We start from the raw sequence: 72,089 nt of genomic DNA, 5'->3' as shown, positions 1-72,089 counted from the left end.
CTGCTTCTCGTTATCACTTTAGACAACAAAAGCAACAATGTTGTGTTATTGGCCATCCTACAGACACACAGTATTATTTACAGACCTGAAATAAGCAACTGACTAATACAGACAAATGATACTGACGCCAGTTTGACAAATGATCTCGACCGGAGTCACAATCACATCAGGAAAAACACATTCTTCCCCTGAGAAGCTGTGGACCCACAAGACACAGCCACCACTCACACACAGCCTGATTACCCACATGTACATGTGGGTTCTTAAAAGAACTTGAAATGTTCTGCACCGTTTGATGCAGAACCGCTCAGCAGAACTTTTAGCCACTGACCAGTTACATCCTGTTAAAGTCCCTTTGGATTAAACCCACTACTTTTTATTTATTTGTTGATATATTAATATCTACTGCATCCATATAAGTGTATTTGCTCAGAGGACGTTGGTACTTTCAGAAGGACTGCTGGGAAATGAAATACCTGCTTGATTAAATGAGAAGACTTCACTGAGCGATCCCGTCAATATTAGACATGGTGATAAACTCCAGGTCAAAGCGGATGAACACATTTGTTGAACAGGACTCAGGAAAGTACCATAACGTAGGTTTGGAGCCGTGTGGAGGTTTTGGGGATGTTGGATCTGGATCGACCGCTAGAGACCAACACTTGGACAGTGAGCAGAACATTTAAAAGCAGGGCTTTGACGAGCAACCCTCTCAACCCGTTCACCAGCAGCACCGCGAGTTGGGCCTGATATATTCTGCACAGCAAAAGAGTCATTTTACTCTCCAGCCCAAAGAGACAAACAGCGAACAAACCACTTTCCCCGTCTCTACTTTCTGTGGAATCACTTACATCCACACACCTCTTCCTCACAGAAGTTCACTTGAAAATAAAGCAGCACAATCAGCTCTGAGACTGGCCCTGCTGACCAGACAACATGTAAAACCATTTGAAAACGTCATTAAAACTTTGGCTTTCCAACAAAGCAGCAGTGATTTAATCAGGGAAATAGAAGTGTGTACATTTTAAGAAGCTCCTGTTTTCAAATCACATTTACTAAGACAAGTTCTTTAGGTCACTGGTTACAAAAGCTAAGTCTTTAATATAGCCATCCATCACTTCTCCATCATTCATCCATGATCATTCTCTCTGTGTCACTGCTGTCAGAACTAGTTGTTTCAGTGTGCATAAAGAGTTTAAATCAGGAATCCAACAGGTTATCAATACTCTGATTAAATTCACATTGTTTGGGGGCTGTGTAATTTCAGATATTTATCATTTCCAAAGTGATTAGAGAATGTTTAGGCTATTATAAGGTGGTCTATTGATACCTTTCCTGTTTCTGGACTTTAGAGTTTCATGTCCTATTCTGCCATCTCCACCAGGACTAACCCGACAACTAAACATTTAAAATAAAAAATACAATTATTTCCCCTGTTCTCAACTGAATACATAAACCAACATACAGAAAAAAGTCTTTCCTTACCTTTTGGTTGGACTGTGAGACGGATGGGTGCACTGAAGATAATAACCAACCCCCCCGTAGCACAGTATTAAAGCCCCCTACAAAAACCCTCCTTCAGCAAACGTCTCTAATTAAATGGACATGATCTATTGTAATATCTGGACTGTGCTGTGTGACACGGAGTGAATTATCAGCACAGCCTAGATGTTGAATTTCAAGGTTTAAAAAACACAGGACTTGAAATGTTTCTACTCAGTAAAACACGACGGATCTTAACAACGTTTGTGTTCAGCAGTTATTCTACCATTTAACCCGCAGGGAATATTTAACCAAGACAAAGAGCTGCTTTCTCTGACGAGTCTGGATGAAATGAGGACCCTTCCAGGCTCTTACCAATGGAAGGACATGGGGAGGTTTCTGCTGAGCTCCGTCTGAACATTCAGTCCCCATGGTGTGTATGAACCCCACTTCTTCTTTCAGCTTGTCCCCTGTTTCTCAGGGGTCCCCACAGCAGATGTTATGATATGTATGAAACCCACACGGAGAGAAAAGCCCCGACAGAAACTCTGTGGTGGTTTCTGAAAGGCAAGACAGATGAGAAAAGGAAGAGACACGTGTTTGATTCCCATGTAGACGTTACACAGGGTAAAACACATCAGAGGTGATGCTAAACAGGAGGATGTATTTGATTACAGTCTCTGGAATTGTCCTGAAAGAGTGTTTTGGTAAATGTGCAGTGATATGCTGTCTGCAAACTGAAGAGTTATTTCATAAGAAAGCTGAACTGAGATGTTTCAGGGACAAACTTCCCCCTTTTACTGCTTTTTACAGTTTGTAAGTTTTGATTCCTGTTCATTTTCGGTATGATTCATTGTGCTGATTTAGGTACAAAACAAAGCAGCCACTGAGGACGCACAAGCCAGTGCATTCTTACTGTCCATCCCAAGCCCGGATCAATGGGGGGGGGGGGGGTCTGGAAGGGCATCCGGCGTAAAACCTTTGCTGAATCAAATATGTGGATCATAAATCAGATTTCCATAACAGATCGGTTGAGGTCCGGGTTACCAACGACCACCACCGGTACTGTGGACCAGCAGGGTGTCGATGGAAACTATGCTGCTGTTGGGTGAAGGAGAAGGAGAGGGGGAGGCCTGTCCAGAGGCAGCGGGAGAAGGAGAATTCTCCTCCCTTTGATTGGCTGGTGCACGGCTGCTGATGGAGGAGAACAGAATGACAACAGCTGTGTAAGTGTAAACCAGTGGTGATCCCGTATGTGGCGGGAGCATTGGAACAGCTGAGACGCAGATTTTCACAACACTGCGTCTCAGTTGTCTTGGTGCATGTTCAGTAAGCCAGGTGAGATGATCACACAAGGTTGGATCAGTTCATCTGGATACGACGTTTATTGGGAGAACCGTTTCATCCCTCAACCAAGAGACACCCATCCATCATCCATCCATCCATCATCCATCCATCCACCCATCCATCCAACCATCATCCATCCATCCATCTACCCACCCACCCATCCATCCATCTATTATCCATCCATCCATTATCCATACCGCTCATCCCAACCAGGGTCACAGGAAGCTGGAGACTATCCCAGCAGCCATTGGGCAGCTGTTGTGTTCCCCGTAAGGTCCAGGGGATGAGCGGAAGTAACAAAGAAAATAAAAGTGTCCTGGGGGAAGAAGAAAGGTGGGAGGTGGATCCAGGTGTAAAAACACATAGATTTATTTACACATATGAACCTTCAGTCAAAATATAGAATAACAAGACAACTAAAGATGCTGGCTCTTAGCTAACCAGGCTTAGCTAACAAAACGAATTCCAATCAAACAAACAAACAAACAAACAAACCAGAACAATTAGGAATGTCTCGCTCCATCTCGAGGAGTAACGGATGTCGACACAGAAGCTCGCTCTCTGGCTGCCACCAATGGCCCACTGGCCCTGTTGGGTGTCTCTCTCCAAGGTACGTATATACCCAGCTGATGAGCAATTGGGGCACCTGGGCTCTCTCAGCAGTTCCACAGGAGGCGGGGCATTACCTGGAGAGGCAAGATTACACACACGGGGCACTAGGGCCGTAACACCCCTCCCTTAAAAACACACCCTAGCTTTGTATACGAGAGGGTCATTGTAGACACACAACAGTAGGGCCGTAACAGAGGCAGACAGGGAGACACCCCGGACAGGGAGACACCCCGGACAGGGAGACACCCCGGACAGGGAGACACACCGGACAGGGAGACCCCCCGGACAGGGAGACAGGGAGACACCCCGGACAGGGAGACCCCCCGGACAGGGAGACAGGGAGACACCCCGGACAGGGAGACACCTCGGACAGGGAGACACCCCGGACAGGGAGACACCCCGGACAGGGAGACACCCCGGACAGGGAGACACCTCGGACAGGGAGACACCCCGGACAGGGAGACACCGCGGACAGGCCGCTGGTCCATCAAAGGACTCACACACACACACACACACACACACACACACACACACACACACACACAGAGGACGACCCGGGACGACCCCCAAGGTTGGACGACCCCGGGGGTTCGAACCCAGGACCTTCTTGCTGTGAGGCCACCACGCTAACCACGGCACCACTGTGCTGCCCAACTGAGTGTCCTCTTCAGTCTCAACTGACTGCAGGTGTCCCACCCTTATCAACAATACAGAGGCATAACGAGCCAAACCAACGAGCAGCTTGCTATGTAAACATGGGGGTGAGCATTAACTAGAGTCTCAGGGCTCATGTGTGGTGTTCACAGAGGGTTGGGAATGTGTGTTGCTGTCGCCATCTTACAATGCTGGGACTGCAAACACATGAACTGACTCAAGTGTCTGTGAAAGTGGTTTGGTGACATGTTGTGTATTACTGTTAAACATACTACGGAGTACCTCGTAGGGAGTACTGGCACATCATTAGCTTTGTAGATACCCTCATATGGAAATGAAGTCTATCCACTTGTTTCTAACTTCTTGTTATGTGAGAAGACGGCAAACTAAGGATGTCACTGTACAAGACACCGTGTTCCCTCTGTGTGTGTGACCATAAAGACTTTGGCTTGACTTTGAATGTGACAGTACAACTTGTACCACATGGAATGACCCACACACACACACACACACACACACACAAAGCTTTGGCTGGGTTAAGTTGGGGCAGTAGAAGTCACAGGGATGTGTCCTGGACTGTAGTTGTGGAGTTGTCCCGTGGGGCTTTCAGGCTCTCTCAGAAGGCCGCTGTGTTGGACCTTTTAAACACTTAGATAAAGACCGACAACCCCTGCCAACGCTTTGCTGCCTGTCCAGAGGAAAAACCAGGTCCAGGAATTTCATCAAGCTCGGATTTGGTCACACATGCATATCTGCACAGACAGCAGCCCAGCCAGCAGAACCACAAGATGGTCTTAACCACACACAACGGAAGGCCGTCTCCACAAAAACAGGAAGTTATATAATGAAAGGAAGGCTTCAAGACAGCAGCCAAGACCCCCATTCACAATCAATCAATCAATCAATCAATCAATCAATCAATCAATCAATCAATCAGACTTTATTTGTATAGCACTTTTCATGCAATCAAATGTAACACAAACTGCTTCACACAATAAAACAATTAAATCTGCCACCTCACAAAAAGTACAAACAGGTTTTATAAAAGTACAGACAAGTTTAAAACTGATGTAGTAAAATAAAAGTGTGGTACACACTGATACACGTAGTGGAACCACCACGAATGAGTAGACTGGCTAGCCGGTTGGCTAACGGGTCGGACCCTTTAGTCGACTGGTTAACTTAGTCGCCCGTGGTGTGGGAGACGTGGGTTTGAGTCCCGGCTGTGGCGGTTCCCGGCTGCCCCCCTGAATTTGCTAAATTCTAAACCAGGGTAGTGAATTCAGGGGGCAGCCGGGAACCGCCGCAGCCGGGACGTGAACCCGGGTCTCCCGCACCAGGGTGACCCGGGTTGGCGTCCCGGCTGCGTGTAGGCTTGTTTGTGTTGTCCATGTGTTGTGCGGGGTTTCCTACAGTCATCACCACCCGGTGGGACGTTGTGTGGTGTGACGTGTGTACAGTGGCTGTTGTTGCTGGTTGGGATGGCTGGAGGTGTGACAGCAGGAGTACCTGTGTGATAGGTGGCTACTGACAGGACATCCAGAAAACACACACATTTACACACTGGGGACACAAGTCCAGCTGGCTTCACTACCAAGCTGGAGATCTGGTGGCTCAGCAGGGGGCAGAGGAAAAGGACCCAGGTGTCGTGGCCGATAGTTCAGCTGAATGTCACTCGCACATTTCTGAAAAGTTAAACAGCAGACTCTCTGCTGGCGGCCACTAGAAGAGCTGTGATAAAGCTGAGTAAGGAAATAGTTTCTCCATCATATAAATCCTTGGTGGGACCTCCTCTTGAATTGGCAGGCTGGGTCTGGTGTCCTGATGAAGTGAAACCTGTAGAGAAGCCTGAGAAGGTTCAGAGAAGAGCTGCTAAACTAATCCCAGGTCTGGAAGAGGTGTCACATGAAGAGAGGTTCAGAGAGGTACAACTACCAACTCCAGTACACAGGACACATAGAGGAGACATGATGGACGTCTGTCAGCTTGCTCCCACAATGTATGACGTCACAGATGAGCCTGCTGTCTGGGGTTGTGCTGACAGGTGTGAGTTAAGAGGGAACTGCTTAAAACTAGTCCCATTAAAGTGTCCCTCTGAAAAGAGAAACAGCTTCTCCACATTGGTGCTGTAAGAGCATGGAAGGACCTTCCAGAGGGGTGGTGCAGCGCCCCCACTCCACCCTTCTAAACACAGAGTACACACACGGTGTCCACAAAGGACTGGGATACAATGATACAGCTGGGTTGTGACCACTGTGAGGGTTGTGTGACTGTGATTACTTGTCAGACTCATGTATCTGTGTGACTTGTGATCGTGTGTGAGATCATTGTGATTGTAATAACTACATTGTGGGTCTTTGTGTGTGGTTGTTTGTGTGACTGGTGGAGTCTGGTGTAGAGCATTTGGATCCTGTGCCAGAAAACGTTTCATTAAACTTCATTAAACTTCATTAAATAACAGCCTGTCAGAATAAATGCAGGTCTCTAAGAGAACTCTGTGTGTGTGTGTGTGTGTGTGTGTGTGTGTGTGTGTGTGTGTGTGTGTGTGTGTGTGTGTGTGTGTGTGTGTGTGTGTGTGTGTGTGGGGGGGGGGGAAAGAAAATGTAATATTCCAGTAAAGTAATGTGAACATAAATACATGTAACTGTGTTTGTCTAGTGTGGTACTGCAGCATGTCAGTAAATGTGTACTGATAGCAGGTGTGAAGTATTCTGCTTCTACTCAGTACTAATACTAATTACTAACAAGTACTAATATTTTTAACATCACACTTCATAATTAATCTGGAGAGTAAACAACAGTTTTTGAGGGTCACATTTCAATTGTTCAGTGATTAAGATGTGTACTTTGAATGGAAAGAAGCATGAAAGTAGAAAGTGGCTGTGATAAAGCATGAATTAACATGAATTAACATGAATTAACATGAATTAACACGGATTAACATGAATTAACATGGATTAACACGAATTAACATGAATTAACAGAATCCATCTGAGAGAAAGCTGTGGTTTGATCACCACTTCCCTTCTCTCTGAAGAAGACTGAGATATCTGGCTCCAAGTTTTTGTAAAGACTCTTCTAGACTTTCTATCACTGTGTGTCTATACCACAGTAGTAGAGAGCAGTGTCTGCCAGGGTTACATCTGTTATGATGAGTTCAGTTGATGTGTCAGATATTATGGATTGATAACGAGGATCAGGGATGTTTTGGTATCTGCTCCATGTCCTGACTCCTTTATAGAGGATATACTGAGGTGCCTGGTTAGGATGTTGTCTGAACCAGTAAAGATAAGCACCAGCATCACTGGTCTGGTAAGAGCATGTCAGGGTGACAGATTCTCCTTCTCTTCCATTGACTTCCTGATTTTCAGGAGAGATGCTGTCCTGTCCAGCTATCATCCCTGGAAACAAGTAGAGAAAATGAAGCTATTAGACTGACATTGTCCATGAGGGTTGGAGGAGAAGACAGTGGAGAAACTCTTCATAACGTGATGAAAACTGTTCCTATTCATGTAAATAAGAGAATAAAAGGTGTTTTATCATCATCTAAATCTTCTTCCAAACTACCACCTATAAGATGTGGAAATATCCAAGAAGGTGCTGCAGAGAAAAGGTGTCGTGGTGGTAATTCAGTGAGTTAGTGTGGGCTTTGTGTGTCGGTTGTTGTCCATATTGAGCCTGCTGGTGATGGTAAATGTGTGTGTCTGCTTGTCAGCCTGTATGGTCAGAGTCAGTGTGCAGCAGGTTGTCATGGTGACAGCAGACTCACCTGTTAGTACAGAAAGGAACCAGATGAGATGGAGCAGCATGCTGCTGTTAGTTCAGCTGTCTCTTTAGTTGCACTGTGGACTTTACCAGTCCTTCCTGCTAACGTCCTCCCCTCATAGTGTGTCTGGCTCCTCCTATTCACCCACTGTTCACACCAACCTCCTCACTACTCCTCACATGCCAGCCAACCTCTGTGTCCTTCACTAGACCCACTAGCAGCTGTTTTACTGCATGTCCACATGGCTCTTCTGCTGCTGCTGCTGCTGCTGCCTTCATTTACTCCATTCATCTCATATGGCTGCTTTGTGTGGGAGACGGTGTTGGATTTAATGGGGTTTTATTCTCAGTCCAGTTAAATCTCTCATAAAACCTGGATGACTTCTACAACACAATGGCCTGTTACTGATTTTGTTGAGAGCAGAATTTCATCTCACTCAGATTTGGACCGAACATGAATGTTTTGTTGCTACAAAAGTGTTTTTTTTTAATTATCACGTTGTATTAGTCAGAACCAGAACCAGAACATTTTATTCATCCCGAGGGGAAATTGGGTTCTACTACAGACACTCACGCTCCAGTAAGAAAAAACTAGAAACTAACAAGATACAAGATAACAAGAAAACAGAAACAAATAGAAATAACAGATACAATAAGAAATAGAAATAAGAACAAAATACATCAACAAGCATGGAGCACATACCAGCCTATCTATACTGCACTAGCGCAGCACACCACCACAGCACAAACACCCCCCGGCAGGGTGAAACAGGTGAGGGGCAGTCCAGTGGCCATTACCTCCGAGTGTCTGACCCTCTGAGGGAGCAGCTGTACAGTTTGATGGCCACAGCCAGGAATGACCACCTGTGGCGCTGTAGAGCATGTCGGCAGAATGTGGTGAGCTGGCGTGGAAGAAGACGTCGTGAGGCAGAGATTTCACCTTCATGGCGATCCCCGTGTCCCGTACACCGTCCGAGCCCGGGACTTCTCTTTTATTTACCAACGAGACAGAACTCAGCACTTCCCAAGACCCCCCGAAGTCACAACAGGACACGTTAGTCCAAGTCACGGTCCTACAGTCAGCCAGTCAGTACACGGTCTTCTACTTAGTCCGGGTCGAACCCCCAAACACACCCCAACATGAACAGAACATGTGGACACGTGGAAATACGACATGGGTCATAACAATCTCCCACTCCCATGATCCTTTGGGCAGAACAAGGTGTAATACTGCGGTCCATCCGCTTGGGGTCACTACAATAATTGTCTCAATAACAGAAGGTTTAAAACATGAAGCATTGGCACAGCTAGTTTGTGTAGTTGGAGTGCAGATGAAGATGTGTTATTGTAGTGTTGGCAGTGACGTCAGAAACATCAGCAGTTGTAGGAAGCTGGCTTGTCAACCTGTCCCACGTGTTTTTCTTCAACAAGGAGCCGATGAGATTAGAATGTGAACACTGCCCTCTAGTGGATGTGGGTTAACATCGTGTTGTCTCTGGATTCTTGATAGACCCTCCAAAGGTTTGTGTAGTAGGTTCTGCAGTTTCCTGTCACTGTGGGCCTCAGAGCACAGTAGTACACAGCAGAGTCAGACAGCTGCAGACTCTGGATCTTCAGAGGAACTGATCTTGAGCTGGAATCCAGGCTGGAATCACATCTCTCCTCGAACCCGTCCTCTGTGTCCCCTGATCCATAAGAATAGGGTCTCAGAATGAATGTGGGCTTGTCGTCTGCAGCCTGTCTGTACCAGTAAAGAGATGGACTGGTGTGACTGGTGACAGTCCAGTGTTACTGTCTCTACCTCACTAACAGTCACACCTCCTTTGGGTTGGAGCACGTTGTCTTTCTGAGCTCTGCATTCTGTGGGACAACAACAGACGGTGTCAGTGTGAGGAAAAGAATCAACAAGACAAAGTTCAGATTAATAACAAGCAAACCAAGAGTTGTGTCCTACCAAAGGTTCAGACAGTACAACACATGTTACATCATATTCCTGTTGAGGGGAATTGTCTTTAAAACAATGAACACGTGTTATTATTCAACTTCTACAACAGCATCAAACATTTCTCTACCTGTCTTTTAATCAGGATTTGGTTTGTTTGGTTGTGTGTTTCTAACTGGAGTGGACGTGAAACAAGTGTAACGTGTTGTGAATAACATGCACATTAAAAAGTACAGTCATCATTGTGAGTGTAAAGTTGTCTTTAGTTGTGGAATTATGATAACAAAACTTCTGCCTATTGCTAATCACTGGATTATTTGGACAGAAACACTCTGAGACAAACGAAGAGGACACTAAGATCTGAGTTATCACACCAAACTCCACCAGCATGGAAACCAAACTTAAAGGTCTGTAGTCTACCAGTCAAACGTTCATGTGTGTAACTATTGTCACACAAAGGGTTTATGTCAGACCACCTCCACTCCCAGACAGCATCCGGATGTGGGCCACTTCAGGCAGTGATGCAGCACTGGTGGTCTTCTTCTGGCCCTGACAAAATGGATGTGAGCCTGAAGTGGCCCACATGTATAACAGCAAACATGGCCCAAATATGCCACATCACATGTGGGCCTTTGGTGGCAAAGCTGCGGTGCTCTGGGCAACATGCTTTAAGACCACCTCTATCATTCCTGTCTCCAAGAAACCAACATCCACATGTCTGAATGACTACCGACCCATAGGACTCACCCCCATTGCCATGAAGTGCTTTGAGAGACTGGTTCTGGCTCACATCAAAAACATTATCCCCCCCACATTCGACCCACATCAGTTCGCCTACCGTCCCAAAAGGTCTACTGAGGATGCCATTGCCACTGCCCTGCACGTTGCTCTGACCCACCTTGAACTTAACAACACATACACCCGGATGCTGTTTATAGATAATAGCTCTGCCTTCAGCACCATCATCCCCACCAAACTAACCACCAAACTCCTCTCCCTTGGCCTCAACCCCTCCCTCTGTATCTGGGTCCTACACTTCCTGACCAACAGACCTCAGTCTGTTAGGTTAGGTGACCACACCTCCTCCACCCTGACCCTCAGCACAGGTGCCCCTCAAGGCTGTGTTCTGAGCCCCCTCCTTTTCTCCCTCTTTACCCACGACTGCCTGCCAACTCACCCTTCAAATGTTATAGTTAAGTTTGCAGATGACACCACAGTCATTGGCCGTATCACCAACAATGATGAGACGGCCTACACGGACGAGATTCAGCACCTCACATCATGGTGTACTACCAACAATCTTGTCCTTAATGTGCACAAGATGAAGGAGCTGATTGTGGACTTCAGGAGGTCTAGAAGCTGCAGCCACTCCCCCATACACATCAATGGGGTGGAAGTGGAGCATGTTTCCAGCTTTAAATTCCTTGGAGTTCACATCAGCGAGGACCTTTCCTGGACATTAAACACCCAGGCCCTTGTGAAAAAGGCCCAACAATGCCTGCATTTCCTGAGAAGGCTGAGGAGGGCCTGTCTAACCCCTAAAATGCTCACCAGCTTCTACCACTGCACCATAGAGAGCATCCTGACCATCTGCATCTCAGTGTGGTACGGCAACTGCACCTCAGTAGACCAGAAAGCTCTGCAGCGGGTCGTCAAGGTGGCCCAGCATATCACCGGTACCCAGCTCCCAGCCATACAAGACATTTATCACAAACGCTGCCTTCGAAGGGGTCTGAGCATCAGCAGAGATCCCACCCACCCCAACCATGGACTGTTCTCCCCCCTGCGCTCTGGGAGGCGCTACAAGAACCTCAGAGCCCGCACTACCAGGCTCAAAAACAGCTTCTTTCCACAAGCTGTTGCCCACCTGAACCTGGCCACCCACTGAATGTCTGTAGATATTTTAAATATTCTGTAGTCCAGCTCTCTTTTTTTAACTTATTTTTAGCTTTTGGTCTTCATGTGTGTATATCTTAAATTGTGTTTGCTGTGTTTGTCTGTGTCTGTCTTGCACTGTTTGGTGAAGCCACAGCCCTCATTTCATTTTTAACATGTGCCTGCACATTGTTTTTAATGACAATAAATTGAATTGAATTGAATTATCAACTGTGTCTGCTTAATAAAACAGCTCATGAAATTCAACAACTCATGACATTCAAAGGTGGGTAGACAGAAAAGACCCAGGTTTGAAGAGAGTCCTGCTAGTCCAGAACTGCAATATAATGAAATAAGATATGATCATACACAACTGTGCAGCTGACGAAACAATGACAACAGGTTGCACAAATGTGTTATGAAGTGTTGTGGGTGTAAGTGGGGAGCTGGGGCCACAGCTCAGAGATGGGAGCTAGATGATATCCATCACCCACACGATGGAATCAAGGAGTGCTGTAAATTCCTCTCCATCTCCCAGTAAGAGCAGTAGGTACTGGGTAGCTCTAAAACACATCCACAAGTGTGGGCTTGTGGGCTTCTAACAAAGTCACTACTTGGCTCCACAAACCGCACATGGATGACAGGTGAGACAGGTACACTGGCACCTGTTTCAAATAGAGCACAATGAGAAGACATTAGTTCCTTTACCCTTAACACTGCGTATATTTGATGTACTCCTTGGACAAACACCTCATCGGACACGCGATTCTTGTCAATATCTTGACCTAAGGGGACGATCAGATGGTGGCTGAGAGAGAGTGAGGAGGTGGGTTGGGCGGGAGGTTTATTCAAACAAGCACAGGTCAGACAACTGATACAGAATGGCCAAAATCTTGGGGCTGATGTAGATTGGTACAAAACAGAGGGCAGTGGTAGCACAGAGACAGGAAACACTAGCACATTACACCGAGGGCACATTTGAGATCACTAACAGTCTGGGGAATCACTCACCTGTACAAAGACAAACCAAAGAAGATCCAGTGCACTGCCATACAGCCGTTTAGCTTTTGCTAAGGCAGCTGCTTAACTAACCTTACAGCCTAAACACTGAGCTGCAAATGTTCACCGAAAATAACCCACAAGTATTCAGTGATGTTAGCTGATGAATGTTGACGAGTTACCTGGCAGGCCGTAGTTTAGGCAAACGCTGTAGCTAGCCTGCTAGCCAACATGCACACTAACGTTAAGTTAGCTGTTCTGAATTTGTAGCTGCCTGGCCTGCAAAATAGACTGACCTTTCCATAGCTAGATGCCTCCGGTACTCTCAGTGAGTAAAACCTTCACCAGTGTGGGCCCATAGCTAGATAAGCCACGTTCTTTAACGTGTAAACTTCATGCACCTTACCCTTGTGAGGAGCTGAGCTGCGGCCTGAAGTGGAACTCCCGCCAAGCGTAGAGCGATCAGAGCCAGCGGGTGGCGGCGCGTGTGCGCAACTTACTTAAAGTGTGCGTGCGACTTAGTAATGTGTGCGCGCGAGTTAAAAAAATACTCCCATGTCACCTCCCAGGCTCCGTACATTACAGGTGTGCAGGAGTCAGGTGAGATAAACATCAGAGATGCTTCACTACAAGCAGAACCTGCAGGAGCGACTTAGGATGTTGCAAGTTTCTCCTCTTGGTGGTATTCCTTGGTGGAAGGGTGGTCAGAGCATTCACACTATGGTGAACCCTTCTGCATCTTCAGCAGGTATCTCAGGATCACAAGTGTTTCACCCCTTAGCCTGTACGCCTCGCCTGAGTGGGGCAGCAAAGACCAAATTACCCTTCACCTGCAGAAAGGCTCTGTAGTGTATGGAGATACACACGAAAGCAAAGGTTTTTATTTGCAGTAATATGTATTTTATGTTGACCTCTGACCCTCGATGTGGATTGGTTGTGTATGTTGTATAAATTTACGCGCGCCACTCTGGTGCGCACCCTCGGAAGAAAGAGGAAGAGGGTCACTCGTGTGTTTTCCTGCCTGCTTAACGCAGTCGTTTTGTAATGTTACTATGGTCTAGCAAATAAAAGAGGAAGACCAAGACACACCTTGATCGTTGTATAATTCAGTTATCCTGTAGATACACGACAGGCTCCAACTGTGGACTCTCGTCAACCACAACCATCTTGAGCTGGTCTCAGCTGCCGTGGGTATCTCACCAATGGCTTGCCTCAGCTGTCTGGTTTCCAAACCCATCTTCTGCAGGAAGTAGTGCAATGATGTTGCTGGGAAACCACGGCTGCTGACCTTGATGGGAAACAAGGTTGGGTACCATCCTTTGACGAAAGCTTCATCAATCAAATCCTGGTACATGGCTTTCTCCTGTTGGTGAGAGATGGCTAGCCTGTCCTCCCAGGGCACTGTGAGTTCGGCTACTAAGATAGTTTTTGTGCTGTTGGATAGAAGTACCATGTCTGGTCTGAGTGAGGTTACTACCAAGTCTTCTGGAAAGACAAGTCTCTTCTTCAGGTCCACTTGCATCTCCCAGTCAGAAGCCCGATGCAAAATGGAGCACAAGTTCTTGGCAGTTGTTCTTGCCCAAGGAGCCTCATCTCCTTCCCTTTGGAAAGTGACAACTTCCGGTGGGAATGCCTGGTGTTTATTGGCTTTGGCCCTCTGCAGGTCTGTCCATTTGGTAATGTCTGTAAGAAGATCTGAGATGTTTACAGAAACAGAATTCTGTCTGTATGACATTTAAATACAGGTCTGACCTTTGACCTTCTCACTGTTGATGCCCAAAGAATTCTTATTTTACAGTTAGTCTCATTACAAGTCTGCACGTGTCAATATTTAGTGCATATCTAACAGCCTTATATAGAAAGATAACTTTTAATCACTAATTATAGGATTTCAAGTAAATTATCACTACTTTATAATTTCTCTTACACCAGATGTTACCCGGCTCATCATTTTTGCTCTCACACTGATTCCTCCCGTGGCGGCCACACCTGATGCAACTTCCTGTCTGTGCCTGCAGAGCATGGCTGGCCTCGTTCCACACACACACACACACACACACACACACACACACACACACACACACACACACACACACACACACACACACACACACACACACACACACACACACACACACACACACACACACACACACACACACACATCCTGTCACAGCAGGGTGAGGGTAGAAACCCTCACCAGGGGCAGATAGGTTGTCATGCTGCGCCTCCACCACAAGCCACTTCCTGTGGAAATTGTGATGCTGAGAACCGCCGGCGCTGCTCCGGCCCACTCAGCACCAGGAGAACTAGTAGATCAGACTTGATCAAACCACTGTGAAATGTTCAAAGTCTCAACATGATTGAGGCAAACAGCAAACTGTCAACTGTTTCCTCACTCTTGCTCATCTTTGTTTTGAGGGCGGTTAAAACGTGGAGGTTGTTTGGAAAGTGAGTGTGAAGAAGGGCATCATGAAGCAGATGATGTTGGTAGACGTGTTTCAGGAGTCTCTGAGACACAGCAGACAGAAAGACCAATCTGACCCTCAGTAATTGGTTTATTCTGACAACAGCTGCTCTGACTGAACAGCAGCTACGCTGTTTAAACCGTCACGTCTTCATGCTAACACCAGTTAGCAGTGCTAGCAGGCTGCTGTGGAGGTTTCTCTTCAGGTGTGGAGGCACGTCGGCCATCGAGTCCAAACAACCCTCGAGGTTCCTCCTCACAACATCCAACATGTCAGACATGACTGACACCAAGCCACTGACTAGATGTGACCCAAAGTCTACAAACATACTGTAACGACCACGGAAGTGTAGACTTGCTAGCAGCAGGGGTGGGCAGCTTATCCAGAAAGGGCCGGTGTGGGTGAAGGTTTTTGTTCCAAACAAGCAGTTACAATCCTGATCCCCCTGATCAACCAGTAGAGTCTTTGCTGAGGAACTTGATTAGGAGACACAGGTGTGTAACTGCTTGGTTGGAACAAAAACCTTCCCTCACACCGGCCCTTTCTGGATAAGATTGCCCACCTATGCGTGGCTAGCTCTTGGCTAATAGTCCAACCCTTTAGTCAACTGGCTAGCACAGTCGCCCATGGTGCAGGAGACTCGGTTTCACGTATCGTCTGCGGCAATTCCCCCCTGCCCCCTGACTTTGCTAATATACATTTATATACACGAGGTTAGAAGTACTTGAGTGTGTACTTTAGGAGGAAGGGATCTTAAATAATATTTAAATGGAATAATATACTTATGTGGTCTCCACATCTCCTGATTGTCTTACAGGAAAACCCTCATGAGGAGTCCATACTGTCCTCCTTCTACTGTGATGTTCATTTTTACCTTTTTGTTTCTGGATTCTAGAGACATGAATGAGCTGCATACAGGACACATTTATATATGAAGCATCAAGACCTTTGTTGTTTGCAGATGAGTGTTAAGCTGAGGTGGTCATGTTGATGCTGACCGTGTGTCACCAAGTCCCAGATCTCTCAGACCCCATGTGACCCATCCCCATATGCCGACTGTGGCCCTCTGATGTTTCTCCTGTCATCTGACCCCGTCAGCACCTCAGCTAAACTCACAGAGGTGCCAGTGAAGTGGCTGAAGATCCATGGCCTTCATGTCTGCAGCAGCAGATATGAAGATCCATGACCTTCATGTCTGCACCAGCAGATATGAAGATCCATGACCTTCATGTCTGCACCAACAAACATGAAGATCCATGACCTTCATGTCTGCACCAGCAGATATGAAGATCCATGACCTTCATGTCTGCACCAACAGATATGAAGATCCATGACCTTCATGTCTGCACCAACAGACATGAAGATCCATGACCTTCATGTCTGCACCAGCAGATATGAAGATCCATGACCTTCATGTCTGCGCCAGCAGATATGAAGATCCATGACCTTCATGTCTGCGCCAGCAGATATGAAGATCCATGACCTTCATGTCTGCAGCAGCAGATATGAAGATCCATGACCTTCATGTCTGCGCCAGCAGATATGAAGATCCATGACCTTCATGTCTGCGCCAGCAGATATGAAGATCCATGACCTTCATGTCTGCAGCAGCACACTGGGATGTCAACAGCTCATATTCTACTTGAATTTACTCTTTATATTAATCCCTTTATTGTTCAGCTAACTTGTTATCTCCATACATCTTAGGTTTTCATACATACATACATAAATACTTTCATAGACACACACACACAAACACACACACACACACAACAGAGTGTGGGTGGAAAACAGGTGTGGTGGATGTGGGCTTTACTTCGTGACAGCTGTCAACATGTTTTTCTTTTTCCTTCATCGACACAAGATGACAGGAAGTGTTGAATCACGTGACACTCCTTCAGCACACTTCAGTTAGTATAAATATTCTTCTATCTTCTATATGAGGACTCCCCTGTATATACACACACTCAGGGCCTTCTGGGAATTAGACGGGTTCAGGGCCGAGCACCTCTCACTGTTTTCATCCATTACCAGAGTTCAGCACCACCATGTGCAAGCACACTGAGTGTGAGTGTGTGTGTGCGTGTGTGTGTGTGTGTGTGTGTGTGTGTGTGAGTGTGTGTGTGTGTGTGTGAGTGTGTGTGTGTGTGTGTGTGTGTGTGTGTGTGTGTGTCTGTGTGTGTGTGTGTGTGTGTGTGTGTGTGTGTGTGTCTGTGTGTGTGTGTGTGTGTGTGTGCGTGTTAGTGGAGGTGACATAACAACATCTCGGTGCTCGGTGTCATGTGTTTTGTGTAGTCCAGCTCTTGGTAAAGGAAGTGGTATGACATGAACAGTAAAACACATTCACCATCTGTTCATCTCTCCATTTATTCATTCATTCACTGGTGTGTTTACACTGCAACTAAAACTAAGCAGCAAGCTCAGATAAAAGCACATGTGACATCCTGTAATATAGTAGAAGGACATATCACATCCATCCATCCATGATCCAAACCACGTATCCTGCTCTCCAACACGTTTTGGTGGGTGGAGGACTCCACCAAGGTTGTCCCTTGTCTCCGATGCTGTTTGAGATATTCATGGACAGGACCTCAAGGTGCAGCCAAGGTGAGGAGTGTGTCCGTTTTGGGAACCTCAGGACTGCATCTCTGCTCTTCTCAGATGAAGGGGTTTTGTTGGCTTCATCAGAACGTGACCTCCAGCCTGCACTGGGGCGGTTTGCAGCTGAGAGTGAAATGGTCGGGATGAGAGTCAGCACCTCCAGGTCTGAGGTCATGGTCCTCTACCGGAAAATGGTGGACTGCTCCCCAAGGGTTGGGGATGAGTTGTTGCCTCAAGTGAAGGAGCTCAAGTATCTCGGGGTCTTGTTCAGGAGTGAGGGTAGGATGGAGCGGGAGATTGACAGGTGGGTTGGTGCAGCATCAGCAGTAATGTGGACGTTGTACCGGACCGTTGTGGTGAAGAGGGAGCTGAGCCGGAAGACAAAGCTCTCAATTTACCAGTCAGTCTTCCTTCCAACCCTCACCTATGGTCATGAGCTTTGGGTAGTGACCGAAAGGGTGAGATCGTGGATATAAGAGGCTCTACACAAGCGGAAGAAAGGGGAAAATCATGAAAAACAAAACAGTATTGTTGTTGCTTTAGCAGATTATGTTGTGCGACAGTTATTTCTTATTGTTGATGGAGATGCTGTTAACACTCATGTTGACCTGCTGTGACCATACACATCATTATGTTGTCCTGCTATGCAGTGCCCTGACCTGAACACACAGAGACAGACAGGAAGGTAGAGAGACAGACAGGAAGGCAGAGAGACAGACAGGAAGGTAGAGAGAGACAGACAGGAAGGTAGAGAGAGACAGACAGGAAGGTAGAGAGAGACAGACAGGAAGGTAGAGAGAGACAGACAGGAAGGTAGAGAGAGACAGACAGGAAGGTAGAGAGAGACAGACAAACATAAGTAGAGACAGACAGATCAAGAGAAACAGAGAGACAGACAGAGGGATAATAGACAGTGAGACAGTAGACATGTGTAATGAACACAGTGACTCCTGGTGTTACTCCTCCTGTTTATTGGTAGATGTTTAAGATATAAAACATTTAAAAAGTGACACACTGCTACTGAACAGAGGTAACAACACAACATTGTACAACACACATCACAATACATGTACATGTACATGTGCCGTACAAGATGTGGTGCTGGCATCTTTCCAGCCATGCCATGTGCCATGTGAGGAAGGGGGGATGGAGGCTTTAGGTGTGAGGCTGAGTACAGCAGAGCGGCTGTGCTGCTGGCTTGGTGTTTCTTCACTACAGAAGGAACATGAGGAGGAGGTCTTTAGGAGGGTCTGCACATCTGCACCAATAATTACATTTAACATCTGCACTGCACATGTTCAGCTGAGACTCCTGTCCAGGACAACTGGATTCTAACAGCAAAACAAGCTCCTATGTCCACACCAGTATCACCGACATTACAAGCAACGGGGGAGGAGGTCAAGGGTCAATCCTTCCAAAGGAAGTGTGGACATGTAGAACTGGTTCATGTCCTCAGCATCATGGAGAGAGGGCGCCATGGCTTCCATCTAAAATATATGAAACAAAAGTTATATTGTCTCCAACATACACTACTAACACTATCTGTGGTGGACTACACCAATATCCACCTTACATCATCATCATCATCATCATCACCATCATCATCATCTATCTGTCATGTCCCATGGGAACAGACTCAACATGGAGTTTTTCCCAAAGAGACCTACAGGTGTGGATGATGAAAACCGCTTCGTTACCCAGATAATTAAAGCTGGCAGTGTTGCAGGTTCCCCGTGAGAAAGAGGCCAGAGACAGACAGAAGAAACAGGACAGAACAATACATTAAACACATGTCTTACCTGTCTACTGGGTGTAGCTCCTCCACAGCTGAAGCATCATGAGAACGTTGAAGACAACGGTCTTGATGAAGATCAGTCTCAGGCCTTGCATGACCAGGGCCAGGAAGTTCACCTTCTCATCTGGAAACGGAGACCACACGATAGAGTCAAACCTTTACACAATGTGGTGAAAGCATATCCATTCTGACTGAGCAGGGTGAGCACCAGTACACAAATCTGTCCTTCATCCCAGAGGGACGGAGGCTGTAGCTTAGCTTATGTTCACACTGGCAGCTCAAATCTGATTTCTGGCAGTAGCTCCATTTACACCTGACATTAACATGTGATGTGTGTCTGGATATATGATCTGGATGAGGAACAATGCATGTTAATGCAAGGTGTAAAGGAAGGAGGGCTGGCGATCTTCTCCTCGACGTGGATGGCTGCTCCATCTGCCCATCCCCAGAGGTCAGCAACCTTGGTGTCATTCTGGACTCCACCCTCTCATTCCAGTCACGCATCAAACCTGTCACCAAATCTGCTTTCTTTTACCTCAAAAACATCTCCAGACTCCGGACACTAGTCTCAGACTCAATAGAGAAGACCCTCATCCATGCCTTCATCACCCCCCACCTGGATTATTGCAAAGGAGTCCTGTCTGGAGGACCTAGCAAAGCCCGACAGGCTTCAGTATGTGCAGAATTCAGCTGCCAGGGTGCTCACCCACACCAAGTCCTGGCAACACATCACTCCCACCCTTGTCCACCTTCACTGGCTCCTGGTCAAATCCTGACTTTCCTATCAAATCCTCCTCCTCCTCACCGATGAAGCCCTCCATGCCCTTACCACTCAGGACCTATCAGACCTCCTCAACCTTTATATTCTGTCCCAGAATCTGCGGTCCACAGACACGGGCTTGCTTTCCATCCCCCACACCAACCTGTGGACTTTGGGGCCAGAGCCTTTAGTGTGGCAGCCTCCACCCTTTGGAACTATATTCCAGCAGAGATCCACAACACTGCTTCTTTGGACAAGTTTAAAAGACTACTGAAACCTACCTTTTTACTAAGGCCTATGGTCTGTAGACTTTTAATCTTTGTTTTAATCTTTTTTATTTTTCTTATCTAGTGTAAAGTGTCATTGGGTTCCTTGAAAGGCGCTATACAAAACTAAATTGTTGTTGTTGTTGTTGTTGTTGTTGTTGTTATTCTATGAAGTCTGCAGCTTGTAATTTTGGCTCCAGGTAGCTTGTGTATGCATGTCTATGTCTTTATCACAGCAACAACTGCAGAGAGACTCATGATGCCTGCATACACAAATCTGACCCCATCAACTTGTAAATATATATAAAATATGTAAATAAATAATATAAAATGTAAGGTCAAATGTGATGTTGTTCAGGAAGGTGTGATATAAATAAAGTGTATTATTATTTATTATGTATTATTATAAATAATGCAGACAGTCAGTCCTAAAGGTCACATGTGAGAACAACAGTGGAAGTGCCTGCAGTGTAAACATGGTTTAGATGGGTCATATAAAGGTGTGTGATGGTATCAGTGGGGTCCATACCTGGCTCAAAAATGTCAGCATCACATGTCTCCTCTGGTTCTGAAAAGTCAGTACACTTGATTAACTGTCAGCAAGTTAGGTGAGGCTTTAAGTGAACATGGTTTTGACACGATGCTATCAAGAATGTACAATATGCGTCTTGGTGAAGTCACCTGTGCAGTTAAGCGTTCCAGGGGGAAACAGCGCCACCTGGCTGTAGAAGGAGTCCTCGTCAGGTCTGGTGGCCTCAGCTGCATTACCAAACACGTCTTGGGTTGCCTTATAGGAGGTGAAATCTGTCGCCAGGCAGGCCTGTGTGTCGTTAGAGACACTTAGAAGGTAGTAGGAAGGCTCATAATTATCCTCTGTAGAAAAGAAAAACAAAACAACTTAATTATTGAGACTATTATATTGTTATATATTGACCCTGTGACGGCCTGGCGGCCTGTCCAGGGTGTCTCCCCGCCTGCCGCCCAATGACTGCTGGGATAGGCTCCAGCACCCCGTGACCCTGAGAGCAGGATGAGCGGTTTGGAGAATGGATGGATGGATTATTCTTATTATTATTATACGATAGTGCTCCTTAAGAAAGGTACAAAGTGCTTGAGTTTGCATAACTGAGAATAACCAAATCCAAAACGAGCCACGTGATAACGGGCTGGCAGTTAAGGTTGGAGGTGGCACAGATAATCAGTATGACGTCACCGGTTATGAGTACAGGGAAAACTGTACAGTGTTTTTCTTTTTTAATTCTAGTCCTACGTTACCATGCCAACCTTATATTTACCCAATCAACTTTTAAACCTTATTTAAAGTCAAAATAAATCAGAGCAGATTAGGATAGGTTTACAGGATAGTCAGCAATTTATGACCAGCAAATGTTTTGTTTGTCTTTCTGTTTACTTGTTCATTTGTCTGTTTTCCATGCAAACAGGTTTTATATCTTATAAACATGATATTTTCCACACATGAGGAAATGGAAGCTCTTGTCAGTAATCACATGAAACCCATCAAAGAAAGTGGGATCAGGTCTTGTGGACACGGCGTTTATGGACAGAGACGTTTGAGCAGCATAAAGACAACATGAAAGCACATTTGTGTGTTTAATTTACTCGGTAGTGGTTGTACGGGGACGTCAGAATGTAGAAATAATTAAATCATTAATAAAACAATGTGGGGACACTGCATTCTCAAAGCTAGCATAGCACAAGTCCAGTCAGGTGACAGTGGAGCATTAGCATGTCCACCATTCAAGATGTCAGTAAGAAGTGGAACATGAGGACTTTCACCATGGAGACAATTCACCTCAGTCAGCATCATTTCTGTTTCTTGTTGCTGTTGTTCAGCTCTCGTCATCAGAAAGAGAAGGAGGGGATTTACCTGACCTCTTATTGGCTGGAGCCTTTCACACTAACACACACACACACACACATATATATATATATATATATATATATATATATATATATATATATATATATATATATATATATATATATATATATATATATATATATATATGTTAGTGTGATGCAACTTTTACCAATAAAGCATCATGATAAAGAATCCAACTTGTCTTCAGTGAGAATCTTTGGATTCCTGTCTTCCTGTCATGTTGTTCTGTTAGTTTCTAACAAACCTAAGTTATAACCATTAGTGTCATATTGTTTTAGTGAATGTTGAATTTAAACTTATTGGAGTAAATAGTCAACTTTGCTCCACGGCCAAAGATGATTTTGTTGTAGGTCGACACACAATGACTGAGACCTGATCAATAACCACCAGCCTTCAACAAGCCTTTTGAACACTCAAGTCTCCTTTCCCCTTTATTTATCATCCGTCCTCCCTGCAAACTCTTAACCCTACATGTCCAACTAACCACAACAAGACACATGTAAGCTGTTGGTAGAATATATTACAGTAGATTATCAACACACTTCATTTCATTCTTAACCTGCCTGCTGTGGGATTAGATGTGGCGCTATCTCCGTCTGTCTGATACTGACGTGACTCAACAAAAGCATCAGCTTGCAGAATATGTCTGCCCTGTTGATTCAGTCTTACAGAAGTACTTACTTGTACTGTTACTGTAGTTACAGTAACAGTTAGTGTTGTAGTACTCGAGATCGGTCTTGGTCTCGAGACCGGTCCCGACCACTTTTTAAGGGTCTCGGTCTCGTCTCGGAATCGAAGGCATTTTTACTCGGTCTTGTCTCGGTCTCGGACTGGGCGAACTCGGGATTTTTGATCCAGACCGGTCGAGACCGGGCCGGGCCAGCGCTGTGATAACAGAGAAAAGAAGAATGCAGCTGCCGCCTTCCCGGTGTCACGCGCTCTTTGTGACACCCGGAGTGACACGCCCCCTGTACACGGTGGATCAAGACGACTGGAGACGCTGCGCCCCCGGGAAACCCGCCATGAAAAATGTCGGCAAACTCAACCATCATTAAGTTTGGTTTCCAAAACCATAAGGACTTTATCTGTAAAAGGACATGCAAGCGAAAACACTCTGCAGTGTGCAAATTCTGCGGTGCACAACTCACAGAAACCGCCGGGACAACGTCAAGCTTTTATCGGCACATTGAGAGGAAGCATAAAGACAGGTAAATTAACCGTTAAATTAGCTACACTGGGAAAGTTAAAATCTGAAAATTTCAACACCCCATCCTAAGACATTGAGCCAAAATGAGCTCTTTTCTTCCCACGATCGTTTTTTTGCTAACTTTCAGAGCACCGAGTGTATATTACAGCCAAGTTAGCTTGCATAGTATTGTCAAAAGCAAGATAACAGAATAACAAACAATGAACCCGCCAGGTATTAGTCGAGCCGCCAGGCGCCAGGTATTATTCGAGCCCCCAGGCACCAGGTATTAGTCGGGCCCCCAGGCGCCAGAAATTAGTCGAGCCCCCAGGCGTTACTTGGGAGGTTCTTATGCAATGCAAACGTTTTTCACTACACCAGTAAATGCAGTAAATGGGTTGAACTTTAGATGCGACCATCGGGAGATATTTCTAGTCCACAGCGTCCTCCATGTTGGTGCTTTTGCTGCAGAAATTAGATCGTTTGGCTCAACAATGAGACAGAAAGCTAACGCTGTGCTAGCTAGTTCAAAGTCAATAACACTGAATGAGTACGGTTAATCCAATTTGTTTGATAAAAAATATTGTAAAAAAACATTAAAATCACATTTTAAGACAATAAAAACTCAGTAAGGGTAATGCTAAAAAATGTAAAAGCTTGTTTAAAAGCAGTAATTTAAAGTGACATTTGATTTCATTCATTTTAAAAAAGTGAATATATATTGACTATATAGTGATGTATGATGTCTCTCTGGCTTCTATAATTTATTGCTTGTTTGCACTAAGCACATGCCTGTTAGAGATGTAACGTTTGAATCTTCTGAGAATTCTCTCTTGGTATTGGTGGGACTTAATCATTTTAATTCCTCCTCAATTTCAGGTTCCTGGAGTACAAGGCTGGACAACAGGCAGATGCTACACAGCCAACTATGGCATCCTTTGCCCAGAAAGTGCAGAGCTACAGTCTCCATTCCCCAAGGCAGCAAGCCATCAGCGATGCCATTGTCAAAGATTTGATAATTGGGTGTTGCCTGCCACTGTCCCTTGTGGAAAATGAACATTTTAAACACTTTCTTGAGATTGTAGATAACAAGTACACACCAATCTCTAGGAGAACAATTTGTGAGAAACACATACCAGTTTTGGTAAAGAAAGTTAAGGAGACTGTTCTTGAGAAGCTGGAGAAAAGCTCAACAGTGTCCTTAACTACTGATATCTGGTCTGATCGTAGACTGCTTTCCTTCCTCGGAGTAACTGCTCACGTGTGCAACAAGTCAAATGAATCCTATGCCCTTGAATCCTACTTGCTGGGCTGTAGACGTTTCACAGGCAAACATAGTGGAGAGCGAATTTCTTCTGCCTTTGAGGAGATCACCGACGAATGTGGTATCCGTCAGAAGATAAGTTATATTGTCACAGACAATGCTGCCAATATGAAGTGTGCTTTTAAAGTTCAGATGCCACAACAGCAGTCAGATGACAGTGAGAGTGAGGAGGAGAATCTAGATGATGAGCACCTGTGGGAGGACATGAATTCTGTGGAGGACACAGAGCTACTCTGGTCATCAGGTGAGCGTCTTTCTTGTTTTGCTCACTCCCTGCAGTTAGTTGTGAATGACGGCATGAAGGAAGTTAAAGCTATCTCTCGCAGCATTGCCAAAACATCACGCTTCTTAACTCTGTTACACAGCAGCTCACAGTTCAAAGACAAATTTGAGGCTGCATTTGACTCTACGAAGACTATTCCTGCTGCAAACAACACTCGCTGTTCTTGAGAAGCTGGAGAAAAGCTCAACAGTGTCCTTAACTACTGATATCTGGTCTGATCGTAGACTGCTTTCCTTCCTCGGAGTAACTGCTCACGTGTGCAACAAGTCAAATGAATCCTATGCCCTTGAATCCTACTTGCTGGGCTGTAGACGTTTCACAGGCAAACATAGTGGAGAGCGAATTTCTTCTGCCTTTGAGGAGATCACCGACGAATGTGGTATCCGTCAGAAGATAAGTTATATTGTCACAGACAATGCTGCCAATATGAAGTGTGCTTTTAAAGTTCAGATGCCACAACAGCAGTCAGATGACAGTGAGAGTGAGGAGGAGAATCTAGATGATGAGCACCTGTGGGAGGACATGAATTCTGTGGAGGACACAGAGCTACTCTGGTCATCAGGTGAGCGTCTTTCTTGTTTTGCTCACTCCCTGCAGTTAGTTGTGAATGACGGCATGAAGGAAGTTAAAGCCATCTCTCGCAGCATTGCCAAAACATCACGCTTCTTAACTCTGTTACACAGCAGCTCACAGTTCAAAGACAAATTTGAGGCTGCATTTGACTCTACGAAGACTATTCCTGCTGCAAACAACACTCGCTGGAACAGCACTTTCAAACAAGTGCAGGCCCTCACAGCTCTGGACCATAAAGCTCTGACTGAAATGTGCAGCAAGGACTATGAAGAAGTGGTATTCAGCACTCGTGAGTGGAACCAGCTTAAAGAGCTGACTTCAGTTCTCGCACAATTCTCAGAGGCAACAGGCCTGACAGAGGGAGAGAAATCCGTTACCATTAGCATGGTTGTTCTGACTGTTCTGGACCTGCATACACACCTTGTGAAGATGGGAGAGACACGAGTACAGTGTTGGCCATTAGTAAAGGCCCTCCATCAGTCTCTGATTAAAAGATTCAGTGGAATCTTTGGCAAAACAAATATGACTAAAGACAGTGGGGGACAGGAACCTTCCAGCCATAATGTGTATTTTTTAGCTACAATGCTTGATCCACAGTTTGGATTAAGCTGGGTGGATCTGGATGTTACTAATGGGCTAAATGCAATGCCACTCATGAAGTTTAGAGATGAGCTGAAGAAAACACTGACAGGTATACACACATACATTTTACATAAAGAGAAAAATATTGTGAGAGCAGTTTTATTTGATACCTGCAGACACTGTATATCCTTTAATCTAACCTGTTTTTGTTTTTTGTTTTTTTCCATTTGCTTGTGTTTTTCAGACACTTTGATCGCTGAGGTTGAAAACTTGATGGACTGTGAAGGTAGAGCAATGGACTACGGAGCCAGAAATGAAGAGTCACCTGGTGATTCACCTCCAGTCAAATGCTCACGCCTTCTTTCTCGTTACAAGGCTCACAAAAAGCGCAGCACAGGCCAAGATACAAGTATCAGGGCACAGATAAGTAAAAACTTTGATGCCATACAGAATACTGAAACTGATGATGCACTTGTCTTCTGGGACAAAAACCATGACAGATTCTCACAACTCCACAACTTGGCACTGAAGGTGTTGTCAGTTCCAGCGTCCTCTGCACCAGTTGAGAGGGTATTTAGTAGAGGAGGCATCATCATGAGGCCCCACCGAGCCCGTTTAGGTCACAAAATGCTTCAGGCTCTAATTTTTCTGAAGTGCAACCAAGCTTTTGTTTAACCTCCTCATCCCTAGAGCCATGCAGGATCCTCCCATCTCACCCTAACCCTGGCCGAGAAATGGGACCTTTGAGGTCTTTCACAACCACCCCTTTGTGAGTGTATTCTTAGTGTTGAGCTCAGACTTTTAAGGGTTTTACACATGTTGTTCATGCTTGGCATGCCACAATTTTCAGTTAAATTATTCCTAGTTAATTTATGCTTTAATTTTATGAAGCAAAGTTGTTATGGCTGCCTAGGAGAATTAATACTTATAAAAAGGACATTGTCTGGCCTTCTCTGTTGTTGTGAAAGTTCTTCATAGCCGTGCACCTAAGTTGTTTTTTTTTTTTCTATGTGAGTGTGCTCACTTTTTTGCTTCTTTGGAAATCTACATGTCTTTTATAAGACTCGTGCAAAAACTAAAAGAAAGTGTATCTTATTTCAGATGATGTATTTATCTGTTTACACTTAGGCACAATAATTCAACAAATCCAGATTAACATCTTCTTGCAAGATATAAACAAAAAAAAGACTTAATTGCTTGAAAATGAGTCAAAATAGCTGGCAAAGCACCAAAAGGCAAAATGTTCAAGAAAATTATTAAAAAATACCTTGCTGAAAAGAAATGTTGCTGTTGCATTTATGTAAAAGCAAACTTGATTAAAGAAAAAGATACTGGTCATTTGTTCTGTTTTGTTGTGATTTTTCTTTGATATATACAGTCTTGGTCTTGTCTCGGTCTCGAACTCCAAATGTCTTGGTCTTGTCTTGGTCTCGACCTCCAAATGTCTTGGTCTTGTCTCGGTCTCGATACTCTCTAGTCTCGATAATGTCTTGGTCTCGGTTGGTGCGGTCTTGACTACAACACTAGTAACAGTACAAGTAAGATTACAGCAACACCTGCCAGCTTCAGATGGGCTCGTTTTCATCTTGTGCCTTTGTCATCTGCAATATTGTTTTTGGTGTAAAATGATGTAGCGTGAGGTCCAGCATTCATCAGCCCTTCATGGCTTCATCCTCACTCTGGCCTCCAGAAGTACACATCATCTTTATGCTTTGATTTGTTTCTTTCATGGTAACGAGTCTCATGATAAACCTCCAGAGGCCTCCCCAAATATTCTCCCTGTTTGACCAGTCGTCCCCCCCCCCCGCTACATTTAAACTGATGGGCTTACAAACCTCTTCAGACACCAACCAGAATGGGACTGGTTAAAAGATCATCTTCTTCTACATATTGTTGTTAAAAAACCTGACTTGTGTATAATAACTGGCTTTTCCCTCTTATTCAACTTACCAGATATGACAAACAACTGGGTCCCGGCTCCAAAAGTCATGTTATCAGCACCTCCTCCCCACACACCGTGTTTGACTGCTAACTGAAAACCAAGGTCTCCTCAACCTCCCATGACAAGGTCAGTTGTCTTGTATCCTCAACAAATAATCATGAAAACAAAACAAATCCCCTGGATTATTACTGGCCACAAAGCTTTCTGTACCAGTAAACACACTGGTCATTCTACTGACGTGTTTCTACCAGCAGTTTGGCTCCAGGACCAAAGTTGCTCCTGTAGCCCATGTCAAGCTACCTGCTCTGCTCATCGGCATGAAACCAAGCCAACATTATCCACATGAAATGAAACAAACACAAAGAGAATTTAACAAGAGATGAGACATTTCCTCAGCATCAACCCCACCACATCCAGCAGTTCATTCAGAGCTTCATCCATGTCAAACCCAGCATTTATCACCCCCACACACATGAACCTTCTGTCCCCCACATGTTTTAGGGCTCCAACACACGACTCTGACTCGCCACTGGAGACTAAATATTCTGCAACTCTTCCAGGGCTCCCAGTGTTCCCAGTACCGCTTACACCACCTACACCACCAGCCTCTAAAGTCCACTGTGTGTATGTATTTATATATATATATATATATATATATATCTTAAATGTTTATCTCTTATGTATTTCTATATTTTCTCATGCTAAGTGCAGTGATAGGAATTTTTAAGTCTTATGAATATGTTTTATGAATTAACTTGGATTTATTTTGTGCCTGTTGGTTCTTCCATGACATAATCTTGCTCTCTTAAAACCAGTTTTACCACAGGTGTCCATGTTAATGTTCATCTGTTTTCATTTTATTTGACGCCACCTCAAATATAAGGAACGTCTGATGTGTCAAAACAGAAAGTCGTTGCAGTTTGTGTGTAGTTTTTGGACTTACCAGTGTCCACAATCAGTTTTGTCCCTCTGCCAAAGTGAAGCTTGTCCCCTGACTATTCACACGACATCACTGACTGTGACAAATACTGACCCTCCATCAAACGCTCATAGAAGCCATCACATGGAAAGAACAATAAAAACAAAAGCACTTCTCCAGTCTGCAGGAGTCAAACTTCACTCCACTTTCCCCACATGACGATATGTCCCCAGCTCAACATTTCCCCAGCGCCCGTCCATATTCTGACTCTCTAAAACTGAAGTTAAAGCAGAAGTTTATTGTCCCCTGAGCCTGACTATATTTCAGTCTGGGTAAGATGACCAGTAGGACAGAAATAACTCACTTAGCTGAACTTTTAAACTGATTCCTGGTCCAAAGGTGAGCTTGTCAACTGCAGCAGACGGCCACACTGCTCCAGTCCAGCACAAAAACCTTCCTCATCTCTGCAGCAAGCTAACACAGACACTGTTTCTACCAAGACACATAGGATTAGCACTCTTCACTATGACATTATATCATCCACCTCCTCTTCTCACGGACTAAATGTTCATATACAACTTGTTTGCTATTCCCAAAATATCACGACACCATCATTCTGTTACAAGTATGATGCATGTCAACGTGTTGATGAATGAGGACGTTGTTGAGGACTTCCACTCAGATTGTCTGTTTTAGTACTATTAGACTAGAGATGGTTAAGTTACATAAGCTGTATACAACATTTCCTCTGTGACTGGGTCCTTTATAAGTATTTAGGTGTGGTTAATAGTTGTACAATACCCTCCCCACTGGGACCACTACCATCACCACTATTGATGGTTATGTGGGTAAGACTTATCATGCCCTGTACACCCTTTAATTAGCATGGGTACTATGACTACTGGTATTATCCCCTGCTGATATTACCAGTAAAACCACTACTGCTAGCCTCACTGCTTCTGCTGTCTTTGACCAGTGCACTTGCTGCTTCTGTTGCCAGAACAACCAGCACTAGATTACGTTTAGCAATACTAACATTTAACTTGGTCTAGCACTCCTTATGGTAAAACATTCTCCATCTGCTCTTCTACAAAGTACTGGCCTCTGATAAACCGTCATTTACAAAAGATACTGACCCAAATCCATGTTGCTGCCATGCTTGTGTTAAAAATTAACTCCAGTACGAGGTCATCATCTCCTGCTGGACGGAGGAGTAACATGTGAAAAGACATCCGGCGTATCTGACTCCCTGCAGATGGATTGGATTGGGCAGCCCGTCACCATTCAGCTCCCGTCATGATCAGTCAGTAGAAATGCTCATTCTACAGACACATAGCTTAAAAGTAAGTTGCACTGTGACGTGCAGGAAGTAGGCACAACAGCTTCTCACCAACATCGTGCCTCCGGTGACCCGTTGGCCTGTATTCTCCACACCACGCTTCACCTGTGACCTCTATTTGGGGCATGACCCTATACATCTACATCACAGTCTCATTCTTTAGAAAAGAAAACACTTCCCTGGTTCTCTATTTTTAAAATGTGTCAAGGGAGATCCTACAGGTTCACTTCTTTTTTACAAAACAGAAAATGAGCTGCTTTGCAGTATGACTGAAGTTTAATGATGAAGAAAGGTTCACAGGGAGAACTTTTTTTTTTGGTTGTACGTCCACTAAAAGAAAAAGTAAAGAGCACAAGAAGGCATGGCACTGAGTAAGAGACAAGTTTCAACCAAACCCTATTCATCAGGCAGCATGCAATGATTTAAATGACTCATGATAAATCAAGCACCCCATTAATAATAATAACTTTATTTATAGAACACTTTTCTAAAACAATGTTACAAAGTGCTTCACAAGGAAATAAAACCAGACAAGGCAAAAATAAGAGTAAGACCAAATAACTAAGAGTAAAAATAAAAATAATATAAACAAATAGAAAAGACAACTTGGAGATTGGTTTGTAGTTACTTAAGGACAGGGGATCTAAATTAGGTTTCTCCAGCAATGGTTGAACAATGGCATGCTTAAAACTATGTGGAAAAAAAACAGAGGCCAGAGAAATATGAAAAATTTGCAGAATAACAGGCTGATAAGTGCAAATACCTCCTTGAGCAGCTTGGTGGGAATGATGTCTAAGATATAAATCTTATGTAAAAGCTTTCATAAAAACAAAAGCTTTATGATGAGATAAAAAACAAAAACAAAAAAACAACTACAGACCTGGTTTGTCTTAGTTCAATAGGAAGGGGGTTCCATATTGTGGGGGTTCTATTAGCAAAAGCCCAATCACTCTTTGTAAAAAACCGAGACCTTGGAATAACCAGCAGGGCTCCATCTGTACATCTTAATTGTCGAGAGGATGTTTACCAGGTCAATAAATTAGAAATGTATGTAGGAATATTAGAAATGTATTAGAAATGTATTTAAAGCCTTAAACTGGAGCAATACAATTTTAAAATCAATTCAACATGTATCAGGGAAGTCAGTGTATGGAAGCAATTACAGGACTGATATGGTCATGCCTCTTTGACCTGGTAATGAGCCGAGCAGTGGCATTTTGTACCAAGTGCAGATGGTGGAGGGAGCCCTGATACCAGAATAAAGTGCTTTACAATATTCAATCTGAGAATAGATAAAAACATGTCCAACTTTTTGCAGATCGGCAATTGACAAAAATGACCTAGTTTTGGATATTGTCTTGAGTTGGAGAAAGCATGACTAAACATGTTTTATTTGATTATCAAAACCGACGTTAGCATTGAATGTTACCCCAGGATTCCTAGCAGCCTGCTTAAAACTACTTGACAGACCACGAAGATTAGTTACAAAAGTGCTGACGGGGTTTTATGGACATTTTCGGACATCCAGGATTTAATGCCAGAGGGTCAAGCTGTGAGATTTGCTAGGGCGCCAGGATCTGTGGGTTTTAGTGGCATGTATAACTGAGGGTCATCCGCATAAAAATGGTAAAGTACGTCATGATTTTGAATGACCTGGCCAAGGGGCAGCATGTATATAGAAAAGATAAGGGGGCCAAGAACTGAGCCTTGATGGACACCATAACTCTACTGAGCCATCTAGGGAGCAACGTTACCCAGAACAACAGAAAAGGTTCTTTTGGTGAGGTAAGAGTGTAATAAACTAAGAGCCAAGCCCTTGATGCCAACCCAAGCCTCTAAATGATGTAAGAGGATTTTGTAATCGACTGTGTCAAAGGCAGCACTTATGTGGAGAAGACGAGAAGTGGAAGAACCATTAATGACAGAATCAATTACCCTAAAGAAAACGTTAGGATTGTGGTTATTCTTGATATTAGTTCAGAGAAGTATGCTGATCTCGCATCCTTAGCTGCCTTCTGGTAAATTAACATTTGGTTTTAAGGGCATTGTGTGCCAACTCAGACTTGTTGACCTTCTATTGTCATTCAAATTTTCTACAGAGTCTTCTAAAGGCAAGAGTCTGATTTTTATTTCCTAGTTTTAAATGATGCAATTTGGTGGAGGATGGATAGGCAGTGATCATTGAATGAATTTCACAGTGCATTTGGATTAATTAAGTAGCTGCATCATCAGACTGGACAATTGGATACTTCCTATTGCAATTCAAGGGACTGGGTTTAAATTCCTTGTGTAGCTCAAGAAACAAGGCACCAACTCTGCCATAGTTCTGACTGTCACACTAAACCCATACCCGAACAGTTCTGCAAGATATCTTGTGTTAAAGACTCAAATAGAGGTTTGATATTATATTCAGCTAACGTGTGCCTGGTACTTTGACTGATCAGCAGCTGTTTGTTGATAAATAATGCCAAAAGAGATTAAAGTGCGTTGTTTTCAGATGGTTTTTAAATTGGTTGTCATTGTGTTGAAAATTCATTAAAACAAAGCAGGAAGAAAAAAACCTCACAAAAACAAATTCAACAAGTTCATCTAGAGGTGATAGAGATCAGCAAGAATCCAGCAGAGGGCAGCATCCCATCAGATGTTTACCAGCAGTTGGCTCTCCGTTTCATTCATACACAATTTAGTGCTGTGAAAATGTATATGTGTGTTTTATGAAACCTACATGAACATTCACATTTACTGGTGTGGCGTTGGGTTGCAATGAAAACCCTCAATCACATGGTTCTCTATAACTTGTTATATATGCATTTGAAATTACAGGAAATAAAGCAAATAAACTTTTCTGACTGCCCTCTATTCATCATATCATCTCTATAGTCATGTATGATATTCTAGAAATGCGCATTTTATCTTCTGCAATGACACTGGGGTTTGGAGTCTTTGCTGGTCGGTGGTCATGTTGTCAGTCTAAGAATTTAAACTCATGCAACACCGTCAATGATTTGGAGACTCACTAGATGATGGATGAGTGAACAAGCAGGATATCACATACAGATAATCCATTGCCAATAATCTGAAGTGATCAACAAATCCACACATCAAACTCAACGAATAAATCTCCTTATACATCAGATTCTTTGTCACATGTTTGATAAGGAGTAGGAGGAAGTATACACTTATTTTGTCCCTACCCCTGATCAACTACTCTTAGTTAATTCAGCTACTATACATTACAAAAGGAAGAAGAAAGCAGAAAAAAATATGTCAATAAAATAATTTCTACATATAAAAAAACCCCTAACATCACTCGGTGTCATATGAAGGAAAACGAAAGGGGAAAGAATGTAATTGGGAATATTTAAAGAAAAGTAAAACTTTAACAGTTAACACAACTCTTCATCATCCCTATATCTTTTTTAAATATTGTTTTATTAAAGTCTTCAACATACAAACACATCGGCAATGCCAGTATACTGTATAACAACAGAGCAGGCTAACAACAGTACACACAAACACGTCAAAGACAATGAGAACAAAACAAGGAAACAGGAATACTAAATTAAAAAGAGACAAAACAAATAAAACATAAATAAAAATAAAATAAGATAAAATAAAATAAAGTAAATAAAATAAAATAAAACCAAGTAAATAAAATAGATAAAATAAAACAAATACAAATAAGATAAATAAAACATAATAAAATAAAGTAAAGTAAAGTAAATAAAAAATAGTTAAAATAAAATAATAATAATAAAATGAAATAAGTTTAAATACAATAAAATAGGACAATAGAATTTTCCAGGGGTTAAATTAGTTTAAATTGTTCTATAGTACAGAATGATTGTTGGGCATTTCTGTTTTTCATACATTTTAGAGATGTGTAAAATGTCCCCAGTTGGTTTTTAAAGGCTGCTAAACAGGGTTGTGTTGTGTAAGGGAGAGGGGGACATGCTTCCATGTTGTGTTTCTATTACAAGTCCCTTGTCTTGCAGGAAAGTGGTCACCTGGTTCTCCACACACATCACTTCCTGGTGGTTGAGTTCTCTGCCGTATAGATCTGGTCTCAGTGCTGCGGCGTACTGTCGGTTAACCTCCACAGACAATACTGTCGTTCATCTCGTGTATTGTTCCAGGTCATCCATGCGGTCTTCTAGAAGGACAGTTTTATCATCCCTCTCGTTGCTCAGCTCCCTTAGGGCTTTAATTTCGTCCATCTCGTCCTCAAGAAGGCTGTGTTTGTCCTGTTGGTCTTGGAGCGATTGATTTAGCTGACCAGTTTTTTGAAAACAACTCATGTGAACTATTTTAGATTTAATCAAAGAAAAATAATTTGAATGCTAATGAGAAACGGATAAAACAAAAAAGGCACAGAGTAATGTGTTGTACAGACGCATGTTCACTCCACACAGAGCACTGTCAGCTGAGACCAACAAGAACACTTGTTGAAGTGTTTCTTGGAAGCTGAAGCTGCTTCCAGATCGTAATCTGCAGGTTTGGCTTTTCAGTTAAAATGTGGTTTCATCTGCTGTGCCGGCCTACAGCATGCAACATTACCTACATGCACAACACAATAACTACAGACACACAATATCAGAGGCCATGACAACCCATTTCCTTAACCAGCTTCTTACTGGAAGCAGTGAGGTCCTGTGCATTTTTAACCACAGGACTGAAAGTGCTTTACATGAAATGACTGCATCAGTGACGGTGGCTTTAACTACCGACACAAAACACCAACCACAGACAATATTATCTACAGACACGACATGAACTACAGACTGTAGGATGATATGGAAAATACCATTACCATGATATCTGCTGACGTATGTAAACCACCATGTTTAAGAACCCAGCTGAGAGTCAGCACACTGAGCTGTGTGGTAATGTAAAGTACAACATCCACCCAAGACTGGTTTTACATAATACTTCCTGAAACATTTCACACCTCATTTTAGGAGACATTTCAGCTGACCGCTTCTCATTATCACTTTAGACAACAAAAGCAACAATGCTGTGTTATTGGCCATCCTACAGACACACAGCATTATTTACAGACCTGAAATAAGCAGCTGACTAATACAGACAAATGATACTGACGCCAGTTTGACAAATGATCTCGACCGGAGTCACAATCACATCAGGAAAAACACATTCTTCCCCTGAGAAGCTGTGAACCCACACGACACAGCCACCACTCACACACAGCCTGATTACCCACATGTACATGTGGGTTCTTAAAAGAACTTGAAATGTTCTGCACCGTTTGATGCAGAACCCCTCAGCAGAACTTTTAGCCACTGACCAGTTACATCCTGTTAAAGCCCCTTTGGATTAAACCCACTACTTTTTATTTATTTGTTGATATATTAATATCTACTGCATCCATATAAGTGTATTTGCTCAGAGGACGTTGGTACTTTCAGAAGGACTGCTGGGAAATGAAATACCTGCTTGATTAAATGAGAAGACTTCACTGAGCGATCCCGTCAATATTAGACATGGTGATAAACTCCAAGTCAAAGCGGATGAACACATTTGTTGAACAGGACTCAGGAAAGTACCATAACGTAGGTTTGGAGCCGTGTGGAGGTTTTGGGGATGTTGGATCTGGATCGACCGCTAGAGACCAACACTTGGACAGTGAGCAGAACATTTAAAAGCAGGGCTTTGACGAGCAACCCTCTCAACCCGTTCACCAGCAGCACCGCGAGTTGGGCCTGATATATTCTGCACAGCAAAAGAGTCATTTTACTCTCCAGCCCAAAGAGACAAACAGCGAACAAACCACTTTCCCCGTCTCTACTTTCTGTGGAATCACTTACATCCACACACCTCTTCCTCACAGAAGTTCACTTGAAAATAAAGCAGCACAATCAGCTCTGAGAGACTGGCCCTGCTGACCAGACAACATGTAAAACCATTTGAAAACGTCATTAAAACTTTGGCTTTCCAACAAAGCAGCAGTGATTTAATCAGGGAAATAGAAGTGTGTACATTTTAAGAAGCTCCTGTTTTCAAATCACATTTACTAAGACAAGTTCTTTAGGTCACTAGTTACAAAAGCTAAGTCTTTAATATAGCCATCCACCACTTTTCCATCATTCATCCATGATCATTCTCTCTGTGCCACTGCTGTCAGAACTAGTTGTTTCAGTGTGCATAAAGAGTTTAAATCAGGAATCCAACAGGTTATCAATACTCTGATTAAATTCACATTGTTTGGGGGCTGTGCAATTTCAGAGATTTATCATTTCCAAAGTGATTAGAGAATGTTGAGGCTATTATAAGGTGGTCTGTTGATACCTTTCCCTTGTCTGGACTTTAGAGTTTCATGTCCTATTCTGCCATCTCCACCAGGACTAACCTGACAACTAAACATTTAAAATATAACATACAATTATTTCCCCTGTTCTCAACTGAATAAATAAACCAACATACAGAAAAAAGTCTTTCCTTACCTTTTCGTTGGACTGTGAGACGGATGGGCTCACCGAAGATAATACTCCACCCTCCCCCTGTAGCACAGTATTAGAGCACCCTACAAAAACCCTCCTTCAGCAGACGTCTCTAATTAAATGGACATGATCTATTGTAATATCTGGACTGTGCTGTGTGACACGGAGTGAATTATCAGCACAGCCTAGATGTTGAGTTTCAAGGTTTAAAAAACACAGGACTTGAAATGTTTCTACTCAGTAAAACACGACGGATCTTAACAAGGTTTGTGTTCAGCAGTTATTCTACCATTTAACCAGCAGGGAATATTTAACCAAGACAAAGAGCTGCTTTCTCTGACGAGTCTGGATGAAATGAGGACCCTTCCAGGCTCTTACCAATGGAAGGACATGGGGAGGTTTCTGCTGAGCTCCGTCTGAACATTCAGTCCCCTGTTTCTCAGGGGTCCCCACAGCAGATGTTATGATATGTATGAAACCCACACGGAGAGAAAAGCCCCGACAGAAACTCTGTGGTGGTTTCTGAAAGGCAAGACAGATGAGAAAAGGAAGAGACACGTGTTTGATTCCCATGTAGACGTTACACAGGGTAAAACACATCAGAGGTGATGCTAAACAGGAGGATGTATTTGATAACAGTCTCTGGAATTGTCCTGAAAGAGTGTTTTGGTAAACGTGCAGTAATATGCTGTCTGCAAACTGAAGAGTTATTTCATAAGAAAGCTGAACTGAGATGTTTCAGGGACAAACTTCCCCCTTTTACTGCTTTTTACAGTTTGTCTGTGAATGTTCTCATTAATCCAGGTCATGGTTCTCCAAAGGAGTTGAATCAAGTGCAACTGGACTTGGTATATATCCGTGAAGACGGTTCGCCTCTCATCCAAGAGGCTTCCTCAGTTTGTGCCTTTCTGAGTAGACCAAGCTAGTCTGACTGGCTGCTGATGAGACTCAGCATTTATCCTCTTTGGAGTCGTTGTCAGAGCTATAGATGTCCATGGCTCTTTGTGTCCCGATGTTTACCAACGCCCATCACTAACAGAACCGTAGATATGCGTGGCTCTCCTGTCCTCCGATGTCCAGCCGCGCCCGTCGCCATCGGAGCTGTTGATATGCATGTTTAGCAGCGACGGTGGTTGGGGGTGTTAGTCTCGACTTCATTGTTCAGTAGTCATGAGAGTGGTTGGAGCCGTTAGTGAGCGACTGTTGTTCTTGGAGGCTAGGCTTCTTGAGTCTCCTGGGTAGAGATGAAAGGACGGCATTGTAAGTGGGAGATAGGTGGTGTAGCAGACCTCCTCCTCTGTTGAGGGATGGTTTTCCAATTTGGCATAGATGGCTTCCTTCACCCCTCTTTCAAACCATCTATCTTCTCTGTCCAAAATGTGTACGTTGCTGTCCTGGAAGGAGTGTGTCTTCTCCATTAGGTGTAGATAGACTGCTGAGTCTTGCCCTGAGGAGTTTGGCCTTCTGTGTTGGGCCATCCGTTTGTGTAGTGGTTGTTTGGTTTCTCCTATGTACAGGTCAGTGCACTCCTCATTGCATTGTACGGCATACACCAGACTGCTTTTTTGGTTGTGTGGTACATGGTCTTTGAGATGAACCAGTCTTTTTCGGAGTGTGTTGCTGGGTTTGAAGTAACTATACAAAAAAAAAAAAAAAAAAAAACGAAAACATTTGACTCACCAGTGTTGTCTATTTGAAGACAAAATCCATTCTCCTTTGTCTAGATGAAGCGGTCGATCACACGTCATAGAGCACTCCTTTGGCTTTTAAATCCACCAGAATGTCCTTTGACAATGGAGGCCAATCCTGTGAGTCGTGTCTGTCCCGTTGTATTCCCGGAATACATTTTATTATTTTAAGTGCTAAAAATGTACCTTTCAACAGATGCTGTGGAAACTGTCACAGCTAAACAAGTGAAATGCCGAACATACGTCTTGAAAATGGTGTGACTAATAAAACTGCCACCACATCATTCACGAGCATAGCCGGCCCGTCGTATAGGCGAAATAGGCAGTCGCCTAGGGCCCCGAAACAACGGTAGGGCCCCGAAACAACGGTAGGGCCCCTGAAACAACGGCAGGGCCCTGAAACGGTTAAAATAATAATTAAAAAAATTAACATATAATAATCGCCGTGTTGCTCAATGTCCAAGATAAACGCTGTGACTGGTGAAATGAGGTGTCTGCAGAGATGATTGAATAATTTCTGGCGAATCACCTAATTTCACCAGTCACCTGACTGGGGTGTGGGCCGGGCTGGGCTGGGTGGGCTAGATCAGTGGTTCTCAACCTTTTTGGGGTCCTGGACCCCCTGCGTGTTTTTGATCTACCCTGAGGACCCCTCCACCTGATCTCGGGGGAGGGGGGTTTCAATTTGATAGAAACAGTAGAAACTGCATTTTAAATTGCATTATAGCATTTATTCATTCTTTGGGGCAAAAATAAGAGCTTTCAGTTGTAACTTAGATATAGTTAACAAAACAGAATTCTTATGCAGTAACTTTCAGATATATGTAACAAAACAGAATATGTATTCAGTAACTTTCAGATATATGTAACAACAGCATTTTTATGCAGTAACTTTTAACCATGCAAACGGGAGCGAGATCTCTTATTAAAATACAATAAATTACACTTGTGAAACAGATGTAATTAGAGAAAAAAGTCCTGTTAGCCTTTATAGTTTAGGTAGATAAAGGTCTCAGTCACATTTGAATAAAATAATCCCATTTCTATAAATGTCATAGGATCTTTTTTTAAAGATATTTTATTTTCACGGACCCCTTGCAATTACACCACGGACCACTAGGGGTCCGCGGACCCCCGGTTGAGAAACACTGGGCTAGATCATAAACGCAACGGTCATCTCAAATATGTCGTGTAGGCAGTACCCCTCTGGCGCCCAAAAAAGAACATGTAAAAAAGAAGATGAAGAAAAACAAGGCCAAAGTAGAGGCTTGTATGTCCTTGAATTTCATTATTTAGTTAGTGGTTAGCACAACTGGCTAAGCAGCAACGTTGTTAGCTAGCTAGCCAGCTAGATCTAGCTACCATCCATCATCATCAGTATTAACTTAAGTTATAGCTAGTAGCCTAGTGTGCAGTAATAATAGAAGTAACATTAACTGTATGTAGAAATATGGCAGGAAGGATCATTTATTATGGGAAATAGCATTGTTTGCCTGAAATCAAGTTATGCTAGAGAAGATTAGCATGGCCCCTGCACAAGGATGACTTGCAGACGGTGGTCCGGACTTTGAAAAGCCCGCCTGCCTACTTTCTGTCCCCTCGTATCTAGCTAGTGCTAGCTAGCTAGGTAATTTAGCGGAGATACAGAGAGCAAGGCCAAAGTACCCGCTTGGTGCATAAACTGCAACAGTGACTAGCATAACTAGCCAAGCTGGGTTTTTTTTTTAACCAGACAGAATGGCGAGTGGTCTTAAAACATCACTATAGAACGTCTAGATTTTAGGCGATTTGTAGGGGACTGGCGCCGCTCAGTGGATGCTTGTGCAACTACACTCCATTGACTTCCATTCACTCGCGAAAATTGGCTTAAAGTTACATACTGTAGTCCTAGAACCAGGCATTGAGGGTAGTGAGTGGGAAGGATAGGGGCTCAGTTCTCCCTATTACAAGGCAGTGTTCCATCAAAATAATTCTGAAGCTGTTATTTTAAGATAAAAATGTTACCTAGTGCTTCAATTTACTCGACAATGGCTAAATTTACCTTCCATTGGCAAGTATATAGGGTTCATTTTTAACCTTGGCTTCTGTATTCCTGTAGGAGCTTTGTTGAAATTTCTTAGTGGGTCCCCACCCACCTCCCCAAGTGTCTCCAACTACTGCTGTTGGTGAGTAATGGTTCAAAATACTGTGTTATTTGTGTGACATTGCAGATGTCCAGTATGTCCGTTTTAGGTAAAGGTTTTCTGGTTATTATACATTATCTTATACTGTATGTCTGTTTGAAGGTCCTTCTACTCAAAAGGACCCTGACTCAGGTCCTTCTACTCAAAGGGACCCTGAGCCAGGTCCTTCTACTCGAGGGGACCCTGAGCCAGGTCCTTCTACTGAAGTTTGTCCTACTACTGCTGGTAAGAGAAAAATAATGTTTCATAGTCTACACTGTGTTATATCATGTCATGTGTGACATTGCAGGACATTTGTAGTGTCTTATGTCTACTTGAAGGTCCTTCTACTCAGGCTGTACCTGAAACAGACCTCACCCACCCACCTCCTGTCCCAGCTGCCAGCCAAGCTCAACCTTCTAACCCAGCTGACTGGCCCTCTGTCTTATCAGACACAGTAAGAGCTGATGTTGTAAGCAAAGGTCCACTATAGCCTAAATCTGACTACACCTTCCCCAAAAGAGAAGATAGCAGTGCATGCCACCACCACTACTTCTTTTGAACATTGGTAAATGGTGAGAAAATGAGTAGAAGCTGGTTAACTTATTCCCCCAAAAGCAATGCACTTTTTTATTTTTGCTGCAAATTGTTTTCTCCAAAAGAGTATAATTTAGTCAAATGGGGGGGAAGTGATTGGAAGAATGCACAATCTATCTTGAAAAGCCATGAGAGTTCTCCTGAACACACCAAGCATATGGCAGCCTGGAAGGATTTAGAGTTGCGTCTCAAAAAGGGGAAGACTATAGACAGGCAGGACATGTTACTACTAGAGGCTGAGAAGAGGTGTTAGAAGGATGTTCTTACTCATTTAGTGGCCATTAGCCAATCTCTAGCACAGAGAAACCTCACTTTAAGAGGATCAAGTGACGCAATGTACCAGCCAGACAACGGTAACTTTTTGAAAGAGGTGGAACTTCTTGCTAAGTTTCATCCTGTAATACAGCAACATATTGCAAGGGTGCAAAGTGCAGTTGGATATCATCCACATTACATAGGGAAAACTGTTCAGAATGAACTAATTGCAGCAATGAGTAGCAAAGTAATGGAAGAAATTGTGACCGAAATCAAACCAGCCAAATACTTCTCAATCATATTAGATTGCACCCCAGATTGAAGCCACCAAGAACAAATGTCTGCAATCATTCAAATAGTCTGTTTCAGTGACATGCCAGAGATCAAGGAACATTTCATTGGTTTTCTTGTGGCAGACGAAAGCACTGGTGAAAATTTGACAAACCTCCTACTCAAAAGGTTAAATGAACACAATCTCCCCTTTGGTGACTGCAGAGGTCAGGCTTACAATAATGGATCGAACATGTGTGGGAAACACAAGGGTGTACAGGCCAGACACTTAGAAGTCAATCCCCAAGCCTTTTTTGTGCACTGTGGGGCACATACCCTGAACTTAGTTGTTTCTGATGCAGCCAAAGCCTCCACAGATGCAGTTAGCTACTTTGGATACCTCCAAAAGATCTATGTCCTTTTTTCAGCAAGTGTTCAGAGATGGGCAATCCTGAAAAAACATGTTACAATTAGTGTGAAATCCTGGGCAGAAACTAGGTGGGAGAGCAGAATCAAAAGTGTAGAGGCTCTACGCTATCAGGCTGCAGAGGTAAGGGAGGCCCTCTTGGAGGTGAGGGATAAGGCCTCTGATGGAAACATCAGGATTGGAGCTCAGTCTTTGGCAGAAGAAGTGGGCTCATACCGTTGTTCTGTTTGCTTAGTTGTGTGGTATGACATTCTAGCAAAGATCCAGCATGTCAGCTAACTTATGCAGTCATCTGAAATGCAGTTAGATGTAGCTGTTGGTCTGCTCAGGGACACACAGAGATTCCTTGCTGACTACAGAGTCACTGGTTTTGCATCGTCGTAAGCCTGCGCTATCACTTTATCTCTCTGCTGCTCTCCCTTCTATCACTTTATCTCTCTGCTGCTCTCCCTTCTATCACTTTATAGCTCTGCTGCTCTCCCTTCTATCACTTTATCTCTCTGCTGTTCTCCCTTCTATCACTTTATCTCTCTGCTGTTCTCCCTTCTATCACTTTATCTCTCTGCTGCTCTCCCTTCTATCACTTTATCTCTCTGCTGCTCTCCCTTCTATCACTATATCTCTCTGCTGTTCTCCCTTCTATCACTTTATCTCTCTGCTGCTCTCCCTTCTATCACTTTATCTCTCTGTTGCTCTCCCTTCTATCACTTTATCTCGCTGTTGCTCTCCCTTCTATCACTTTATCTCTGCTGCTCTCTCCCTTCTATCACTTTATAGCTCTGCTGTTCTCCCTTCTATCACTTTATCTCTGCTGCTCTCCCTTCTATCACTTTATCTCTCTGCTGCTCTCCCTTCTATCACATTATCTCTCTGCTGCTCTCCCTTCTATCACTTTATCTCTGCTGCTCTCCCTTCTATCGCTTTATCTCTCTGCTGCTCTCCCTTCTATCACTTTATCTCTCTGCTACTCTCCCTTCTATCGCTTTATCTCTCCGCTGCTCTCCCTTCTATCACTTTATCTCTCTGTTGCTCTCCCTTCTATCGCTTTATCTATCTGTTGCTCTCCCTTCTATCACTTTATCTCTCTGCTGCTCTCCCTTCTATCACATTATCTCTCTGCTGCTCCCCCTTCTATCACTTTATCTCTCTGCTGCTCTCCCTTCTATCACTTTATCTCTCTGCTGCTCTCCCTTCTATCACATTATCTCTCTGCTGCTCTCCCTTCTATCACTTTATCTCTGCTGCTCTCCCTTCTATCACTTTATCTCTCTGCTGCTCTCCCTTCTATCACTTTATCTCTCTGCTGCTCTCCCTTCTATCACTTTATCTCTCTGTTGCTCTCCCTTCTATCACTTTATCTCTCTGTTGCTCTCCCTTCTATCACTTTATCTCTGCTGCTCTCTCCCTTCTATCACTTTATAGCTCTGCTGTTCTCCCTTCTATCACTTTATCTCTCTGCTAATCTCCCTTCTATCACTTTATCTCTCTGCTGTTCTCCCTTCTATCACTTTATCTCTCTGCTGCTCTCCCTTCTATCACTTTATCTCTCTGCTGTTCTCCCTTCTATCACTTTATCTCTCTGCTGCTCTCCCTTCTATCACTTTATCTCTCTGCTGCTCTCCCTTCTATCACTATATCTCTCTGCTGTTCTCCCTTCTATCACTTTATCTCTCTGCTGCTCTCCCTTCTATCACTTTATCTCTCTGCTGCTCTCCCTTCTATCACTTTATCTCTCTGCTGCTCTCCCTTTTATCACTTTATCTCTCTGCTGCTCTCCCTTCTATCACTTTATCTCTCTGCTGCTCTCCCTTCTATCACTTTATCTCTCTGCTGCTCTCCCTTCTATCACTTTATCTCTCTGTTGCTCTCCCTTCTATCACTTTATCTGTCTGTTGCTCTCCCTTCTATCACTTTATCTCTGCTGCTCTCTCCCTTCTATCACTTTATAGCTCTGCTGTTCTCCCTTCTATCACTTTATCTCTGCTGCTCTCCCTTCTATCACTTTATCTCTCTGCTGCTCTCCCTTCTATCACATTATCTCTCTGCTGCTCTCCCTTCTATCGCTTTAGCTCTCTGCTGCTCTCCCTTCTATCACTTTATTTCTCTGCTGCTCTCCCTTCTATCGCTTTATCTCTCTGCTGCTCTCCCTTCTATCACTTTATCTCTCTGTTGCTCTCCCTTCTATCGCTTTATCTCTCTGTTGCTCTCCCTTCTATCACTTTATCTCTCTGCTGCTCTCCCTTCTATCACATTATCTCTCTGCTGCTCTCCCTTCTATCACTTTATCTCTCTGCTGCTCTCCCTTCTATCACTTTATCTCTCTGTTGCTCTCCCTTCTATCACTTTATCTCTCTGTTGCTCTCCCTTCTATCACTTTATCTCTCTGCTGCTCTCTCCCTTCTATCACTTTATAGCTCTGCTGTTCTCCCTTCTATCACTTTATCTCTGCTGCTCTCCCTTCTATCACTTTATCTCTCTGCTGCTCTCCCTTCTATCACATTATCTCTCTGCTGCCCTCCCTTCAATCACTTTATCTCTGCCGCTCTCCCTTCTATCACTTTATCTCTCTGCTGCTCTCCCTTCTATCACTTTATCTCTCTGCTGCTCTCCCTTCTATCGCTTTATCTCTCTGCTGCTCTCCCTTCTATCACTTTATCTCTCTGCTGCTCTCTCCCTTCTATCACTTTATAGCTCTGCTGCTCTCCCTTCTATCACTTTATCTCTGCTGCTCTCCCTTCTATCACTTTATCTCTCTGCTGTTCTCCCTTCTATCACCTTATCTCTCTGCTGATCTCCCTTCTATCACTTTATCTCTCTGCTGCTCTCCCTTCTATCACTTTATCTCTCTGCTGATCTCCCTTCTATCACTTTATCTCTGCTGCTCTCCCTTCTATCACTTTATCTCTGCTGCTCTCTCCCTTCTATCACTTTATCTCTCTGCTGCTCTCCCTTCTATCACTTTATCTCTCTGCTGCTCTCCTTTCTATCGCTTTATCTCTCTGCTGCTCTTCCTTCTATCACTTTATAGCTCTGCTGCTCTCCCTTCTATCACTTTATCTCTCTGTTGCTCTCCCTTCTATCACTTTATAGCTCTGCTGCTCTCCCTTCTATCACTTTATCTCTCTGTTGCTCTCCCTTCTATCACTTTATCTCTCTGCTGCTCTCCCTTCTATCACTTTATCTCTCTGCTGCTCTCCCTTCTATCACATTATCTCTCTGCTGCTCTCCCTTCTATCACATTATCTCTCTGCTGCTCTCCCTTCTATCACTTTATCTCTGCTGCTCTCCCTTCTATCACTTTATCTCTCTGCTGCTCTCCCTTCTATCACTTTATCTCTCTGCTGCTCTCCCTTCTATCACTTTATCTCTCTGCTGCTCTCCCTTCTCTGGCAGGATGTGTTCTAACGGATGGAGAATTGATGCGGCAGCAGTCTCGGCATTGGCAGTCTGTATGGCAGTAAAACTGTAAACGCTCCTGAACCTGCTGTGATTTGTCAGTATAACGTAGTACAAGTACTAACCGAGACTGCCTTGATGCATCAGTGGTTTCGTCAGCCTGACTGGCCAGAAAGTCTGCGTTTTTAATCTCATCTAATATGTACTCTCGCATGATCCCCAACATGCAATCCAGCAGTTCATTCTGAATGATATTGGATGTACCTTTAAACACGGTTGCCTTTTCCAAATGTTGTTCCAACACGCTGTCCAATTCAGCAGCAAAATCCACTAGTCCGATAAAAACCCCAGGGTCGGCAGTGTCACTGCTCTCATCATGGCCACATAATCCAAGTTCATATGGTTTGGACGACATCTCTCCATCTCTTCACCTAACGTTATTCTACTGGAGTCAACTGTTCTAGGCTAGCGCGCTCTGTAAGACTGACTGAGCCATGCAATGCACAGAGAGAGGGGGGAAATAAGGCCAATCCATCCTGGTAATTTGGCCAAAAATGGAGAAACAAAACACAAGCTTGTTTCATTTGTAACTTTTTAATACATACAATTATAATTTTAAGTACATTCACTTACTCATGAAAATAATAAAAATAATAATAGTGTTCTCTGAAGGGCCCCTGTCCGTGCTGGGCCCTTGGCATCATCCTAACCCCCCTCCACATTACGGCGCCCCAGGTTGCAAGCAATGTTTTTTCATCAGTTATCACACTGTTCCATGATAATGCATGCTTTATGTAAATATAACAATTGAATTTTATACACACACGGCACCACAATTTAAAAAATAATTTGTTACCATACTTATTTTCCAATTGGAACTGTAGGTAAGGCGGCGCCCTAGCGCCCTTAGTGGACGACACGCCACTGGAAAGAACTTCCAGAGGGGTGGTGCAGCGCCCCCACTCCACCCTTCTAAACACAGAGTACACACACGGTGTCCACAAAGGACTGGGATACAATGATACAGCTGGGTTGTGACCACTGTGAGGGTTGTGTGACTGTGATTACTTGTCAGACTCATGTATTTGTGTGACTTGTGATCGTGTGTGAGATCATTGTGATTGTAATAACTACATTGTGGGTCTTTGTGTGTGGTTGTTTGTGTGACTGGTGGAGTCTGGTGTAGAGCATTTGGATCCTGTGCCAGAAAACGTTTCATTAAACTTCATTAAACTTCATTAAATAACAGCCTGTCAGAATAAATGCAGGTCTCTAAGAGAACTCTGTGTGTGTGTGTGTGTGTGTGTGTGTGTGTGTGTGTGTGTGTGTCCGGTGTGTGTGTGTGTGTGTGTGTGTGTGTGTGTGTGTGTGTGTGTGTGTGTGTGTGTGTGTGTGTGTGAGGGAAAGAAAATGTAATATTCCAGTAAAGTAATGTGAACATAAATACATGTAACTGTGTTTGTCTAGTGTGTTACTGCAGCATGTCAGTAAATGTGTATTGATAGCAGGTGTGAAGTATTCTGCTTCTACTCAGTACTAATACTAATTACTAACAAGTACTAATATTTTTAACATCACACTTCATAATTAATCTGGAGAGTAAACAACAGTTTTTGAGGGTCACATTTCAATTGTTCAGTGAATGGAAATAAGCATGAAAAGAAAAAGTAACTGTGATAAAGCATGAATTAACATGAATTAACACGAATTAACATTAATTAACATTAATTAACACGAATTAACACAAGTTAGCAGAATCCATCTGAGAGAAAGCTGTGGTTTGATCACCACTTCCCTTCTCTCTGAAGAAGACTGAGATATTTGGCTCCAAGTTTTTGTAAAGACTCTTCTAGACTTTCTATCACTGTGGGTCTTCCCAGACTATCTGTCACTGTGCGTACCAGAACACAGCAGTAGAGAGCAGTGTCTGCCAGGGTTACATCTGTTATGGTGAGTTTAGTTGACATGTGAGATGTTATGGTTTGGTAACGAGGATCAGGGATGTTTCCCCATGTGCTCGCTGTCCCGGCTCCTTTAAAGAGGATAAACTGAGGTGCCTGGTTAGGATGTTGTCTGAACCAGTAAAGTCCAACACCAGCATCACTTGTCTGGTAAGAGCATGTCAGGGTGACAGATTCTCCTTCTCTTCCATTGACTTCCTGTTTTTCAGGAGAGATGCTGTGCTGTCCAGCTATCATCCCTGGAAACAAGTAGAGAAAATGAAGCTATTAGACTGACATTGTCCATGAGGGTTGGAGGAGAAGACAGTGGAGAAACTCTTCATAACGTGATGAAAACTGTTCCTATTCATGTAAATAAGAGAATAAAAGGTGTTTTATCATCATCTAAATCTTCTTCCAAACTACCACCTATAAGATGTGGAAATATCCAAGAAGGTGCTGCAGTGAAAAGGTGTCGTGGTGGTAATTCAGTGAGTTAGTGTGGGCTTTGTGTGTTGGTTGTTGTCCATATTGAGCCTGCTGGTGATGGTAAATGTGTGTGTCTGCTTGTCAGCCTGTATGGTCAGAGTCAGTGTGCAGCAGGTTGTCATGGTGACAGCAGACTCACCTGTTAGTACAGAAAGGAACCAGATGAGATGGAGCAGCATGCTGCTGTTAGTTCAGCTGTCTCTTTAGTTGCACTGTGGACTTTACCAGTCCTTCCTGCTAACGTCCTCCCCTCATAGTGTGTCTGGCTCCTCCTATTCACCCACTGTTCACACCAACCTCCTCACTACTCCTCACATGCCAGCCAACCTCTGTGTCCTTCACTAGACCCACTAGCAGCTGTTTTACTGCATGTCCACATGGCTCTTCTGCTGCTGCTGCTGCTGCCTTCATTTACTCCATTCATCTCATATGGCTGCTTTGTGTGGGAGACGGTGTTGGATTTAATGGGGTTTTATTCTCAGTCCAGTTAAATCTCTCATAAAACCTGGATGACTTCTACAACACAATGGCCTGTTACTGATTTTGTTGAGAGCAGAATTTCATCTCACTCAGATTTGGACCGAACATGAATGTTTTGTTGCTACAAAAGTGTTTTTGTTTTAAATGATCAATTTGTATTAATCAGAACCAGAACACTTGATTCATCCCGAGGGGAAATTGGGTTCTAGTACAGACACTCACGCTCCAGTAAGAAAAAACTAGAAACTAACAAGATACAAGATAACAAGAAAGTAGAAACAAATAGAAACAAGAAAACAGAAACAAATAGAAATAACAGATACAATAAGAAATAGAAATAAGAACAAAATACATCAACAAGCATGGAGCACATACCAGCCTATCTATACTGCACTAGCGCAGCACACCACCACAGCACAAACACCCCCCGGCAGGGTGAAACAGGTGAGGGGCAGTCCAGTGGCCGTTACCTCATTCTTGATAGACCCTCCAAAGGTTTGTGTAGTAGGTTCTGCAGTTTCCTGTCACTGTGGGCCTCAGAGCACAGTAGTACACAGCAGAGTCAGACAGCTGCAGACTCTGGATCTTCAGAGGAACTGATCTTGAGCTGGAATCCAGACTGGAATCAGATCTCTCCTTGAACCCGTCCTCTGTGTCCCCTGATCCATAAGAATAGGGTCTCAGAATGAATGTGGGCGTGTCGTCTGCAGCCTGTCTGTACCAGTAAAGAGATGGACTGGTGTGACTGGTGACAGTCCAGTGTTACTGTCTCTCCCTCACTAACAGTCACACCTCCTTTGGGTTGGAGCTCGTTGTCTTTCTGAGCTCTGCATTCTGTGGGACAACAACAGACGGTGTCAGTGTGAGGAAAAGAATCAACAAGACAAAGTTCAGATTAATAACAAGCAAACCAAGAGTTGTGTCCTACCAAAGGTTCAGACAGTACAACACATGTTACATCATATTCCTGTTGAGGGGAATTGTCTTTAAAACAATGAACACGTGTTATTATTCAACTTCTACAACAGCATCAAACATTTATCTACCTGTCTTTTAATCAGGATTTGGTTTGTTTGGTTGTGTGTTTCTAACTGGAGTGGACGTGAAACAAGTGTAACGTGTTGTGAATAACATGCACATTAAAAAGTACAGTCATCATTGTGAGTGTAAAGTTGTCTTTAGTTGTGGAATTATGATAACAAAACTTCTGCCTTTTGCTAATCACTGGATTATTTGGACAGAAACACTCTGAGACAAACGAAGAGGACACTAAGATCTGAGTTATCACACCAAACTCCACCAGCATGGAAACCAAACTTAAAGGTCTGTAGTCTACCAGTCAAACGTTCATGTGTGTAACTATTGTCACACAAAGGGTTTATGTCAGACCACCTCCACTCCCAGACAGCATCCGGATGTGGGCCACTTCAGGCAGTGATGCAGCACTGGTGGTCTTCTTCTGGCCCTGACAAAATGGATGTGAGCCTGAAGTGGCCCACATGTATAACAGCAAACATGGCCCAAATATGCCACATCACATGTGGGCCTTTGGTGGCAAAGCTGCGGTGCTCTGGGCAACATGTAGTCTGGATGTGAGCCTGCAGCGCCCCGTGTGGTAAATGGGGAATATGGCCCAAATATCACAAAACAAATATGGCCACCTTTGGCAAACATGCAGCATTGCTGTGGCTTGGTTCTGGCCCAGATCTGGCAAACAGGAGCGGACCGCCCCAGTACCATCACTCCACGTGGTATATGGTGCCGGATGAAGTGCCGGGTGTGGGACGGGTCCGGGCCACAGCAGCTTTGCTGTCTGGGTAACGTTGTTAAAGTTAGTCTCAGTGCTAGTTTCTTTCCACAAGCCCTCAGGTTGCTGAGCAGCTGACACCCCCATATGCACCGTATATTGTGGTGTTGTCATGGACTGTGTATTGTGTACATAATGTGTACATTCTGTGTACATGGTCCATGTAGGGTTGAGATGTCGATAGAAAGGACAGAACCGAGCTGACTCTGAATAAAGAGTGTGTAGCTTAGAAGTCAACGCTGCTGTGTGTCCTCCCCTCAACACACCGATTTACATGTAGAAATAACCTTCATACATTAAACCAGACTGTCATGTGTCTGGTCAAACGGTCCCATCACTACACACGGCGACGTGTGCCGGGCAGCCTCATTAAATGGAAGACTTGTAGTCCTGTAGAGGACACACTGTCTTCTCTACTCACTGTCTTTTATCTGATAGGACATGTTTTTACTTTCAATAAGTCAGGGGTGGATCTTTTCTGAGCTCCACTCATATCATCTACCTGCCTCATCCACACTGTAAAAACACTACACACAGTTGTGTGCTTGTGACATCACTAATCCTGTGTTGAAGGGCACTTTGAAGTGCTTAACGTTGTGGCTCTGCCCTGTAGGACAGAGCTGCTGTGGGCGGGAACTCGCGTCTGCCAATCTGAAATGTCAGCAATCTGATTGGTCATGTGGGGCCTCCAGCAGAAAGCAGCAGCATCTGACCGGAAGCTGTTATTTATCATTGTTATTGTTATCATCACCACATTCCTCCTCTGGTGCTCTTCCTGAGGTTTCTCCATCGCTGTTGTTCTCCTGACGTCACTGCCAGCTGTTTCCAGCTTCCACCTTCGGGGGAGGCGAGAGAGGCGATTCAAGATGGCGACCTGTGTGGTTGGTGGGTGGTGGGAAGGCTTGTTCCTGCAACCTTGATGCCTGTCTTAGCTTATGACAACCTCTTGTATTCTGCTGCATCTGCTAAATGTCTTCAGGCCACTGACCCGGTCTACCATGGTGCACTGAGCTTGATCACAGACTGAAAGGCTCTGCCTCGTCACTGCACGCTTCATTCCAGGGGGAGCTGGCCTGCACTACACATGTGTAGGCTTAGCCACTGCTCTCTCTTCATATATAAGGCCATTCTTGGCCTTTTGCCTACTTGTGTAGTTGTGTGTGTAGGAGCAATGCTGCAGGACGTCCCCCGTGCTGCCATATTGTCCTACTGTCCATTCCTAATGTGCACACTGGAATGGGAATGAAGGCTTTCAGCTATTTTGACTGTTTTTCCTGGAATTGTCTCCAAAGGAGCTAAAATGGGTCAACCTGGTGGCCCTGAATGACTTCAAGTTAATGAAGTTGAAAACCCGAGAGGCAGAGTTTCTGTCCTGCCTTGGTTTTAACACTGTAAATGCATATATAGATACCCTGTTCTTCACCTATATTGCAGTCCACTGTTTGTGTTGTGTTTGTGTGTGTGTGTGTGTGTGTGTGTGTGTGTGTGTGTCTGCTGCTGCCTCCCGTGGCCAGGGCACTCTTGTAAAAGACATTTCTAATCTCGGTGAGTTTCTTCCCTGGTTGAATCAAATTAAATATCACTGTTTTTTAAGGAAACATTCTCCTTTTATCACGAAACCAAACATTTACTCCTTCATGTACGGATCATCAAAATATTTCTCTGGCATTCAGTTGGGTTCAAAGAGCTCGAGGTAACGAAACAAACCAGTTGTTGCCCGTTTGGTTGGAGACGGACCTGAGAGTTAATGAGAATGAAACTGGGTCGTTAGAAGTCAAGCAACTGTTTATGTTTCCGGTTGAGTGCTGTTGGGATATAGTATATTTAGGGCTGCAACGGAGTATTTTCATTATCGCTTAATCCAAAACATGATCTACAAAATAAACAGTTTGTAATTTAGTTAATGAAATGTCAACAGAGATGTCTACCTGTCATGTCCTGAAACACTCGAGTCTGACCAGCAGCCAAAAAAGCCCTACGTGTTGATGTCATACTGATGTGAGTCAGAGGAAGACGAGCCCATCTTAGCATTTGTACTGCTGCCACAGGCCAACATTTGGTCTTCCTACTGACAAATAACTAACATGACTGAATGGTTATACAATTATACTCCATTAGAGAGAGTCAAAACCAGACGGGAAATAGATGTGAAAGAAGATCTGACCTTTGACCGGGGCTCCTGTTTCTCAGGAATACTTGTTCCGTTAATTATCAGGGTGAAAACTGACGACCTCTTACTATTGGATGCTGTCATGCAGTTGATGTAAAAATGAACTTAAGCGATTTAGAAGATCTGAGATGTTTACAGAGACAGAATTCTCTCTTTAGGACAGTTAAATACAGGCCTGACCTTTGACCTTCCCACTGTTGATGCCCAAATAATTCTTATTTTACAGTTGGTCTCATTACAAGTGTGCACGTGTCAGGTGAAATAAACATCAGCGATGCTTCACTACAAGCAGAACCTGCAGGAGCTACTTAGGATGTTGCAAGTTTCTCCTCTTGGTGGTATTCCTTGGTGGAAGGGTGGTCAGAACATTCATGTTGTGGTGAACCCTCCTGCATCTTCAGCAGGTATGTCAGGGTCACAAGTGTTTCGCCCCTTAGCCTGTACGCCTCACCTGAGTGGGGCAGCAAAGACCAAATTAGCCTTCACCTGCAGAAGGGCTCCAACTGTGGGCTCTCATCAACCACAACCATCTTGAGCTGGTCTCAGCTGCCGTGGGTATCTCACCAATGGCTTGCCTCAGCTGTCTGGTTTCCAAACCCATCTTCTGCAGGAAGTAGAGCAATGATGTTGCTGGGAAACCACAGCTGCTGACCTTGATGGGGAACAAGGTTGGGTACCATCCTTTGACGAAAGCTTCATCAATTAAATCCTGGTACTTGGCTTTCTCCTGTTGGTGAGAGATGGCTAGCCTGTCCTCCCAGGGCACTGTGAGTTCGGCTACTAAGATAGTTTTTGTGCTGCTGGATAGAAGTACCATGTCTGGTCTGAGTGAGGTTTCTACCACCTCTTCTGGAAAGACAAGTCTCTTCTTCACATCCACTTACATCTCCCAGTCAGAAGCCCGATGCAAAAGGGAGCACAAGTTCTTGGCAGTTGGCTTTGGCCTTCTACAGGTCTGTCCATTTGGTAATGTCTGTAAGAACATCTGAGATGTTTACAGAAACAGAATTCTGTCTGTATGACATTTAAATACAGGTCTGACCTTTGACCTTCTCACTGTTGATGTCCAAAGAATTCTTATTTCACAGTTAGTCTCATTACAAGTCTGCACGTGTCAATATTTAGCGCATATCTAACAGCCTTATATAGAAATATCACTTATAATCACTAATTATAGGATTTCAAGTAAATTATCACTACTTTATAATTTATCTTACACCAGATGTTACCCGGCTCATCATTTCTGCTCTCACACTGATTCCTCCCGTGGCCGCCATACCTGATGCAACTTCCTGTCTGTGCCTGCAGAGCATGGCTGGCCTCGTTCCACACACACACACACATCCTGTCACAGCAGGGTGAGGGTAGAAACCCTCACCAGGGGCAGATAGGTTGTCATGCTGCACCTCCACCACAAGCCACTTCCTGTGGAAATTGTGATGCTGAGAACTGCCGGTGCTGCTCCGGCCCACTCAGCACCAGGAGAACTAGTAGATCAGACTTGATCAAACCACTGTGAAATGTTCAAAGTCTCAAAATGATCAAGGCAAACAGCAAACTGTCAACTGTTTCCTCACTCTTGCTCATCTTTGTTTTGAGGGCAGTTAAAACGTGGAAGTTGTTTGGAAAGTGAGTGTGAAGAAGGGCATCATGAAGCGGATGATGTTGGTAGACGTGTTTCAGGAGTCTCTGAGACACAGCAGACAGAAAGACCAATCTGACCCTCAGTAATTAGTTTATTCTGACAACAGCTGCTCTGACTGAACAGCAGCTACGCTGTTTAAACCGTCACGTCTTCATGCTAACACCAGTTAGCAGTGCTAGCAGGCTGCTGTGGAGGTTTCTCTTCAGGTGTGGAGGCACGTCGGCCATCGAGTCCAACACAACCTCAAGGTTCCTCCTCACAACATCCAACATGTCAGACATGACTGACACCAAGCCACTGACAAGATGTGACCCAAAGTCTACAAACATACTGTAACGACCACGGAAGTGTAGACTTGCTAGCAGCAGGGGTGGGCAGCTTATCCAGAAAGGGCCGGTGTGGGTGAAGGTTTTTGTTCCAACCAAGCAGTTACACTCCTGATGCCCCTGATCAACCAGTAGAGTCTTTGCTGAGGAACTTGATTAGGACACACAGGTGTGTAACTGCTTGGTTGGAACAAAAACCTTCCCTCACACTGGCCCTTTCTGGATAAGATTGCCCACCTATGCGTGGCTAGCTCTTGGCTAATAGTCCAACCCTTTAGTCAACTGGCTAGCACAGTCGCCCATGGTGCAGGAGACTCGGTTTCACGTATCGTCTGCGGCAATTCCCCACTGCCTCCTGACTTTGCTAATATACATTTATATACACGAGGTTTGAAGTACTTGGGTGTGTACTTTAGGAGGAAGTGATCTTAAATAATATTTAAATGGAATAATATACTTATGTGGTCTCCACATCTCCTGATTGTCTTACAGGAAAACCCTCATGAGGAGTCCATACTGTCCTCCTTCTACTGTGATGTTCATTTTTACCTTTTTGTTTCTGGATTCTAGAGACATGAATGAGCTGCATACAGGACACATTTATATATGAAGCATCAAGACCTTTGTTGTTTGCAGATGAGTGTTAAGCTGAGGTGGTCATGTTGATGCTGACCATGTGTCACCAAGTCCCAGATCTCTCAGACCCCATGTGACCCATCCCCATATGCCGACTGTGGCCCTCTGATGTTTCTCCTGTCATCTGACCCCGTCAGCACCTCAGCTAAACTCACGGAGGTGCCAGTGAAGTGGCTGAAGATCCATGACCTTCATGTCTGCAGCAGCAGATATGAAGATCCATGACCTTCATGTCTGCACCAGCAGATATGAAGATCCATGACCTTCATGTCTGCACCAGCAGGATATGAAGATCCATGACCTTCATATCTGCAGCAGCACACTGGGATGTCAGCAGCTCATATTCTACTTGAATTTATTCTTTATATTAATCCCTTTATTGTTCAGCTAACTTGTTATCTCTATACATCTTAGGTTTTCATACATACATACATAAATACTTTCATAGACACACACACACAAACACACACAAACACACACACACACACACACACAACAGAGTGTGGGTGGAAAACAGGTGTGGTGGATGTGGGCTTTACTTCGTGACAGCTGTCAACATGTTTTTCTTTTCCTTCATCGACACAAGATGACAGGAAGTGTTGAATCACGTGACACTCCTTCAGCACACTTCAGTTAGTATAAATATTCTTCTATCTTCTATATGAGGACTCCCCTGTATATACACACACTCAGGGCCTTCTGGGAATTAGACGGGTTCAGGGCCGAGCACCTGTCACTGTTTTCATCCATTACCAGAGTTCAACACCACCATATGTGTGTGTGTGTGTGTGTGAGTGTGTGTGTGTGTGAGTGTGTGTGTGTGTGAGTGTGTGTGTGTGTGTGTGTGTGTGTGAGTGTGTGTGTGTGTGTGTGTGTGTGTGTGTGTGTGTGTGTGTGTGTGTGTGTGTGTGTGTTAGTGGAGGTGACATAACAACATCTCGGTGCTCGGTGTCATGTGTTTTGTGTAGTGCAGCTCTTGGTAAAGGAAGTGGTATGACATGAACAGTAAAACACATTCACCATCTTTTCATCTCTCCATTTATTCATTCATTCACTGGTGTGTTTACACTGCAACTAAAACTAAGCAGCAAGCTCAGATAAAAGCACATGTGACATCCTGTAATATAGTAGAAGGACATATCACATCCATCCATCCATGATCCAAACCACTTATCCTGCTCTCAAACACGTTTTGGTGGGTGGAGGACTCCACCAAGGTTGTCCCTTGTCTCCGATGCTGTTTGAGATATTCATGGACAGGACCTCAAGGTGCAGCCAAGGTGAGGAGTGTGTCCGTTTTGGGAACCTCAGGACTGCATCTCTGCTCTTCTCAGATGAAGTGGTTTTGTTGGCTTCATCAGAACGTGACCTCCAGCCTGCACTGGGGCGGTTTGCAGCTGAGAGTGAAATGGTCGGGATGAGAGTCAGCACCTCCAGGTCTGAGGTCATGGTCCTCTACCGGAAAATGGTGGACTGCTCCCCAAGGGTTGGGGATGAGTTGTTGCCTCAAGTGAAGGAGTTCAAGTATCTCGGGGTCTTGTTCAGGAGTGAGGGTAGGATGGAGCGGGAGATTGACAGGTGGGTTGGTGCAGCATCAGCAGTAATGTGGACGTTGTACCGGACCGTTGTGGTGAAGAGGGAGCTGAGCCGGAAGACAAAGCTCTCAATTTACCAGTCAGTCTTCCTTCCAACCCTCACCTATGGTCATGAGCTTTGGGTAGTGACCGAAAGGGTGAGATCGTGGATATAAGAGGCTCTACACAAGCGGAAGAAAGGGGAAAATCATAAAAAAACAAAGCAAAACAGTATTGTTGTTGCTTTAGCAGATTATTTTGTGCGACAGTTATTTCTTATTGTTGATGGAGATGCTGTTAACACTCATGTTGACCTGCTGTGACCATACACATCATTATGTTGTCCTGCTATACAGTGCCCTGACCTGAACACAAAGAGAGACAGACAGGAAGGTAGAGAGACAGACAGGAAGGTAGAGAGACAGACAGGAAGGTAGAGAGACAGACAGGAAGGTAGAGAGAGACAGACAGGAAGATAGAGAGAGACAGACAGGAAGGTAGAGAGAGACAGACAGGAAGGTAGAGAGAGACAGACAGGAAGGTAGAGAGAGACAGACAGGAAGGTAGAGAGAGACAGACAGGAAGGTAGAGAGAGACAGACAGACAGGAAGGTAGAGAGAGACAGACAAACATAAGTAGAGACAGACAGATCAAGAGAAACAGAGAGACAGACAGGAAGGTAGAGAGACAGACAGGAAGATAGAGAGAGACAGACAAACATAAGTAGAGACAGACAGATCAAGAGAAACAGAGAGACAGACAGAGGGATAATAGACAGTGAGACAGTAGACATGTGTAATGAACACAGTGACTCCTGGTGTTACTCCTCCTGTTTATTGGTAGATGTTTAAGATATAAAACATTTAAAAAGTGACACACTGCTACTGAACAGAGGTAACAACACAACATTGTACAACACAGAGCACACTGTACAACACACATCACAATACATGTACATGTACATGTGCCGTACAAGATGTGGTGCTGGCATCTTTCCAGCCATGCCATGTGCCATGTGAGGAAGGGGGGATGGAGGCTTTAGGTGTGAGGCTGAGTACAGCAGAGCGGCTGTGCTGCTGGCTTGGTGTTTCTTCACTACAGAAGGAACATGAGGAGGAGGTCTTTAGGAGGGTCTGCACATCTGCACCAATAATTACATTTAACATCTGCACTGCACATGTTCAGCTGAGACTCCTGTCCAGGACAACTGGATTCTAACAGCAAAACAAGCTCCTATGTCCACACCAGTATCACCGACATTACAAGCAACGGGGGAGGAGGTCAAGGGTCAATCCTTCCAAAGGAAGTGTGGACATGGAGAACTGGTTCATGTCCTCAGCATCATGGAGAGAGGGCGCCGTGGCTTCCATCTAAAAGATATGAAACAAAAGTTATATTGTCTCCAACATACACTACTAACACTATCTGTGGTGGACTACACCAATATCCACCTTACATCATCATCATCATCATCATCATCATCTATCTGTCATGTCCCATGGGAACAGACTCAACATGGAGTTTTTCCCAAAGAGACCTACAGGTGTGGATGATGAAAACCGCTTCGTTACCCAGATAATTAAAGCTGGCAGTGTTGCAGGTTCCCCGTGAGAAAGAGGCCAGAGACAGACAGAAGAAACAGGACAGAACAATACATTAAACACATGTCTTACCTGTCTACTGGGTGTAGCTCCTCCACAGCTGAAGCAGCATAAGAACGTTGAAGACAACGGTCTTGATGAAGATCAGTCTCAGGCCTTGCATGACCAGGGCCAGGATGTTCACCTTCTCATCTGGAAACGGAGACCACACGATAGAGTCAAACCTTTACACAATGTGGTGAAAGCATATCCATTCTGACTGAGCAGGGTGAGCACCAGTACACAAATCTGTCCTTCATCCCAGAGGGACGGAGGCTGTAGCTTAGCTTATGTTCACACTGGCAGCTCAGATCTGATTTCTGGCAGTAGCTCCATTTACACCTGACATTAACATGTGATGTGTGTCTGGATATATGATCTGGATGAGGAACAATGCATGTTAATGCAAGGTGTAAAGGAAGGAGGGCTAGAGATCTTCTCCTCGACGTGGATGGCTGCTCCATCTGCCCATCCCCAGAGGTCAGCAACCTTGGTGTCATTCTGGACTCCACCCTCTCATTCCAGTCACACATCAAACCTGTCACCAAATCTGCTTTCTTTCACCTCAAAAACATCTCCAGACTCCGGACACTAGTCTCAGACTCAATAGAGAAGACCCTCAACCATGCCTTCATCACCCCCCACCTGGATTATTGCAAAGGAGTCCTGTCTGGAGGACCTAGCAAAGCCCGACAGGCTTCAGTATGTGCAGAATTCAGCTGCCAGGGTGCTCACCCACACCAAGTCCTGGCAACACATCACTCCCACCCTTGTCCACCTTCACTGGCTCCTGGTCAAATCCTGACTTTCCTATCAAATCCTCCTCCTCCTCACTGATGAAGCCCTCCATGCCCTTACCACTCAGGACCTATCAGACCTCCTCAACCTCTATATTCTGTCACAGAATCTGCGGTCCACAGACACGGGCTTGCTTTCCACCCCCCACACCAACCTGTGGACTTTGGGGGCCAGAGCCTTTAGTGTGGCAGCCTCCACCCTTTGGAACTATATTCCAGCAGAGTTCCCCAACACTGCTTCTTTGGACAAGTTTAAAAGACTACTGAAACCTACCTTTTTACTAAGGCCTATGGTCTGTAGACTTTTAATCTTTGTTTTAATCTTTTTTATTGTTCTTATCTAGTGTAAAGTGTAATTGGGTTCCTTGAAAGGCGCTATACAAAACTAAATTGTTGTTGTTGTTGTTGTTGTTATTCTATGAAGTCTGCAGCTTGTAATTTTGGCTCCAGGTAGCATGTGTATGCATGTCTATGTCTTTATCACAACAACAACTGCAGATAGACTCATGATGCCTGCATACACAAAACTGACCCCATCAACTTGTAAATATATATAAAATATGTAAATAAATAAAATAAAATGTAAGGTCACTATGTGCATTATTTTATCCTGTTGTGTAAGTCACCTTGTGATGTTGTTCAGGAAGGTGTGATATAAATAAAGTGTATTATTATTTATTATGTATTATTATAAATAATGCAGACAGTCAGTCCTAAAGGTCACATGTGAGAACAACAGTGGAAGTGCCTGCAGTGTAAACATGGTTTAGATGGGTCATATAAAGGTGTGTGATGGTATCAGTGGGGTCCATACCTGGCTCAAAAATGTCAGCATCACATGTCTCCTCTGGTTCTGAAAAGTCAGTACAGTTGATTAACTGTCAGCAAGGTAGGTGAGGCTTTAAGTGAATATGGTTTTGACACGATGCTATCAAGAATGTACAATATGCGTCTTGGTGAAGTCACCTGTGCAGTTAAGCGTTCCAGGGGGAAACAGCGCCACCTGGCTGTAGAAGGAGTCCTCGTCAGGTCTGGTGGCCTCAGCTGCATTACCAAACACGTCTTGGGTTGCCTTGTAGGAGGTGAAATCTGTCGCCAGGCAGGCCTGTGTGTCGTTAGAGACACTTAGAAGGTAGTAGGAAGGCTCATAATTATCCTCTGTAGAAAAGAAAAACAAAACAACTTAATTATTGAGACTATTATATTGTTATATATTGACCCTGTGACGGCCTGGCGGCCTGTCCAGGGTGTCTCCCCGCCTGCCGCCCAATGACTGCTGGGATAGGCTCCAGCACCCCGTGACCCTGAGAGCAGGATGAGCGGTTTGGAGAATGGATGGATGGATTATTCTTATTATTATTATTATACGATAGTGCTCCTTAAGAAAGGTACAAAGTGCTTGAGTTTGCATAACTGAGAATAACCAAATCCAAAACGAGCCACGTGATAATGGGCTACCAGTTAAGGTTGGAGGTGGCACAGATAATCAGTATGACGTCACCGGTTATGAGTACAGGGAAAACTGTACAGTGTTTTTCTTTTTTAATTCTAGTCCTACATTACCATGCCAACCTTATATTTACCCAATCAACTTTTAAATCTTATTTAAAGTAAAAATAAATCAGAGCAGATTAGGATAGGTTTACAGGATAGTCAGCAATTTATGACCAGCAAATGTTTTGTTTGTCTTTCTGTTTACTTGTTCATTTGTCTGTTTTCCATGCAAACAGGTTTTATATCTTATAAACATGATATTTTCCACACATGAGGAAATGGAAGCTCTTGTCAGTAATCACATGAAACCCATCAAAGAAAGTGGAATCAGGTCTTGTGGACACGGCGTTTATGGACAGAGACATTTGAGCAGCATAAAGACAACATGAAACCACATTTGTGTGTTTAATTTACTCGGTAGTGGTTGTACGAGGACGTCAGAATGTAGAAATAATTAAATCATTAATAAAACAATGTGGGGACACTGCATTCTCAAAGCTAGCATAGCACAAGTCCAGTCAAGTGACAGTGGAGCATTAGCATGTCCACCATTCAAGATGTCAGTAAGAAGTGGAACATGAGGACTTTCACCATGGAGACAATTCACCTCAGTCAGCATCATTTCTGTTTCTTGTTGCTGTTGTTCAGCTCTCGTCATCAGAAAGAAAAGGAGGGGATTTACCTGACCTCTTATTGGCTGGAGCCTTTCACACTAACACACACACACACACACATATATATATATATACATATATACATATATATATATATATATTAGTGTGATGCAACTTTTACCAATAAAGCATCATGATAAAGAATCCAACTTGTCTTCAGTGAGAATCTTTGGATTCCTGTCTTCCTGTCATGTTGTTCTGTTAGTTTTTAACAAACCTAAGTTATAACCATTAGTGTCATATTGTTTTAGTGAATGTTGAATTTAAACTTATTGGAGTCAATAGTCAACTTTGCTCCACGGCCAAAGATGATTTTGTTGTAGGTCGACACACAATGACTGAGACCTGATCAATAACCACCAGCCTTCAACAAGCCTTTTGAACACTCAAGTCTCCTTTCCCCTTTATTTATCATCCGTCCTCCCTGCAAACTCTTAACCCTACATGTCCAACTAACCACAACAAGACACATGTAAGCTGTTGGTAGAATATATTACAGTAGATTATCAACACACTTCATTTCATTCTTAACCTGCCTGCTGTGGGATTAGATGTGGCGCTATCTCCGTCTGTCTGATACTGACGTGACTCAACAAAAGCATCAGCTTGCAGAATATGTCTGCCCTGTTGATTCAGTCTAACAGAAGTACTTACTTGTACTGTTACTGTAGTTACAGTAACAGTACAAGTAAGATTACAGCAACACCTGCCAGCTTCAGATGGGCTCGTTTCCATCTTGTGCCTTTGTCATCTGCAATATTGTTTTTGGTGTAAAATGATGTAGCGTGAGGTCCAGCATTCATCAGCCCTTCATGGCTTCATCCTCACTCTGGCCTCCAGAAGTACACATCATCTTTATGCTTTGATTTGTTTCTTTCATGGTAACGAGTCTCATGATAAACCTCCAGAGGCCTCCCCAAATATTCTCCCTGTTTGACCAGTCGTCCCCCCCCCCCGCTACATTTAAACTGATGGGCTTACAAACCTCTTCAGACACCAACCAGAATGGGACTGGTTAAAAGACCATCTTCCTCTACATATTGTTGTTAAAAAACCTGACTTGTGTATAATAACTGGCTTTTCCCTCTTATTCAACTTACCAGATATGACAAACAACTGGGTCCCGGCTCCAAAAGTCATGTTATCAGCACCTCCTCCCCACACACCGTGTTTGACTGCTAACTGAAAACCAAGGTCTCCTCAACTACCCATGACAAGGTCAGTTGTCTTGTACCCTCAACAAATAATCATGAAAACAAAACAAACCCCCTGGATTATTACTGGCCACCAAGCTTTCTGTACCAGTAAACACACTGGTCATTCTACTGACGTGTTTCTACCAGCAGTTTGGCTCCAGGACCAAAGTTGCTCCTGTAGCCCATGTCAAGCTACCTGCTCTGCTCATCGGCATGAAACCAAGCCAACATTATCCACATGAAATGAAGCAAACACAAAGAGAATTTAACAAGAGATGAGACATTTCCTCAGCATCAACCCCACCACATCCAGCAGTTCATTCAGAGCTTCATCCATGTCAAACCCAGCATTTATCACCCCCACACACATGAACCTTCTGTCCCCCACATGTTTTAGGGCTCCAACACACGACTCTGACTCGCCACTGGAGACTAAATATTCTGCAACTCTTCCAGGGCTCCCAGTGTTCCCAGTACCGCTTACACCACCTACACCACCAGCCTCTAAAGTCCACTATGTTTACAAAATCCACTTCATAAACCAACCCAACCAAACATAATCACATGCAGGAAAAGGTCAAAGGTCTGAGTCCATTAAAAGCCACGTGTTCTGTCCACATGTCCTCTTAAGCATCAGTTAAAACATGCAAATTGTAAAATACATGAAATCTTTTTTCTTTTACAAAATATTTTCCACATCAGGTTTTTTGTCTCATTTGTATACATGTGTAACTTGCTGCAGTTTATAATAAGCAGGTTTATACCTGACAACTAAGAAACACTTTAGTGTGTGTGTGTGTGTGTATATATATATATATATATATATATATATATATATATATATATCTTAAATGTTTATCTCTTATGTATTTCTATATTTTCTCATGCTAAGTGCAGTGATAGGAATTTTTAGGTCTTATGAATATGTTTTATGAATTAACTTGGATTTATTTTGTTCCTGTTGGTTCTTCCATGACATAATCTTGATCTCTTAAAACCAGTTTTACCACAGGTGTCCATGTTAATGTTCATCTGTTTTCATTTTATTTGACGCCACCTCAAATATAAGGAACGTCTGATGTGTCAAAACAGAAAGTCGTTGCAGTTTGTGTGTAGTTTTTGGACTTACCAGTGTCCACAATCAGTTTTGTCCCTCTGCCAAAGTGAAGCTTGTCCCCTGACTATTCACACGACATCACTGACTGTGACAAATACTGACCCTCCATCAAACGCTCATAGAAGCCATCACATGGAAAGAACAATAAAAACAAAAGCACTTCTCCAGTCTGCAGGAGTCAAACTTCACTCCACTTTCCCCACATGACGATATGTCCCCAGCTCAACATTTCCCCAGTGCCCGTCCATATTCGGACTCTCTAAAACTGAAGTTAAAGCAGAAGTTTATTGTCCCCTGAGCCTGACTATATTTCAGTCTGGGTAAGATGACCAGTAGGACAGAAATAACTCACTTATCTGAACTTTTCAACTGATTCCTGGTCCAAAGGTGAGCTTGTCAACTGCAGCAGACGGCCACACTGCTCCAGTCCAGCACAAAAACCTTCATCTCTGCAGCAAGCTAACACAGACACTGTTTCTACAAAGACACATAGGATTAGCACTCTTCACTATGACATTATATCATCCACCTCCTCTTCTCACGGACTAAATGTTCATATACAACATGTTTGCTATTCCCAAAATATCACGACACCATCATTCTGTTACAAGTATGATGCATGTCAACGTGTTGATGAATGAGGACATTGTTGAGGACTTCCACTCAGATTGTCTGTTTTAGTACTATTAGACTAGAGATGGTTAAGTTACATAAGCTGTATACAACATTTCCTCTGTGACTGGGTCCTTTATAAGTATTTAGGTGTGGTTAATAGTTGTACAATACCCTCCCCACTGGGACCACTGCCATCACCACTATTGATGGTTATGTGGGTAAGACCTATCATGCCCTGTACACCCTTTAATTAGCATGGGTACTATGACTACTGGTATTATCCCCTGCTGATATTACCAGTAAAACCACTACTGCTAGCCTCACTGCTTCTGCTGTCTTTGACCAGTGCACTTGCTGCTTCTGTTGCCAGAACAACCAGCACTAGATTACGTTTAGCAATACTAACATTTAACTTGGTCCAGCACTCCTTATGGTAAAACATTCTCCATCTGCTCTTCTACAAAGTACTGGCCTCTGATAAACCGTCATTTACAAAAGATACTGACCCAAATCCATGTTGCTGCCATGCTTGTGTTAAAAATTAACTCCAGTACGAGGTCATCATCTCCTGCTGGACGGAGGAGTAACATGTGGAAAGACATCCGGCGTATCTGACTCCCTGCAGATGGATTGGATTGGGCAGCCCGTCACCATTCAGCTCCCTTCATGATCAGTCAGTAGAAATGCTCATTCTACAGACACATAGCTTAAAAGTAAGTTGCTCTGTGACGTGCAGGAAGTAGGCACAACAGCTTCTCACCAACATCGTGCCTCCGGTGACCCGTTGGCCTGTATTCTCCACACCACGCTTCACCTGTGACCTCTATTTGGGGCATGACCCTATACATCTACATCCCAGTCTCATTCTTTAGAAAAGAAAACACTTCCCTGGTTCTCTATTTTTAAAATGTGTCAAGGGAGATCCTACAGGTTCACTTCTTTTTTACAAAACAGAAAATGAGCTGCTTTGCAGTATGACTGAAGTTTAATGATGAAGAAAGGTTCACAGGGAGAGCTTTTTTTTTTTTGGTTGTACGTCCACTAAAAGAAAAAGTAAAGAGCACAAGAAGGCATGGCACTGAGTAAGAGACAAGTTTCAACCAAACCTTATTCATCAGGCAGCATGCAATGATTTAAATGAATCATGATAAATCAAGCACCCCATTAATAATAATAACTTTATTTATAAAACACTTTTCTAAAACAATGTTACAAAGTGCTTCACAAGGAAATAAAACCAGACAAGGCAAAAATAAGAGTAAGACCAAATAACTAACAGTAAAAATAAAAATAATATAAACAAATAGAAAAGACAACTTGGAGATGGGTTTGTAGTTACTTAAGGACAGGGGATCTAAATTAGGTTTCTCCAGCAATGGTTGAACAATGGCATGCTTAAAACTATGTGGAAAAAAAACAGAGGCCAGAGAATTGTGAAAAATTTGCAGAATAACAGGGCTGAGAAGTGAAAATACCTCCTTGAGCAGCTTGGTGGGAATGATGTCTAAGATATAAATCTTTTGTAAAAGCTTTCATAAAAACAAAAGCTTTATGATGAGATAAAAAACAAAAACAAAAAAACAACTACAGACCTGGTTTGTCTTAGTTCAATAGGAAGAGGGTTCCATATTGTGGGGGTTCTATTAGCAAAAGCCCAATCACTCTTTGTAAAAAACCGAGACCTTGGAATAACCAGCAGGGCTCCATCTGTAGATCTTAATTGTCGAGAGGATATTCACCAGGTCAATAAATTAGAAATGTATGTAGGGATATTAGAAATGTATTAGAAATGTATTTAAAGCCTTAAGCCGGAGCAATACAATTTTAAAATCAATTCAACATGTATCAGGGAGTCAGTGTATGGAAGCAATTACAGGACTGATATGGTCATGCCACTTTGTCCTGGTAATGAGCCGAGCAGTGGCATTTTGTACCAACTGCAGATGGTGGAGGGAGCCCTGATACCAGAATAAAGTGCTTTACAATATTCAATCTGAGAATAGATAAAAACATGTCCAACTTTTTGCAGATCGGCAATTGACAAAAATGACCTAATTTTGGATATTGTCTTGAGTTGGAGAAAGCATGACTAAACATGTTTTATTTGATTATCAAAACCGACGTTAGCACTGAATGTTGCCCCAGGATTCCTAGCAGCCTGCTTAAAACTACTTGACAGACCACCAAGATTAGTTACAAAAGTGCTGACGGGGTTTTATGGACATTTTCGGACATCCAGGATTTAATGCCAGAGGGTCAAGCTGTGAGATTTGCTAGGGCGCCAGGATCTGTGGGTTTTAGTGGCATGTATAACTGAGTGTCATCCAAATAAAAATGGTAAAGTACGTCATGATTTTGAATGACCTGGCCAAGGGGCAGCATGTATATAGAAAAGATAAGGGGCCAAGAACTGAGCCTTGATGGACACCATAACTCAACTGAGCCATCTAAGGAGCAACGTTACCCAGAACAACAGAAAAGGTTCTTTTGGTGAGTTAAGAGTGTAATAAACTAAGAGCCAAGCCCTTGATGCCAACCCAAGTCTGTAAATGATGTAAGAGGATTTTGTAATCGACTGTGTCAAAGGCAGCACTTATGTGGAGAAGACGAGAAGTGGAAGAACCATTAATAACAGAATCAATTACCCTAAAGAAAACGTTAGGATTGTGGTTATTCTTGATATTAGTTCAGAGAAGAACGCTGATCTCGCATCCTTAGCTGCCTTCTGGTAAATTAATATTTGGTTTTAAAGGCATTATGTGCTAATTCAGACTTGTTGACCTTCTATTGTCATTCAAATTTTCTACAGAGTCTTCTAAGGGCAAGAGTCTGATTTTTATTTGATTTTTATTTCCTAGTTTTAAATGATGCAATTTGGTGGAGGATGGATAGGCAGTGATCATTGAATGAATTTCACAGTGCATCTGGATTAATTAAGTAACTGCATCATCAGACTGGACAATTGGAAACTGCCTAGTACAATTCAAGGGACTGGGTTTAAATTCCTTGTGTAGCTCAAGAAACAAGGCACCAACTCTGCCATAGTTCTGACTGTCACACTAAACCCATACCCGAACAGTTCTGCAAGATATCTTGTGTTAAAGACTCAAATAGAGGTTCGATATTATATTCAGCTAACTTGTGCCTGGTACTTTGACTGATCAGCAGCTGTTTGTTGATAAATAATGCCAAAAGAGATTAAAGTGCGTTGTTTTCAGATGGTTTTTAAATTGGTTGTCATTGTGTTGAAAATTAATTAAAACAAAGCAGCAGGAAAAAACCTCACAAAAACAAATTCAACGTTCATCTAGAGGTGATAGAGATCGGCAAGATATCCAGCAGAGGGCAGCATCCCATCAGATGTTTACCAGCAGTTGGCTCTCCGTTTCATTCATACACAATTTAGTGCTGTGAAAATGTATATGTGTGTTTTATGAAACCTACATGAACATTCACATTTACTGGTGTGGCGTTGGGTTGCAATGAAAACCCTCAATCACATGGTTCTCTATAACTTGTTATATATGCAATTGAAATTACAGGAAATAAAGCAAATAAACTTTTCTGACTGCCCTCTATTCATCAGATCATCTCTATAATCATGTATGATATTCTAGAAATGCTCATTTTATCTACTGTAATGACACTGGGGTTTGGAGTCTTTGCTGGTCGGTGGTCATGTTGTCAGTCTAAGAATTTAAACTCATGCAACACCGTCAATGATTTGGAGACTCACTAGATAATGGATGAGTGAACAAGCAGGATATCACATACAGATAATCCATTGCCAATAATCTGAAGTGATCAACAAATCCACACATCAAACTCAACGAATAAATCTCCTTATACATCAGATTCTTTGTCACATGTTTGATAAGGAGTAGGAGGAAGTATACACTTATTTTGTCCCTACCCCTGATCAACTACTCTTAGTTAATTCATCTACTGTACATTACAAAAGGAAGAAGAAAGTAGAAAAAAATATGTCAATAAAATAATTTCTACATATAAAAACAACCCTAATATCACTCGGTGTCATATGAAGGAAAACGAAAGGGGAAAGAATGTAATTGGGAATATTTAAAGAAAAGTAAAACTTTAACAGTTAACAGAACTCTTCATCATCCCTATATCTTTTTTAAATATTGTTTTATTAAAGTCTTCAACATACAAACACATCGGCAATGTCAGTATACTGTATAACAACAGAGCAGGCTAACAACAGTACACACAAACACGTCAAAGACAATGAGAACAAAACAAGGAAACAGGAATAGTAAATTAGAAAGAGACAAAACAAATAAAAAATAAATAAAAATAAAATAAAATAAAATAAAACCAAGTAAATAAAATAAAATAAAACAAATACAAAATAAAATAGAATAAAACAAAATAAAGTAAATAAAAAAATCTTTAAAAAAAGTTTAAATACAATGAAATAGGACAATAGAATTTTCCAGGGGTTAAATTAGTTTAAATTGTTCTATAGTACAGAATGATTGTTGGGCATTTCTGTATTTCATATATTTTAGAGATGTGTAAAATGTCCCCAGTTGGTTTTTAAAGGCTGCTAAACAGGGTTGTGTTGTGTAAGGGAGAGGGGGACATGCTTCCATGTTGTGTTTCTATTACAAGTCCCTTGTCTTGCAGGAAAGTGGTCACCTGGTTCTCCACACACATCACTTCCTGGTCGTTGAGTTCTCCACCGTATAGATCCGGTCTCAGTGCTGCGGCGTACTGTCGGTTAACCTCCAAACCACAGACAATACTGTCGTTCATCTCGTGTATTGTTCCAGGTCATCCATGCGGTCTTCTAGAAAGACAGTTTTATCATCCCTCTCGTTGCTCAGCTCCCTTAGGGCTTTAATTTCGTCCATCACGTCCTCAAGAAGGCTGTGTTTGTCCTGTTGGTCTTGGAGCGATTGATTTAGCTGACCAGTTTTTTGAAAACAACTCATGTGAATTATTTTAGATTTAATCAAAGTAAAATAATTTGAATGCTAATGAGAAACGGATGAAACAAAAAAGGCACAGAGTAATGTGTTGTACAGACGCATGTTAACTCCACACAGAGCACTGTCAGCTGAGACCAACAAGAACACTTGTTGAAGTGTTTCTTGGAAACTGAAGCTGCTTCCAGATCGTAATCTGCAGGTTTGGCTTTTCAGTTAAAATGTGGTTTCATCTGCTGTGCCGGCCTACAGCATGCAACATTACCTACATGCACAACACAATAACTAGAGACACACAATATCAGAGGCCATGACAACCCATTTCCTTAACCAGCTTCTTACTGGAAGCAGTGAGGTCCTGTGCATTTTTAACCACAGGACTGAAAGTGCTTTACATGAAATGACTGCATCAGTGACGGTGGCTTTAAGTACCGACACAAAACACCAACCACAGACAATATTATCTACAGACACGACATGAACTACAGACTGTAGGATGATATGGAAAATACCATTACCAGGATATCTGCTGACGTATGTAAACCACCGTGTTTAAGAACCCAGCTGAGAGTCAGCACACTGAGCTGTGTGGTAATGTAAAGTACAACATCAACCCAAGACTGGTTTTACATAATACTCCCTGAAACATTTCACACCTCATTTTAGGAGACATTTCAGCTGACCGCTTCTCGTTATCACTTTAGACAACAAAAGCAACAATGTTGTGTTATTGGCCATCCTGCAGACACACAGCATTATTTACAGACCTGAAATAAGCAACTGACTAATACAGACAAATGATACTGACGCCAGTTTGACAAATGATCTCGACCGGAGTCACAGTCACATCAGGAAAAACACATTCTTCCCCTGAGAAGCTGTGAACCCACACGACACAGCCACCACTCACACACAGCCTGATTACCCACATGTACATGTGGGTTCTTAAAAGAACTTGAAATGTTCTGCACCGTTTGATGCAGAACCGCTCAGCAGAACTTTTAGCCACTGACCAGTTACATCCTGTTAAAGCCCCTTTGGATTAAACCCACTAATTTTTATTTATTTGTTGATATATTAATATCTACTACATCCATATAAGTGTATTTGCTCAGAGGACGTTGGTACTTTCAGAAGGACTGCTGGGAAATGAAATACTTGCTTGATTAAATGAGAAGACTTCCCTGAGCGATCCCGTCAATATTAGACATGGTGATAAACTCCAGGTCAAAGCGGATGAACACATTTGTTGAACAGGACTCAGGAAAGTACCATAACGTAGCTTTGGAGCCGTGTGGATGTTTTGGGCATGTTGGATCTGGATCGACCGCTAGAGACCAACACTTGGACAGTGAGCAGAACATTTAAAAGCAGGGCTTTGACGAGCAACCCTCTCAACCCGTTCACCAGCAGCTCCGCGAGTTGGGCCTGATATATTCTGTACAGCAAAAGAGTCATTTTACTCTCCAGCCCAAAGAGACAAACAGCGAACAAACCACTTTCCCCGTCTCTACTTTCTGTGGAATCACTTACATCCACACACCTCTTCCTCACAGAAGTTCACTTGAAAATAAAGCAGCACAATCAGCTCTGAGAGACTGGCCCTGCTGACCAGACAACATGTAAAACCATTTGAAAACGTCATTAAAACTTTGGCTTTCCAACAAAGCAGCAGTGATTTAATCAGGGAAATAGAAGTGTGTACATTTTAAGAAGCTCCTGTTTTCAAATCACATTTACTAAGACAAGTTCTTTAGGTTACTGGTTACAAAAGCTAAGTCTTTAATATAGCCATCCATCACTTCTCCATCATTCATCCATGATCATTCTCTCTGTGCCACTGCTGTCAGAACTAGTTGTTTCAGTGTGCATAAAGAGTTTAAATCAGGAATCCAACAGGTTATCAATACTCTGATTAAATTCACATTGTTTGGGGGCTGTGCAATTGGACATATTTATCATTTCCAAAGTGATTAGAGAATGTTTAGGCTATTATAAGGTGGTCTATTGATACCTTTCCTGTTTCTGGACTTTAGAGTTTCATGTCCTATTCTGCCATCTCAACCAGGACTAACCTGACAACTAAACATTTAAAATAAAAAATACAATTATTTTCCCTGTTCTCAACTGAATACATAAACCAACATACAGAAAAAAGTCTTTGCTTACCTTTTCGTTGGATTGTGAGACGGATTGGCTTGCTGAAGATTAACTTCCAGTAGCACAGTATTAAAGCCCCCTACAAAAACCCTCCTTCAGCAGACGTCTCTAATTAAATGGACATGATCTATTCTAATATCTGGACTGTGCTGTGTGACACGGAGTGAATTATCAGCACAGCCTAGATGTTGAATTTCAAGGTTTAAAAAACACAGGACTTGAAATGTTTCTACTCAGTAAAACACGACGGATCTTAACAACGTTTGTGTTCAGCAGTTATTCTACCATTTAACCAGCAGGGAATATTTAACCAAGACAAAGAGCTGCTTTCTCTGACGAGTCTGGGTGAAATGAGGACCCTTCCAGGCTCTTACCAATGGAAGGACATGGGGAGGTTTCTGCTGAGCTCCGTCTGAACATTCAGTCCCCATGGTGTGTATGAACCCCACTTCTTCTTTCAGCTTGTCCCCTGTTTCTCAGGGGTCGCCAGAGCAGATGTTATGATAT

General features: G+C 43.3%; 1 protein-coding gene and 2 pseudogenes across 3 annotated transcripts in view; all 3 read right to left on the bottom strand.

Moving 5' to 3' along the window:
* Positions 1-9,715, bottom strand: part of LOC130123782 (T cell receptor alpha chain MC.7.G5-like) — a 23,449-nt pseudogene extending 13,734 nt beyond the window's left edge.
* An 8,984-nt stretch (positions 9,716-18,699) lies between these two features.
* On the bottom strand, positions 18,700-53,573 carry LOC130124541 (T cell receptor alpha chain MC.7.G5-like; annotated as a pseudogene).
* Positions 53,574-57,763: 4,190 nt separating this feature from the next.
* LOC130123724 (T cell receptor alpha chain MC.7.G5-like) overlaps positions 57,764-72,089 on the bottom strand; it is a 19,063-nt gene continuing 4,737 nt past the window's right edge. Inside the window, exons 3-7 of one of the 3 annotated variants that reach the window (XM_056293001.1) lie at positions 71,592-71,646; positions 60,341-60,532; positions 60,189-60,227; positions 58,611-58,730; positions 57,764-58,307 (exon numbers count right to left, since the gene is read on the bottom strand). In XM_056293001.1, the coding sequence (XP_056148976.1) occupies positions 58,615-58,730; positions 60,189-60,227; positions 60,341-60,532; positions 71,592-71,646 (402 nt within the window). In that variant the 3' untranslated portion in view covers positions 57,764-58,307; positions 58,611-58,614. Of the gene's footprint in view, positions 58,308-58,610; positions 58,731-60,188; positions 60,228-60,340; positions 60,533-64,976; positions 65,128-71,591; positions 71,647-71,956 lie in introns of those variants that run through there. The other 2 variants (XM_056293002.1, XM_056293003.1) reach the window with 2 other exon arrangements.

Source organism: Lampris incognitus, chromosome 14 (assembly GCF_029633865.1).
Source record: "Lampris incognitus isolate fLamInc1 chromosome 14, fLamInc1.hap2, whole genome shotgun sequence".
In the NCBI taxonomy this organism is placed as follows: Eukaryota; Metazoa; Chordata; class Actinopteri; order Lampriformes; family Lampridae; genus Lampris; species Lampris incognitus.
Note: the sequence above shows the minus strand (reverse complement) of the source record. Positions and strands in the feature narration are given on the sequence as shown.